This window comes from Gastrolobium bilobum, unplaced genomic scaffold (genome assembly GCF_033153095.1).
Source record: "Gastrolobium bilobum isolate Gb01-03AN ecotype WA unplaced genomic scaffold, APGP_CSIRO_Gbil_v1 utg14708, whole genome shotgun sequence".
NCBI classification, from domain to species: domain Eukaryota; kingdom Viridiplantae; phylum Streptophyta; class Magnoliopsida; order Fabales; family Fabaceae; genus Gastrolobium; species Gastrolobium bilobum.
In genome coordinates, this window is record NW_026898255.1 from 296,714 (window position 1) to 357,661 (window position 60,948).

Genomic DNA, 60,948 nt, shown 5'->3' on the forward strand with positions numbered 1-60,948 from the left:
TTTCCTTTTTTCTCCTTAAACAAATGTTAGTTCCATAAAGTCTCACAACTATAATTTAGTCACCGAAGCAAAGTAATAATTAAAAATGTTTAGTTGCTAAGCCATTAAAATTGATATAGTAGTGAGAGATTTTGCTAGTTTGAGTTCAAATCTCATAATCACTTTTGTCTTAAAAAAGAAGAAGAGAAACTTACCCACTCATTTAATGTTTTGGAAGAGTTTTGTAAAAAAAATAATTGTGTATACATCATTTACTTATTTATTTATAGGGAATAAATAAGTACAAGAGAAAAAGTTATCAGAAACATTAATACCTTATTTATATGTTAATTGTTCCTTGATGTTCGGTAAGTAGTACTTTCTTATACTATAAGTTCATAACGCTTGAATAAAAATATATTGAGATTCAAATTAACCGCGTACATATAGGGTTTAAAAGAAATAATAGATAATTATTGCAATTATAATGGCAATAAAGTTTCTATTTGAGTTTGAGTTTACATAAAAAATTAAATAGAATTACTCTTGCCCAGTGATTGTCGTCGGTTGATGTGGTTAACAGCAACTGTTTGAATTCCAAAGTCGAAATTCCCGGATTCAAAATGTGACTTCTGAATTACTAAAAATAAAAATGTGACTAGTATGAATTCAATATAATTGTATATATACACGTATGCTAACATTAGTCCTTGAAACATTTCTGACTCCAAAGCAAGAGACATGCATGAAAGCATGTATTCAATTGCCGGCATGGATGGAGCCATCTCTTAACAAATTTGTTAAGAGATCTCAAATCGATATTTTGTGAATTAGCAAATAGAAAGGTTCAGTTTTATGGCAATTGTTTCTTTGCTAGATTTCTTTATAACATTTTCTCTGGCTATCAATACCCACTTCGTATAATCTATTAACCCGCAAAAATATTGCTATCCCTTCATGTTTCTGAAGGGGTTAAGGTCCTTAAATTAAAGACTTTTCATGTATTCAATAAGTTAGATGCATCAGTGAAGTGGAACAGAAAATTATATAATCTCTCCTGTTGTTGGTTAGAGAAATATAATATAAAATAATTGAAAACTCATCACTTGTTAATTTGAGTTGGTGGGTGATGTTATTGGCTCATATAAGGCTGATACCTAAAAGCACAATAAAGGGCTGCACAAAAGAAAAATTACACAAATCATGAAAGAATTAATGACAATCCTATCACAACAGCTAGACAGTTGAATGTTGGGTCCCTGAACATGTCATTAAAGATCCAATATAAATGTTGGGTCCCTGAACATGTCATTAAAGGTCCAATACTTTAATACTCATAGATAAATTTTATAAATAAAAAGTAAAGCCTATAGATATGACTAATATGTCTCTATTACTCTAATATTGTCACTGTGAACACACTATACCCTTTGACAAATGTCGTCATTTATACTTGTGTGTAGTGATCCAACATCTTAGAGTTATCTTATTCATAAATATCTTAGAGAGAGTACCATATCCAAGATAAATTCACTAATTTTAAACTAGACATTGGTGTCATTTAGACAAAACATGTGAGATAGTTGTTTATTATTACTTTAGAGCCAAGGTAACCACTAGATAGAACAAAAATAAAATGAATATGTTCAATATCCATGCTTCAAATTCAAAAGACTTTTGGCTGAAAAGTTAGCTGTAAAGACACTTTAATTAAAGTCCTCCCTAGTGATGCAAGCCATTGTTACCCATTTTTTAAACTTGGAAGGACCACATAAACTTGACCATAACTGACAACGGGCTTTGGAAGCAATAGTACCACATGTGAAAGGGTTTAACCTTGACTTTTATCGATAGTCATTGCAAAAGAAAAAACCGAAGGAATTTAGTCATCTTAGGAATCTTATTGGCAAGCTGGTATTGGATTGAACCAAAGTCATTTGAGGTATAAAAACCATGTGCTCCGTTACTAAAAAGAATCTTGCAGCGAAGGACTTGACTTCCAAATCTTGTAATTTGAAGTCTTGTACCATGCAAAACCCTCTTGGTTGGTCAATATTCTTAATTAGAATAACTGGAACACCAATCTTGAATTTTAATCAATGGTTTTGAAGGGTAGAGCATGCGGTGTTATTTAGGAATTCTGTTGAATATATTTTTGCAGTCACTTCAGAATTTGAAGGGCAGAACATGCGGTGTTTTTTAGGAATTCTGTTGAATATATTTTTGCAGTGACTTTAAAATTTGAATTTCTTTGCACATGCTATCTGAGCTCAAATATACTTTCTCTTTTTTAGGAATCAATGATAACAAGGAATGAAAACTCTTATAGAGAGATATAGGATAAAATCATTGATGGGTCTTCGAACAACTTGAGCTTTTATATGAAATGGTTGTTTACATGATATTAGAACCTCCGTGATCATAAGGTCGCAAGTTTGATCCTTAACGCTCCACTTTCTAGTGAAATTAAGCCAGGACAGATACATGCGCGATGTATTGTACATGCTTGCCTTCTTATCTCATTAGGGCAAATAAATTTCATTAACTCTTAAGAATGGATCTTTTATATCTTTAAGGGACTGTTTGGTAGATGTGTTTTTTTTTTAGAATCCTAGAAAAGCTTATTTGGAATTGTAATATATCTATGTTTGGTAGAGGAAATCTAAAATTTTCCCATTATTCCCAAACGCCCAGCATTTTCATTGTAGTACAAATTTGTGGTCAAAATACTATCAACAAATACTACAAAATAGATGATATTTCCACAATCCGGTTTCTTGGAAAAATTTATTTGATTTTTTACTATCAAAAGTAGCGCTCAACAAAATTTGAAGTGTTGAAAAAATAGAGACAGAAAGACAAGGAGCTCATAAAGTTACTAAAATGACCCTCAAAAGTAGTGCCCCTGAAGGTTAATTTCGTAAATTGTCGTAAATTGGATATACATTCCTGACAATATTTTATTATCAACCAAACATAAAATTTACAAAATCAACCCAATATTCTTAGATATATTTTTACCAACCAAATAATTTTTTGTAATATTACCGGTAAATTGACTTTCTTACCATAATCTAGGAAATCAGGTTTCCCGAATTAAAAAAAAAAAATCTTCTAGCAAATGCCCGCGACATATCATGTGGAATTTGTATTGTGCCTTCACCATCCTTTGCTTCTCCAACATTACCATCACCAACATTCAAAATCCACTCTCAGAATTCACTGATTTCTTCGGCAGTAGCAAAAGAAGAATATGGCTGCATTCTTATGTTTTTGGTTGAAAATAAAACTTCACAATATTTTCACATTCGAGAAGAGTTCATTGTAGCATGAACAATGTCCTGTCTAAAAGCTTTTTCATAACAAAGCAAGATTTGCCTCAAATCTCCCCCAAGTATAACAAACCTTATTTCCAAAAGGTTTGTTCAATATGAGTATGTCTTGCAAATTTATATCCAACGCTTCAAACTTCAAAGCAATAACTATACATCATTGGACCCTCGTCCTATAATACTCTTAGCTTGGCCTTCAATAGTTCTAATTGGGATCTTTGTTGCCTTATGTTACAAGTGAAATATTCATTCATATGTATATAGGAATTGAAAATAGATGGTAAATTGTTGTACTCCATAATCCACTTTAAAATTTGACCTCATATTTTAATTCAAAATTAACTTAAATTATTGAGTTTGTAAAGAACCTTGGAATACACCACCCCAAAAGCTAGCTCAAAGGATGGGAGTGCCCAAGTCCTTATAAACTCCACATTAGTTGCTCATACAACTAATGTTGAACTATATATCTCAACACGCCCCCTCACGCAAGAGCCCTTTAGGCTAGAAGCGTGGAAATTGCACAGACCCAATTTTTAGTTTTACCTTTTTGTGCTTTTTTATTTTAATTCCACTTTAAAGTGGGGGACGGTGAGACTCTGATACCTTGTAAAGAACCTTAGGATACACCACCCAAAAAGCTAGCTCAAAGGATGGGAGTGTCCAAGGCCTTATAAAGGTCATATTAGTTGCTCATCCAATCAATGTGGGACTATATATCTCAACACGCCCTCTCACGCAAGAGCCTTTTTTAGGCTAGAAGTGTGGAAATTGCACAGGCCCATTTTTATTTTTATTTTTTAATTTCACTTTTTAAAGCGAGAGACGGTGAGGCTCTGATACCATACACCACCCCAAAAGTTAGCTCAAAGGATAGGAGTGTCCAAGTCCTTATAAACTCCACATTAGTTGCTCATACAACTAACGTGGGAGTATATATCTCAACAAACTCAAAAGAGTTTATGAATCTTTCCATTCACATCCTCTTCGTTTGGTTCATTCTGAACTAATATCAAACTTTATCCGTTACCCTTAAATTGTGAATTAAAAATAAGAGTAAAGTTATCATCATTTTTCACAATACCTATAGTTAAAAAAAAAATCCAAGAAACGGGGTAAAGACTAATTATATACATTACCACAACTTGGTTTAGAAATGAAAAGAGTAGTCATAGGGTACATGGAAACAAGGCATTAATCAAGGCCGAACAAAATCCACACACACCCTTGACTCCAAAGGATTATCCATCACCACCTCTTCAGTAATCTGGTTGTTCTGCATGTCACTGTGATCTCTCACTGTCACTGGTTTTCCTGCAGCAGCAGCGCATGATGAAGGCACCCCACAATAAGAATAGGAAGGATATGCTACTAATAGAGCTGCAGCATCCCAATGATCATGATTCCGAACAAGTTCTGAAAAGAGAAGTATAAGAGAGGCCATGGAAATTCAAGAGCAAGATTTCTAGTCCTGTATAAAAATTGGCTTCTTTATGTTTGATTGAAAGCATAGAAATGAATAGGTGTGAGAAAACATGTCGAACTTTATATATTGGGGTGGGAGAAGCAAGAAAACAGTTGGATCAAGAGGCCATAGATTTGGGTTCAGTTGTTTCTGGTAGCTGTGGCCTGTTGTTCTGTGACATGGATTCATAGAGAGAGAAAAAAACAGTGGTTTTTGGTAGCCGCTGATTTTATCTTCAGCTAATTTTTTTTGTTGTGGGCTCTGTCGGTAGAAGTATCCTGTTTCTGTTTTTGGCTTTTACTTTTACTTATGGCTTTTAAATGGGGGAACTTGGCATGACTTATTCAAGGTGTTAAAAGTTCAAAACCACCCACATCAATTAATTTCTAACGAAAAAAATCAAGGATTCAGTTTTTCTGCAGGCAAGTTATATGCACGTACAGCAGTTAAGGCTTTAATCCATGGTTAGATTCTCTCAGATCATTGTATTTCGGTTGCCCACACAACCATCTCATCCTTGTAACAAGGAGGTTCGTGGTCACACAATACGCCCTTCCAGGTAATCAAAACGATGAAGGATTAGGTACAATTGGTATCAGAGCCGGATCCTGAGGAAAAGAACCAGTTTTGAAATAAATTCATGTGATTGTTTTTGAAAATTATTTTTTTTGCATCTTTTTCTATATTTGTTATTTATTTCATGGTGATCATTGTATTTTATTCGATATTGCTTTTAATTTTAATCGGTTAATCGCTTTAATAAAAATTAACAAGGAGGGAGGTTTCCTCCTTGCTGTTTTTGTTTTTTTTTTGGAATTTCTATGTAGAATTTCTGTAAAAATTGCAAGAAATTGCAAAGAACATGAGGATTCAACACTGTCTGAGACTTTTCGTGGACCTCTGGACCTCGGAATTGGACGATCCATATATGGTTGGAAAGAGGACGGAAAGACGATCAAAATGACGGGTGGATCGCCGCCGTTAGATCCTCCACGCGCCTCCACGCGCCACCTCAAGTGGATGAGAGTGGGCTTCACTCTCCGGGAGAGATACGGAGCGTGGGGGCGCGTGCCACACCCTTTTTGGGTGGTTCCGGCGACCGTGTTCTCGTCTCCCCGTGGTGGTCCTTCCCCTGGATTTTCGTGTTGAGATGACTTCGGCTGACGGCGCGGCAAAACAGTTGGCTAGGGTTCCTTTTTTGGCTTGAGACAGATACTAGGGGCTGGATGGAAAAGGAATTTCAAAGTTGTAATTTTATTTATTTATTAATTATTATAGAAAAGCCATGGATTAAAGTTATTTATTTATTATTTAATGCTTTAATTGAATGGTATGAATTATATGTGCGATTAAACATGATGTATGAAATAACATGTCATATAGAATAGGAAGATGCCATATTGTTGCATGATCACATGTCATTACTGCATAGTAGCTATTATGTCTTGAATCGACTAGTATGATAGTTAGTATGCGTGATTATTTAGGTTGTCCATTGGATTAATTAATTATGGATTTAAAATCTAGATAAATAATCCAGTTAATTTCCTAAGAGAAAATTGTTTTTTGAGAAAATAAATTTTTGTGGGTTTTCTGAAATGGTCATGGAGTAACACGTGTTGACGCAAAGTGACCGGATTTCTGAAATCAAACAAAAATTTTTTTTTTGAATTAAACATTTCTTGGAAATTAAAAATTCTAATTTTTAAAATATTGAATGGGTGAAGGTTTTAAATTAAATATTTAATTATAAAACCTACGGGCTCCAATTGTGGGTTTATTAGTGAAATGATTATCGCTGAAGCCCCATCGGATAAGGATAATCGGATTTCGCTAGATTAAACCTTAATATCTTCAAAATTTTGGTAAAGTTTTGTACGGCCCATCGTCGGCAACACTTAGATACTAAAGATAATTTTGACAATAAACAATGGTTAAATACATTCAACTTTAATAAAATTGTTATCCCTCCCATCGAGGCTCTGGCAATGGAACTGAAGGCCCAAAATAACAATATTAGTTTTACAAGTATCTTGCCCATCGTAAGCCTTGTAAAGATAGCTAATGGATTGTTAAACAATAAACGAATAGTAGTTATTAGAATCTACTAGCGCTATATCTGTTTGTTGTTTTTTTTCGAGTTTGTAAATAATGTGTGTAATTTTATTTTCAGAAAAATGTCTTCATTCAATCCTTTAGCTACTATTTTGAGTCAAAAACCAATGGATGGTACAAACTACAAACAATGGAAAACAAATCTGGATATTGTTCTTCAATATGAAAAGCTCAATTTTGTTCTGACCACCCCTATACCGGCGCAGCCTGCTGAAGATGCGCCTGAGGCAACAAAGGCCCAATTTCAGCAGGAGAAGGAGAAATGGGAGAAGGCAAATGTGGCAGTTCGCTGTTACATTTTAGCCAGTCTTGCCAATCACCTTCAGGAGCAGGTAAACATGGTTGAGAGTGGAGCAGCTATGCTCCAGACTCTTGATGGCATGTTTGCTACGTCCAGCAGCTCTGCTAGGCAGATTGCGCTGAATGCTGTCACTAAGACAGTAATGTCTGGAGGAAGTGTGCGGGATCATTGTTTGTCAATGATTGCAAACTTCAAGAAGGCTGAGGATCATGGGGTCAAGTTTGAACAAGAAGTAAAAGTTGACCTTCTCTTGCAATCATTGCCTGAATACTTCACTCAATTCAAGATGAATTATAATATGAATAAGATGAATCTTAATCTTACTCAACTGATGCACGAGCTTGAGAGTGCTGAACAGTCTCTAGTCAAGCAGGGCAGTGCATTTTATGCTGGTGAAAGTTCTGTGAAACCTAAGGGGAAACCCAAGGGGAAGAACAAGAACAAGAAAAAGAAGAAATCAGGTATTCCAGTTGCCAAACCAGTTGCAATGAAGCAACCGAAAGGTAAGTGCTTCAAGTGCGGACAAAAGGGGCATTGGAAGAAAAATTGCCCACGCATGAATCAGCCAGGTATGGGTAATTTACATGTGATTGAGGCTTGTTTAGTGGAGAATTACAATGATAAATGGATCATTGATTCAGGAGCCACTAACCATGTTTGTTACTCTTTGCAGTGGTTCAAACATAGCTTGCCTTTAAGCGAAGGACAAAGAGTTTTGAAGCTTGGAAATGGGGAGCTTGTGTCTGCACTGGCAGTGGGACAAGTTATTTTATCTTTTAATAATTGCAGAACTTTGGTTTTAGAAGACTGTTTATTTATTCCGGATTTTAAGAGGAATTTAATTTCTGTTAGTTGTTTGATTAAACATGGTTTAACAGTTCAGTTTAATTCCTCAGTTTCAATAAGGAGTTCGTCTTCTTTTATTTGTTCTGGCGTAATGTTTAATGGTCTTTATTTCCTTAGTCCTGTACCCTGTGAAGTTTATCATGTTGAATTAAGAGATGTTGAGGATATCAACTCATCAAAGAAAAGAAAAGTTTCCAATGAAACTTATCTTTGGCATTTGAGGTTGGGTCACATTAACTCAAACAGGATACACGGTTTGGTTAAAAGTGGGATATTAAAATCCCTGAACTTTGAACCAATACCAGTATGTGAATCTTGTTTAGAGGGTAAAATGACTAAGAGATCTTTCAAGGCCAAGGGAAATCGTGCCACACATCAGCTGGAATTGGTGCATACTGATGTATGTGGACCAATAAATGTCCAGGCCAGAGGCGGGTATCAGTATTTCATCACATTCACTGATGATTACTCTAGATTTGGACATGTGTACCTGATGCGTCATAAGTCTGAAGCTTTTGGAAAATTCCAAGAGTTCAAGGCTGAGGCAGAAAAACATCTTGGTGTTCAAATTAAGACTCTTCGGTCTGATCGAGGGGGTGAATACCTATCTGGAGAGTTCAGGTCTTACCTGACCCAAGAGGGGATAGTTTCACAATTATCTTCTCCAGGGACACCCCAGCAGAATGGAGTCGCTGAAAGGAGAAATAGAACCCTTTTAGAGATGGCAAGATCGATGCTCAGTTATTCACCTTTGCCTGATTCATTCTGGGGATATGCCTTAGAAACTGCTATGTACCTTTTGAACTTGGCTCCATCAAAATCTGTTCTAAAGACTCCAATAGAATTATGGAAAGGGTGTAAGCCCAGCTTGAACCATATTCGGATTTGGGGTGCTCCGACACATGTCTTACAACAGAAGCCAAATAAGATGGACTCTCGTACAGAAGTGTGCATGTTTATAGGCTATCCTAAAGGAACCAGAGGCTGGTTATTTTATAGTCCGAAAGAAAAGAAGGTTTTAGTGAGTACACATGCGACTTTCTTAGAGGAGGACTATATGGAAAATCACAAGCCGAGGAGTACGGTTATACTTGATGAGCTAGACTCGGATCAAGTTTCGCCTCAACCTCAAGGGGTTCCAGCTTTTATTCCTGTATTTGTTCAAAGAGGGGAAAATATGCCTGTAGTTGAACATACGCAGGAACCAGAGACAGAACCAGAAGTTCAGCATGATAATCAACAAGTGGAGTTACCACTTGTAGAAGAACAAAATCATGAAATGGTTTATCCAGAAATAAATGAGGGTCCTCCTCAAATTGTTAACCCACCAGACTTGAATCATCCTGTAGATGCTCAGCAACAAGTGCAGCACAGTCGTAGTGGGAGATTGATTCGTAAACCAACAAGATATCTCTTGTTGGGTGAATCGAGTCAGGATGTCATCATTGAGAATGATGATGATCCCACTAGTTATGACAAGGCACTAGAAGATGTTGATGCTCAGGAATGGCTTGAGGCTATGAGTCGTGAAATGGATTCTATGTATTCTAACTCAGTTTGGTCTCTTGTAGATGCACCAAAAGGGGTAAGACCCATTGGGTGTAAGTGGATTTACAAGAGAAAGAGAGGATTAGACGGAAAGGTTGAAACCTTCAAAGCTAGATTGGTGGCGAAAGGGTACACCCAAATAGAAGGTGTGGATTATGAAGAAACCTTTTCGCCGGTTGCCATGCTCAAGTCTATCCGGATTCTCTTATCTGTTGCAGCAAATCTTGATTATGAGATTTGGCAAATGGATGTCAAAACTGCTTTTCTAAATGGAAATTTAGAAGAGGAAATCTATATGCAGCAACCAAAAGGGTTTATAGCCAAAGGGCAAGAAGAAATGGTATGCAAGTTGCAAAGGTCCATTTATGGACTTAAGCAAGCATCCAGATCATGGAACATCAGGTTTGATCAAGCCATTAAGTCTTATGGTTTTGAGAAAAGTCCTGATGAACCATGTGTGTATAAAAGGATTCAAGGTAATGCAGTATCTTTTCTGGTACTTTATGTGGATGATATACTCCTTATCGGAAATGATACAGAGGTATTGTTAGGCATAAAGACCTGGCTGAGCAAGCATTTTGATATGAAAGATCTGGGGGAAGCCAATTATATTCTTGGTATTAAACTCTTGCGAGACCGGAAGAATAGGGTTTTGGCATTATCCCAGGTTAATTACATCGACAAAATACTTGCCAGGTTCAGCATGGAGAATTCCAAGAAGGGAATTTTACCTTTCAGGCATGGTATTCATCTCTCTAAGGAGCAATCTCCTAAAACTCCTGAGCAGAGAGAACGCATGGGTAGAATACCTTATGCTTCGGCAGTAGGTAGTCTCATGTATGCTATGCTTTGCACCAGACCAGATATCTGCTATGCAGTGGGAGTAGTAAGCCGGTACCAATCCAATCCTGGAGAGGAACACTGGGTAGCGGTTAAACATATACTCAAGTACCTACGGAGAACGAGAGATTATATGTTGGTCTATTCTAGTGGGAGTCTTGAAACCGTTGGTTATACGGACTCAGATTTCCAAGGAGATATTGACTCAAGAAAGTCCACCTCGGGATATGTGTTCACTCTTAATGGCGGTGCCATTTGTTGGAGGAGTGTCAAACAATCATGTGTGGCTGACTCTACCACAGAGGCTGAGTATGTAGCTGCTTCTGAGGCTGCAAAGGAAGCCGCATGGTTAAAGAAGTTCCTAACGGACCTTCAGGTGATACCAGGTGTTAGTCGTCCCATCACACTTTACTGTGACAACAGTGGGGCAGTAGCACAGTGCAAGGAACCAAGGTGTCACAAAAGGCAAAAGCACATAGAGAGGAAGTACCACTTGATCCGAGATATCATTGAGAGAGGAGACACAGTGGTTGCCAAGATAGCATCGGATGATAACCTTGCTGACCCTTTTACTAAGAGTTTGCCTGAACGTGTGTTCGAGAGGCATGTTACATCTATGGGTCTTGGGAGGATTCCAGATTTGCTATAGCTTTAGGAGTTAATTTTTCACTTCGTTATTTTGTGCTTTTTTGAGCAAGACATTATGGCTTTGTTATTTTTCTGAATGTTATAAATGAGGTATTTTTCATTTGTATGGCACACTATTTACAAACTCTAAGGTCCGGATCAATTGTGGAGTATATGACCATATGGATACGTTCATGGAGGACATGGTCATAAGTTCTCACAATTGATGAATAGGTTCACAGCTATTAAATTAAGTTGGGCACTTTATTTAGGCTGCAATGTTTTATGAGATGATTTTGTCCGAATCATTATAAAATATTGGTGTGAGTTAATACTTACATTGAAGGGATCAAGGAGAGATTTGATTAAGGTTGTTCTTTCTGTCATAAGGAATCAAATTTCCAGATAACTATAGTTATGTAATTGCCCTTAATCCTGTGTTTATTTTAAATAAATAATTAAATAGTCTTCATTCTTTGATTTACCAACGGGTGAGGTCCGATCTTTTGACGGCCAATAACTCGGTGTTTTGGGAGTGAGATTGTTTGATTATCAGTATTTATGAGATAAACAACAAGGAATTTATAGGAAATGTCCCCTTGATATATTTCGGTACTTGGATATTAAAGACACTGGCCAGTGCATGTAATCCATTAGAGAAATTATCAAAGTCAAGGGAATAGGGATGAGGTATATTATCAGATGATGATAGCTTATGGGTTACATGGTCTTGGGTTTACGAACTCAAGTTTGTATATTAAAGAGCAAGTGGGAGATTGTTGGATATATGCTCTTTTGGTCACTAAAGTCCTATTGGGCTTCAGTGACACTTGAGCCCATGAGGCTTAGGGTTGAGTTATGTCTAAGACCTAAGGTATATATTCATAGTTTTCTCCTCTTGTGCCTCCAAGGTGAACAGATCATTAGAAACAAACCCAAGAGGCAGACGTTCATCATCTGAACGGTTGCCCACACAACCATCTCATCCTCCTCAAGAGATAGTCTGGAAGATCGATCATAGAGGGAACAACTATTGTTCGTGGTCACACAACTACGCCCTTCCAGGTAATCAAAACGATGAAGGTTAATCTTTTCCCTCGTCGTGTCGGTTCGATGCGCTTCCGCGTTTCTGATGATATACCTACATTATCAGCATTAACTGTATAAATATTATTTTGAAAAAAAAAATCACTAAGCTTACCTTAGACTTTATTTGATAGTTTGAAGGGAAGGAGAAGAAAAATAGAGAATATTTCCTTCTCTTGTTTGGGAGTTAAAATCTCCAAAATGAGGAAACTTTAATATTAAGTATAAAAAAGATTTTGGAAGGTTTTATAAAATTTCACAATTCATTTCCCTCACTTTTTTAAACTTAAACAAGAGAAGGGATTTTCCTTTCCTTTACGTCCTTAAACTAACTCCCAAATAAGCCTTCAATGGTGAGGGGTACGGGTAGATGTAATAGATTGTGTTTAATTCTCAATGTATCTAAAAAAACAAAAAAATAAAATAAAGGGAGAAAAGAAATATGTTAAGAAAAACGGAGTGAATCCCACCGTTAATACAATTTGTAGAAAGATCAAAATATTGGAAGGAAATTGAGTAGGAAAAGTTAAAAAAAATAAAATAAAATTATTTCATGACTCTAATGATTCTTTTGGGCTTAGTCAATTTTATTTTTTTAATGTTTCCATTACATATGTGGGCAAGAAAAAATACTTCAATAGATGTGAGAATTTCAAATCGAACCCGCGTAATAATTAACTATCAAAGGTCTTCTTTAGGATTCAAACTCCTATTCTTTTGAAAATTCATTTGTTTTTGTGGCTTATATTATCACTTCAGGCTTCAGTCAATAGTCGAGTCAAGGTCAAACGTTTAGATAGGTTAAAATGAGTAAAAAATGGATTAATAAATTACAAAATGGAAAAGTCTAATAGGATTATGTGGTGTATGTGGTGCAGTGCTTTGTCTAACAGAATAACAGAGATAGTTAATTGATGGCCTTAAATAAGATGTCAAAAAGAAAAGGAAGATTAATAAGAAGGACAACGAAAAGTAATTTAAGTTTAAAGGATAAAATATTAAAATTATACGAAATGATCATAAACTTTATTTAGAAAGAAAGACTATTTAATTTTACTTAATGGCTAATAATATCTTTAATAATTTTTGTTTGTTAATCACTCAGTAAAGCAAATGATTGTTAAATAAAATATAATAGTCACTTACAATTTGTTTTCTTAATTTTATGTAATTTTAAAGATAGAACTTCATTTACTATCGTTAGCCACTCAATGATATTTGTTAGTGGTCATTTCTTTTAATAAAGTGGTTATGATTGCAAATGAAGTTTTACATATAAAGTTATATGAAAGTAAAAATGAAATTTGGGAAAAATTATTACTGTCTACTGTGTGGTCATTTGTTACTATTAAGTGGCTAACAAATATAAATAAAATTCAATGTGTAACATAACATGAAATTAAGAAGAAACTTATTGTCCATTTTGGTGGAATTAAATGGTCATTTTCTCTAAATAAACTTATGATCCTTCTTAATAATATTAACATTTTTTCCATTTAAAATTATTATCGTTAATTTTTCTAAAATTTAAGTATCCTAAATATTTTGAAAAAAAAATTAAGATTTCATGAGAAAATGTCATTAAATTAGTACATGTTGAGATTGTATTGGTTTTATTCTGTATAGGTTCTAATATTTTAGGTTTGTGCCCCTATAAAAACTCTTTTATAAATCCCTATATTCTTATTTCTTTCTTTATTTTTGTCTCTATCGTTGAGTATCGACTCCTATTGGTCCTTATAGTTGAACTTGAACTTATTCAGATATTGCCTCATAAGAAGCAGCGGTAGACCCAGGATTTTTTATGACGGGGGAACAAAAATAAAATACTAAAATTTTAAGTGTTATTAAAAATAATAAGATGAACTAATTATTACAAAAAAATTTAAGGAAGGACTAACTATTAGTGTTAATAATCTATTATTATTAGACAAATATCATTTTATACATATAATAATAATAAATTAAAATACAGGAGGGACAACCGTCAATGCTCGACCTTCCCTTCCATCCGCCCTGATAAGAAGACCAAAAACTTAATAATATGAAACTTTAAAAACCTATATCCAAGTAAAAAATAAAATAAGCGCCTTGGGTCCAATCAAGGAAACAGTGGCCAAAGTATCAATGATGGAAAAAAAAAAAAATACCAAAATGTCACGTCAACAGTAAATTTTGTCAAAATGTCACGTAAACAGTAAATTTTGCCAAAATATCACGTGGCATATTTCACTACATTGTGTAGCGAAATATGTGTACAAATAATTCGCTACACGGTGTAGCAAAATATGCCGCGTCAGAATGCACATAACCAAAAATGGCACGTGTCAAACAGGGAGAATTTCGCTACAGTGTGTAGCGAAATTCTCCCTGTTTGACACGTGGTATTTTTGGTTCTGACGTGGCATATTTCGCTACACCGTGTAGCGAAATATGCCACGTGATATTTTGACAAAATTTACTGTTAACGTGACATTTTAATTTTTTTTTTTTTTTTTTTTTTTGCCAACAATGACACTTTGGCCATTGTCCCCCAATCAAGAGTTGATTTCCTTTGTCTTCACTCTTCACCATAAGACCATAGTTTTTTGGGATCTATTAATCTCATGTTGCATGAGATAATTATCTCATGCAACAGAGACAAGATAGTGGGGTCCACTACTTTTTTGAAAAAAGAAAAAAAAAAAAAAATAGTGGACCCTATTATCTTGTCTCTGTTGCATGAGATAATTATCTCATGCAACATGAGATAATTATTTCCCTAGTTTTTTATCCACCGTAATGATATTACAAAGACATTTCCTGCAGGGTAGCTTTATGAATGGACAAGAAATTAAACCAGTAGCTGATGTACATGTTTTCCTGTACCCTTCAATTTTATAAAGATAATACACATACCTATATTAGACTCCGTGAAGTGTTTAGAATTGGTTAGTGAAATGATTTTCACGCTGTTCCTTCGGTGTACTGTGAGTTTGTATTACCTTTGTTTTGCATTTCTTAATCATCTGAGTAACCAATGCAGCTAATAATCTTTATAATTAAGAAACTTAATCTTCCAAATAACCGAATTCGGTGAATGTAACTTAATAACCGCGCTTTATTACCTGCATAACCAATTCGGTTTGTTAATTGAGCTTGATAACTGAGTTTCCTAGATTCGATGCACGGGCAATTGAAATACTAAAAGTATGACTTGAGTAATAAAAAATATACCCTGTTTTGGGGTTAATCAAACTTTGTTTGTGCTAAATGAAAATGCTCGATTTTTGTTTTTTTTATGTTTTTCTACGAATGATAGTTGATATATTAATAGTTGGGCTTGTAGTGACTTGACCATTCCTTTGTATTTCTAGCGGGTTCAATGAGATTTAACATATCTACATCTAACATGGCATATGCTGAAAATTTTTTACTTATGTCTTCTTACAAGGCATTGTTGAACGAAGCTTGTGTCACTTCAACTTATGGATGCTTTCACGAATAATTAAAATATTTAATTCTTTTATGCTAGTATGGAACCAAGCAAAGCCAAACAGAAGCAGTGAGATTTTTATTTAACAAGTAAATAAAAAGCGGAAACACACATAATTTCTCTATTAATCATTACTTTTATTAATACATCACAAGAGGGAAAATTAAAGACTTTGCCTTCTTGCTCGTTACTACTATGGCCCACGCATCTGCTGCAAGCAGAAAACATAAAAAAGCAAACGTCAGTCCTTATTTTTAAATTAAAAAGTTATGAAGCAAAATGTGAGAACTGATTAGAATAAAATAAAAATTAGTAAAAGCATTGCTCTATGCTAGAAATGAGATCCCAAAAGGTGGAGCCATAGTCTGTTTTTCACCTAATGTTAGCTCAAAAGTCAAAATAAAATAAAATAAAATCATTAATTTACAAATAACATTGCAAGGATGATAATCATGATAATAATATAAAATCTAGATAAAATGAAGTTTTAAGAGAACACAAAATAAAACGTTACCGTATGAGAGGAGAAGTAGAAGATCTAATCACTGTCACTGCTGCTGCTACTGTCATGGCCATGCTCATGACCATGTTCATGCTTCTTCTTATCCTTCTTCTTCTTCTTATCTTTCTTCTCACTCTTGTCATGGTCGTCACCATGTATCTTGTCCTTGATCTTGTCCACAAAGCCTTCCTTGTGCTCTCCACCATGCCCGTGTTTCTCTTCTTTGTGTTCACCATGATGTTCTCCTTTGTACTCTCCATGGCTCTCACCTTTGTGTTCCTCTTTCTTGTGCCCTCCCATATGGAGGGTCTCCTCTATCTTGTGAATGATCCCTGACATTGTTTCTCACTCTTTTTCTTTTCTTTGTTTTCTTTCTTAACAGTGCTTGAGCCTTTGCTTTTGTTTTGGATCTGATGTGAAGTATTAGGAGTGTGAATCAATTTTATTTATAGGCATAGAAAGTGAGGATAATGTGAAAACATTATCAACCTTTTGGGCTGAAATTACGGAAATGGCCATGTGCGTGTAATCTACGTGTGCTTGTAGTTGTACGTGTGCGTGTAGATGGAATCATTAATTACCATATCAAATCAGGTAATTAATAGCTTTAATGTGTTCAACTCACTTGACATATTGGTTGGTGTCTATTTGACTATAAAATAACTTTAAAGAAAAATGCTAGTTTTATGATTTTTCAAAAAATTATTAAAATATCACTTTTGATAATATCGACATCATAAACATGTTGTATAACATGAATCATAAGTTAGAAAGTCTTTTTTTTTCTAAGAGTTGCTTCTTTTTATTTGCAAACAGTCATGCCTCTTCGTTTATGAACAGTCATCTCTCTTCATTTTTAAATAATTATATTACTTCGATTTGTGACCATTTATCTCTTATAAATATTGGTGGTATGTAAACTAAAACAACAAATTTTCTTGGCTCCTTATCAAAATTATGTCAGGACTTATCCTCACATATTGTCTTTCTTTGTGATTTATCAAGCATTCTTTGTGTTCGCCAATATTGTTTCCTCTAATTGATCAAGCATTCTTTGTGTTCGTCAGTATTATTTCTTCTAGTTGTGCCACTGTCGAAACAAAGGTAACATGTTTTATCTTGCGAAGCATTTGTCTACGAATTCCAAGCATCGTTGAGGGGGCAAAATTGCCTTAGGTGGTGTTTGGTTGCGTTCTTTTTCAAACTTTCATATGCATCCGAAGGAAGCATTCCGGAAAGCACTCGTTTGGTTCCATAGATTTAGTCTAAATCCCCACCAATCCTAATTGCATTGCATTTTGAATATGCAAGTGGAATGATGGTATTTGGCACTGTTCAGAAAGAATTCTTGGAGGTGATTTTTTGTGAAAACGGGAAAAGACACTGTGTAGACAATATCTCAAACGACAATTTAGTCGACTACTGTAGTCGACTAAACCAGTGCAGGTTAATCGACTAAATTGTTGGTTTAGGACCCCAAATCTGTTTTACACATGTTTCTTGCACTTGGTTTCCACTCTACACTGATCCACTAAGGGAGTGTGACTTAGGGAGCATAATTTTCGAGTCAAAAAACCGATGTGGACATTAAATTCCTAAAACGAAGTCGTATGTTGTCATAACGTTTGTTTACGGTTAACAATACAAGATGTAGCCTTTTTAAACACATATACTGATTTGTTGTGATGTGTTATGGACGAATGTGACCTATTCAATATTGTTTTGTGCCGTGATGATCAAATTGCTAAAAAGGTTCCATTCATAAGTTATACAATATTGAAATGGAATTCAAAATTCATTACACAACATAACATAGATCCAAAAAACATAACAATTCTGCATTCATTAAAAAAGTTACGGGACATCAACAACTTAAAGGAAATACATGAAAAAAACATAATAACATGATGTAAACCCTAAATCTACTCCTCATCCCCGTCTGTGTCTGTCTCCGAGTCGTCCTCATCTGACACATGACCCCCATTGTAAGAACCTGCACCGTTAATTAAGGTATTTAATTAATTAATTATGCAAAAATAAGAAATGATTCCATAATTGACCCTAATAATTATTTATGAGGCTTAATAATCATAATAAGTGATTAAGAATGCTGAAAGTCGCTTTTCGGAAGAAAAGTGCAGATACCGGTTCTGCTAGTCGGTATAAATGTGTACAAAAAAGTATCCCGGAAAATTAATGTAAGTGCATGATAATTACTAGAATAACATGTAGGACTGGTAAAACGAGTTTCAAGTCCAAATAATGAGAACTGGTGCTAGAAACCGGTACTGGCTTTGAAAAGCGCGTATCGGAAAGGTGCTCAGAAAAATATAAGAAAAATATGATAAATCTTAGAAAATTATGTAGTTTGAGAATCCAAAGTTTGGGATTAAAATACTAAGCGTAGAAATTAAATTTAATACTGTGTGTTTAAGTGTGTTTGGGCTTTAAATACTCCCATTATGGGCGCAAAACCCTAGGATCAGATTTCTCTACGTGAGTAACTTGGAGGCTAACCAGAAAACACTCTTTCCTTGCCTTCTTCACCATTTCTTGAGCAAGCATTCACCTTTGATGCTTGTTCTTCCATTAAACACTTGGTGAGGGTGAGGGTTGGCCTTGGGACTACATTGGGGGTGGTGTTTCTAAGTTAGAGAACCTGTGTGAGGGAGTTTGAAGAGCTGTGTTTGCTGTTCTTGAGGGGTGTGACCTTTTGTTGGCATTTTGATGCTTCAAGGTGTCTTCTTGTTGAGTAAAAGAGTCATCTTGTGTTCATTTTCGTGCATCCTCTTGTGACAGTAGCTTGAGTCTGATTGTGAGCTCCAAGAGCATCTCCCTTTGCTGTTTTTGAGCTTTGGTATGTATATCAACCTTTAACTTGAGTTTTAAGGCTTAAAAATGGTAGCTTGATACATGTTAAGGTTAAAAGATGATAACTTGTTGTTGGTGAGGCTTAACACATCTAGAAATGCATGATTAGGTGTTTAAAATCGGTAAATAGGGAACCTTTAAGGGATATCTTCACGAAAATGCAGAAACTGCATTCTGTCGTGAGATATCCGGATATTTGTCGAACTGATATCCAGATATTGGATATCCGGATACGTGGTTTTGGGATATCCGGATATTGGATATCCGGATATGTGAATCTGTATATCCGGATATGGACAGTGAGATATCCGAATATTCTGGGATTTCGCAGAACAGCAGCTGTGCTGTGTGTACAGTAGGCTATTGGGGGTTTGTGAATCCTAGTTTGATGAAGTTGAACTTCTGTATTTAATGGATTAAGCCAGAATCATGGGATTTAGGGCTTGTGGCTTTGTTAGAAGCTTTAAGACTTGAAAACGTAATGAAAAGGCGTTGTCTTTAATTTGTATGCAAGTGGTACCTGTTATTGATTTATGTTTGGTCCATATCAGATTGTGATTTGCTGTGATTGGACTTTGAGCTTGTGGCATTGGATAACTAGCTTGGAGGTAAGCTTTCGTGTCCTCGGTTTAGCCATGTTGTGGTTCCACCATGTCCCATGGGGATATGGTATATGCATGCTGTGTTACATGCTTTTGATGTTTTGGAAATGCTGTTGAGCTATTATATGTTAGTGCCTTGTTGATATGCATGGAGGTGTTCCACCTATACGGTAAGCCTGAGTATGTAGAACATACAAGAGGGTGAGGCTGTGGGTGAGGTGCAAGCGGTGTTCCTTGTACTACATGTAGGGAATAAACGTATTCCTACATTTCTCTGGCCAGTAGATAGTAATTACACACATGCCATAGATATCTGTTGCACTACATAGTTTTTGGAACTGAAAATGATATAAATGCTTTTGAACTTATATTGCACATGTAAGTGAGCTTGGGGTGGAAGATCATTGAGGACCCCTTGTCTTACTGAGATTTCTAGTTTAGAGATCTCACCCCACGTTTGGGGAATGCTTATTTCAGGATCAGGTAATGTTGAGACCTCAGGCGGCAGGAGGCCGGAGCTGAGTTAGAGTGCTGTTATTTTATGCTGCCATGATTGGATGTTGGATTTGCATGCTGTTTATATGCTTATAGCTTCAGTTATGATTCTGGAGTTTTATGTTGAGATTGTTGTTTACTATGTCGATTTGGTGAGCATGGGGATTGTCCATGACACATAATATTTTTTATGTCTTGAGTCTTTTGGAGTTGTAATAATGTATCAGGATATTGTCTGGATTACTTGATGTAATGTCGTGATTTAGATACACACTTTATCTATATATTGAGGTATTTCAGTAGATGTCTTAGTGCAATTTACATACAGGCGTTATTTTATGAAATTGATTAAGTTATCAAGTTGGTAATTGATAATGACGTCATAATTGAAAAGAAAAAGAATATTCCGCATTTTTAATTAAGCACCGCTTAATACGATGTAATATTAATATTCCGGGTATACACGGGGTGTTACACCCATCCCCTGCTGCCTCAGCTACCTCCCCACCTTTTGCAAGCTCCAGACGAGCAAGCCTGTCTTCCACACCCTTAAACCTTCCATGTATGTGTCTAAACCTTTCATTCTCTTTTTTGATGTGACTCTTTCTCCATTTTTTATGTGTCAGCGCCATCTTTCCTATCTTCTTAAGTGTTGCATTTATGCCCTTCATGACATCACGCAGTGAAAATCCACCTTCAGGTTCAGCTATCTCCTCAACCTCAACCTCAGCCACATCCTCCTCCTCCTCCTCATCCTCCGTCTCTGGCTCAACAATGTGGTCATCTGGGGCAACATAAGGAACCTCAACCTGGGGCATACCACTGAACTCCCACACACCCGATCTTGTGTTCTTAGTAATCTTGCACTGCTCCAATAGACGTTTTTCGAACTTGCAATTATAGCCTGTGGTCTTCTTCAACATCTCAGTCTCCATGGGAACACCAAAGTGAACCAATATCCTCTGTACCAGACAGGCGTATGGAAGATGACCCATTATGTTTGGCCTTAAACATAAACCAACAGATATAGTGCCTCCAGTTCACCATCTGGGCATGTCGGATAGCCCACATAATGGGAATGTCATGTTCCAACACCCTGGAATGATTAAAAGATCGCGGAAACAGAACGTGGGTGAGGACATAGTGTAGTATACGGGACTCCACAGAAAGCAACCCCATTGTATAGTGCAAGTGTTCCCCACGGACTCTTCTCTGCTCCTGCACGGCATCCTCTCATACATATCCTGGAAGTACTACACCACTATCAGCGTCATACGCCACAGTATGAGAAGAGTCAAAATCATAGCCGAGTATCTCCAACCATGCAGGTGCCGTCATGATGATCTCTATTCCACAGACCCTCGACCTCAGCTCGCCCTGTACGTAGCTGAGGTTATGGTAGAAGGCCCGCACGATAAGCTCTGAATACGAACATAGGGTCTCGGCCAACACCCTCAGATGTGCCGCCTCCAACACCCCCACAATTCCACAATTTCAAATCCCTCCTTAGCAAAAAAAGTTGTATCCAAAGATTTTGGAGCACATAACGGCCGGTTCAAATGGTCACGTACGAATGAAGCGTGGACGGTAGGGTCGTCCTCAAACAGGTACCCATACGGGAGGTCAACAGTATCAGGCTCTTTGTCTTGTGGCCTTGACGAAGAAGGCCAGTCTTGCCTATGCTTGGTGCGTCTCTCAAGTGACTCATTGCCCTCATCGGTTGGTCTTCTGCGGCCCGTCATTTGTTTAGGGTACCTACAATGAAACATGTCAGCATTTAACTATATGAAACATGTCATGATGGTAATGAAAACTTGCAACATAAGGGCTGTAAACCAAAAGCAAACTTTTCCCACATACAAACTTTTCAAACAAAAAAATTCACACAATGCAAAAAAATTCACACAATGCAAAAAAATTCACACAATGCAAAAAAATTCACACAACGCAAAAAAATAAACCTTCGTAGATTAGGGTTACAAAACCTAAAACAAAAAATTTGATTAGGGTTCAAAAATTCGGACAGCAAACAAATAAAAAAAATTTCAAAACCTAAAACACAATGCAAGTTAAGAAACCTTACCTATCCTTGAGATTTCATGATTTGGACCGTGCTTTTGGTGCAATCCACACGCCTGGGGGAGGGGTTTGGGGTGTTCTTCAGCTGCTCCTGCGAATTTGGGGTTTGGGGCTCTCCTTAGTCGATTAGGTTTCACTACACCCCCTCTGCCGAATTGCCGAATAGGGGGGTTTAAAAAACAAATCTGTCGATATTTAGTCGGCTAAATATCGTGCCTTAGTCGACTAAATATTCCAAAAATGTAGTCGATCAAGATGCTTTTTTAGTCGACTATATTTCGTGTAGTCCACATTCTGAATTTTGACGATTTGCTCGACTAAAAAAGCAAGGTAGTCAACTAAAAGGGGGCAGGTTGGTGGATAATTCTGGATCAGGGGAAAATTGGTTATTAATTAATTAATGAAGGGTAAAAGGGTCAAAAAGTCGGACAAGTTAACTATAAGAATATTTGAATTAGTTTCAAATATTCATATTCAAATCAGTTTCAAATATTTTGAATCAATTTCAAATATTTGTTATTTATTATGTAACATTTATATTTTGATTTGATTCTATCCATTTGTATAACTTATGTTTGATTTGTTTCTATCCATTTTGTACAGCTTTTTTTTTATTTATTTTTTTTTTTTTTGGAAATAACCATTTTGTACAGCTTATGCTTTGTATACATGTCTATATATAATAATGACGCAAAGTTTTGAGTTTTGATTCAAAACTTTACGTCATTATTATAAACACATGTACAAAGTATGAGCTATATAAATGGATAGAAGAAAATAAGCATGAGTTGTACAAATGGATGGATAGAATCAAATCAAAATATAGCTGTTACATAATAAATAACATATTTAAAATTGATTCAAAATATTTGAAACTGATTTGGATACAAATATTTGAAACTAATTAAAATATTCTTATCCTTGTCTTGTCCTCTGATAACATGATCTTAATGGAATGGTGCCATGTGTGATGATATTGTACCCGTGTAACACAAAATAGTCCATTTGAGGAGCGTATTTTTGGTATAACAGGAATATGTATTTTCTTACCAAAAAAAGAATAAAATAATAATATGAAAGGAACTAATCATAAAGATAAGAATACTATAAATATATTATTTTTTCATATTTAATAAAAGATATATCGAGTGAAATATGCATTGGTAATCCTAAAAATATTTTGCCATTTGAGAGGCATCCACAGGTTTGTGAATTATTTTATACTATAAATTGTTGCTAATTTGTACAAAGTATGTTATTCTCTTCAAATTTTCCCTTCTCATGAGTCAATGCCGGTGCCTGTTGGCTGTTGAAATGGATTGTCACCAATTGACTTACATATTTGAAAAACGAAGAAAAGTCTGTTATAATTTTCTATTAATCTAATTGTCATGCTAATGTAACAAGAGAGAAAAGAATAAATATTTTCAAAATAAATAAATAAAATATGCTAATAAATTTGTAGTTAGTTCAAAAACTTCAAAACCTAAGTGTTATGTTAATGTTTAGCAGTTTGATCTTCCAAAAGATCACTTTGGTCCATCTTCTGTCCATGCGTTTGCATCAGTGAAAATTAAATAAAATGTGGAAATCATATTTTAATAAAAAAATTGGGTTTTCTTTTGTTCGAAGAATAAAAAAATTAATTACTCTGAACCGGTGAAATGATTCTGTCTGAGCATTAGTCTCAATACACGTGAGGATAATCTTTACCCTCAATCTTCGTTGAAAGAGTCATCTTCTTAAACCCTTTTTGGCACCTTAGAAGTTAGTTTTTCAACAATGACCACCCTTAAACCGTAATTCATGCTGCTTGATAATCATTGATAGATTGATTTACTTTATCCTAAAAGAGAAACATCATCTCTCTCAACATGATAAATTATGTTGCACCGAAATTGACACGACACGAGTTATTGTGTAGGACACGACACGATACTTCGATATGTTAATTCTAAAAAATATTAAATTTTTACACGTTAGGATACGTTTTGATATTATATAATATTTTTAATTTTTGTAGTAGATGTTATATTTATTATTTAATAATTTAACAAAAAATAAAGTTAAACTTATAATATCCATTAATTTTGCAAAGAAATATAATATATCCCAAATGTTTATATTAATCTCAATAAAATCATAATCATAATCTAATGAATCTAATAGTTAGAACTTAGAATGTAACGCAACGTAACCTTTGAACTTTTTTGAATCTTTGTAACGAATATTGGATTGTTAGAAAGTGTTAAAGTGTCAGTGAATATAAAAAAGTGTCAAATATAACACGTCAGAATTTTTGAAGTGTTGATGCTTCAAAACTTATAAGAAACAAAAACTTCTCGTCAGATTTCATTATTGAGAGGTGGTTGGTGTTTGTATTACCTTCTAAGGTCTAAAATCTATTTATGAGAAACCAATAACATGTACTTTCACTAAGTACACATTTAATATGTTATGATATAATCACTCATCCCTATCTCTTTTCTCATAAACCAAGTAAAATTTGTGCAATTATTTTCTTCTGAACACTCTGAACTATGAAGCACAAAACAAGGTATACGATCAGGCACCCACGCGGCCACGCCGACCAAGATGCTATATTATCCACAACTGTGACTAGTATTTTATAGAAAATTGAAAAGCATAAAGAGGGGTTGGATTGTCTTTATTTTATTCGTTTCTCTATGCTTGACACGTGGACGGATATAAACTCACCGACATCATTTTCTTGTGTCACTGTTTGGATACGGTCTTTAGAGGGGGATGTGGACTGGAATATGGATACTTCAATACTCACCAACCAAATTCTTTTGGGAATTTCATTAATTATGAATATTTTGAACCATTTCAAATATTAGAAATAAATAACTAAATTGATAATATTTATATCCTCGTTCTTTTTATACATGATTCCACTTGTAAAGCTAGAACATGGCTCGAACGAAGCCAATCTCCTTAACAATTATCGTCACTTTCAATGTGTGTTTTTTTTTGTTATTTTTCTTTTTAATGAAAACCTTGATTTATAGGTTTAGCATATGTTCTGAAATTTTCATTCATACTGTGCTTTATATACCTATCACCAAAAATATCTGTTACCACATGAATGTATCAGCTTGTATCGAATTTTTTCCCCCCCATTTCACTTGATGTCCTTCGCTAAGGACAGTTTCCCTTTCGAAATTGGCCTCATGATTCAAATCATTATTACCACAACAACTTGCTCAAAATCAATCCTACCCCAAAGACAATGACAATCTATCAGTCCCCCATCAGCTATGCATATATTCCAGTTCATTATGTTAGAAAAATGATGTGAAAAAATCATGAAAGGATAAAATCTGTATTGGGAAAATTGTTTCACCAAGACATGCAATTTTATAAAATGCATGTAAGAAATTAAAATATGCATAACATAAAATTAAAATGTATCGTAGAAAATTATATGAATGTAATAAAAAAAAAACCAAGCCCAGTGTTTCACATTTGATTCTTGAGACAATTTGTCCTTTATAGTATCTAATTTTTTTTGAATAATTATCTTTCAAAATAGAACGAAGATACTTCCAATCAAGATTCAAGAGTCCCATCGTACGCAACCATATATCAAGATAAAAATGCTAATAATCATACAAGAAAAACTGATAGGGAAATCAGGTTCAGGGAATTTTATTTCCTTCTGTATATATAAAAAATGAATTTTTTTTACTCTTTTAAAAAATATAATTTTGTGTCATTTTAGGTAAAATGATATTACTTTTGTACATAATTGATAATTTTTTATGTTCTCCCTCCTCCACTTTCTCTCTCTTCTTAATTTTATGAAAGATGGAAAATGTAAAAAATTACGAATTATACATCATAGCGATATTGTTTCATTTAAAATATTATAAAATTATATCCTCTTTAAAAGAATAAAAGTATTTTCCATAAAAAAAAATATAAGATTATGGATGACATACACATGTTCATAAACGAAGAGACACATCTTTCTAACTTTTTATTTATAAACATAATTAATTCAAAATTAATTTCAACACATCACGTGGCAATTATTCAAATAAGGTTCCACTCAGTTATTTTCCAGTTATGCTGGTTGTACAAAGGAAAAGATGTCTCGTATGAAGAATCTATTCTTTGTAACAGGATTCAAGAACATGGAACTTTAGTCAGCCAAGTTTTACACACTTCCATAATTGATTGCCTTTACAAAGTTCCATGCTCTAGATGCTTCCCATGCGAGCTATCTTTCAGGGTGCACATCCATTCAAGAATAAGGCACTTTACCAAAGTATTACTTTAACGTGATTCCCATGAAAACGTTTCATGCATTTCACATTGACAGAATATTAGGAGATTCATATTTCCAGCATGTTCATCCGTTCATGAAATGTCTATTCACACTCACAATTATGTCATTATTAACCTTTCACACGTTTAATTCACCCTTCTAGTTTTTCTTTGCTGTCTATAAACACATCTGTTAGGAGAAGATCACCTTTGATCTTATCCTTTAGCAACTAAGTCCTAGTTTTTAGCAAGAATAGTTTGTTATTATTCCATGTATAGTTTGTTGAACAGTATACTTTATTCTAGTTGATCCTCCTTGATTCTGTATAACCGACTTGTGTATATATTGGCTATCAGCCATTTCATTAAATATAACAACATATTCAAATCCTCTTAGTTTTCTATATGGTATCAGTTTGAAGGTATCGATCCACTTTTCCAATGGCTGATTCTGATTCAGATTCTTCCGCTGTCAATATCAATGCTAATGACAAGCGTCCCAACCCATTCAATTTTTCTGCATCACAAACAGCAGCTGCAACACCTATAGTGTCCAACCAAAACTCGATTCCCAACCTGAGTCCTGAGCTTCTACAGCAAATTGCCAACATGGTTGTTTCCTCCACTACACCGTCTGCTAACACTACATCCCTTTCTGGTAAGCACACTCTGTCTTCTACCTGGTTGGTGGATAGTGGCGCTTCTCAACACATGACAGGGAACCTCCATTTAATCTCCAATGTTACATCTATTCCACCCATTACAATAGGTTTACCTGATGGTGATCAACTTGTTTCCAATCACAGTGGCAGTCTCAAGTTGACATCTCATATTTCTCTTCAGAATGTGTTATATGTTCCCAAATTACAATGCAACCTCATATCAGTTGCTCAATTACTTGCTGATACAAATTGCATCATTTCTTTTACTCACAATGGCTGTGAATTGCAGGACCCCATAACGAGGATCAAGACTGGACTGGGTAGATTGCAAGCTGGTGTTTATGTGCATGACTCATCCAACAACAAATCCATCTCTACTGCATGTGCGGCTCACACTCAACAGAATGCAGATGTTTGGCACCGTCGATTGGGTCACCCTTCATTTCAGTTTTTAAGCTTTCTTCCTTTTGTTACAGTGAATAAAAATAGGGGTCATTCTCCTTCAGTTTGTGACATTTGCCTACGCGCACAACAAACTCGTACTGTATTCCCTATTAGCATTAATAAAACTACTGCATGCTTTGATCTTATTCACTGCGATATCTGGGGTCCATATCAAACTACCTCTCTAACCGGTGCAAGATATTTTTTAACAATTGTGGATGATTATAGCAGAAACGTCTGGGTTTATTTAATGACCACCAAGTCTGAAACGTTCCAATACTTAACTCGATTTCTTCTCATGGTACGTAATCAGTTTAATACCATGTTCAAAATAAAACGCTCAGACAATGGATCAGAATTTTGTGCTCATAATCTCCGCAAGGTTTATTCCGATATGGGAATTATACATCAAACATCATGTGTAGACACACCACAGCAGAATGGTCGTGTTGAACGGAAACATAGACATATTTTGAATGTTGCAAGAGCATTACGCTTTCAAGCTAGTCTTCCTATCGAGTTTTGGGGTGAATGTGTTCTAACTGCGGTACATTTAATCAATAGAACCCCCACTCCTCTTCTCCAAGGAAAAACACCATATGAATGTCTTTTCAACCGCACACCCAGCTATGATCATATTCGCATATTCGGATGTCTTTGCCATGCTCATCCACGTCCCAAACCGTTGGACAAGTTTGCAGCTCGATCAACTCGGTGTCTGTTCCTGGGATATCCTTTTGGCAAAAAGGGTTGGAGGCTTTATAACCTTGAAACCCATACTGTTTTTGTATCCAAAGACGTGGTATTTGAAGAGAACACCTTTCCTTTTGCACCAACCACAGTCATTCCTACCACTGATATTCCTCACGACCCAAACCCCCATAACCCCATATCACCCGAACCAACCCTTGCTCCACAAAGCCCATCCTTTGATTCCCAAGTTGTTACCAACCCTGTCCCTTTAATTGAAGACACTCTCCCTGTTGAACAGGCTCAGCCCGAATCTGCCCCTACTGTCTCCAATGAGCTTTCTATCCGACAAGAACAGCCCCCAGAAGTCACACATCCATCTGCACCTTTGGGACGTGGTCACCGTTCTCGCCGTCCTCCATCTTATCTCCAAGATTTCGAATGCTCCAAAGTCATCGCACATAATCCACTAGCTTCTTCTACTTCTTCCAGTCCTTCCTCAGGTATGGCTTATCCTATTGCTAACTTTGTTTCTTGTTCTAGATTCTCTCCCAAACATCAACAATTCCTTGCTGCCATTTCTTCTGGTGTTGAACCAAAAACATTCAAGGATGCTGTAACTGATGAAAGGTGGCGTGTAGCAATGCAAAAAGAAATAGATGCCCTTGAACAAAATCACACGTGGGAACTCACTTCTTTGCCACCAGGAAAACGTGCCATTCCATGCAAGTGGGTATACCGCATTAAGTACAACTCAAATGGTACAGTGGAGAGATTCAAAGCACGGTTGGTCATTGCCGGTAACAATCAAATAGCTGGAGAAGAATACTTCGATACATATGCTCCTGTAGCCAAAATGGTGAGTGTCTGAACACTTCTTGCGGTAGCTGCTGCCAAATCATGGCACCTATACCAGTTGGATGTTACGAATGCCTTTCTACACGGAGACCTTACCGAAGAAGTTTACATGCGCGTTCCACAAGGTTTCAATCATCACAAACCACATCAAGTATGTCGCTTACGTAAATCTCTCTACGGTTTGCGGCAGTCCCCTCACAATTGGTTTGCTAAGTTGCGGTCTTCCATTGAATCATATGGCTTCATCCAATCCAAGGCAGATTACACCCTATTCACCTTACACAAAGATGGCCACTTTGTTGCTCTTCTCATCTACGTTGATGACATTATTCTAACGGGCGACAATGATGCCTTATGCACCGATGTCAAGGTCTTTCTCCAATCATGCTTTCACATCAAGGATTTGGGGATTCTTAAATATTTTCTTGGCAACGAAATAGCTCACGGTCCATCAAGTCTTTTTCTGAGCCAACGAAAGTACGCTCTCGACATATTGGAAGACGCTGGTCTCCTTGCGTGCAAACCATGTGCCTTCCCTCTCGAAACAAATCATAAGCTTGCAGTTACAGAAAGTCCTCCATTCTCAGATCCCGCACGTTACAGAAGACTCATAGGACGTTTGGTTTACTTGACAATTACTAGACCTGAGTTAAGTTACTCCGTCCATGTTCTTTCCCAGTTCATGCAAAATCCTACTATTGCTCAATATGATGCTGTCATCCGCGTTTTAAGGTACATCAAAACTGATCCTGGCCAAGGTTTACTCCTTCGATCCGACAATGATCTCCTTCTTCGTGGATATTCTGATTCGGATTGGGCTAGCTGTCCACTCACCCGTCGATCAGTTACTGGTTATTTTATCATGTTGGGTACTTCTCCTATCTCTTGGAAAACAAAGAAGCAACCCACAGTGTCTCGCTCCTCCGCTGAAGCTGAGTATCGTTCAATGGCAGCAGCTACAGCTGAGTTGAAATGGATCAAATCGTTTCTGGACTCGCTTGATGTTCCACATTCACACCCTATGCAGTTGCACTGTGATAACCAATCTGCCATGCAAATAGCTGCTAATCCAGTTTTCCACGAACGTACCAAACATATAGAGATTGATTGTCATTTTGTACGCGATCATGTTCTCAGCAATACAATCACTACTACCTACGTTCGTACAGATCAGCAACTCGCAGACATATTTACCAAACCGCTTGGCATGAAGCAATTCAGTTTTCTTCGCAGCAAGTTGGGCATTTCGTCACTTCATGCTCCAACTTGAGGGGGCGTGTTAGGAGAAGATCACCTTTGATCTTATCCTTTAGCAACTAAGTCCTAGTTTTTAGCAAGAATAGTTTGTTATTATTCCATGTATAGTTTGTTGAACAGTATACTTTATTCTAGTTGATCCTCCTTGATTCTGTATAACCGACTTGTGTATATATTGGCTATCAGCCATTTCATTAAATATAACAACATATTCAAATCCTCTTAGTTTTCTATAACTCTGATTTGGTGTAAATTATTTGAGATTTGTGATTAATATAGGATTTGTAAATAGCATATCGAGTCTATAGAAGAAAAAGCCACGAAAAATCATTTCATTATATACAAAGAGAAGGCCCAAAGCCAAATGAGTGAAGTGTGTACTAAAAGAGAATAGAATTCAAAAGACATGTAACATATAGGCTTAGAACGATTGTTATTCTGTCTGTCTTAATTGATTACAACTATTGCCTCTTTATACAATAGACTTAATCATAATACAAGGAATATGGAGCGGTCTCAAGAATCTGAAATGTTTTCTTTTCTATCATCAGTTAATTTGTTTTAGACCGTTAGTTAGGTGTCAAAAATATGGAAGGGCGGCTGTAATATGCAGGCCAGCTGTTTAACACAAAGGAAGTAACCAGTGACATTCAAGAATTTCTAACCTAAGATCTTAATAATTTTATGTACTTATAGCAAATTGGCATGTTTCCGATGAAAGAAAACTATCATCTCCTTTTTTTAAGAGAATATTCAAGGATAAATTTAATTTCTTGCATTCAGATTTCAAATGACAAGAATTGAGGAGGGCTGGAATTCAGTGGCGGACCCAGAAAATTTTATTTCTGTCCGCACACTAAGTGACGTAGTTCGTCCTTGAAAGAAATACATTAAAAAACAAAAGAATATATAAAAAAAACTTCAATTTAACATAAAAAAATAGTAATCAAGAGTAACTAAATTATTATAATAGAACAATTATCTTTTATACATATGAAAATATATGAGGCCCGTATAAGATTATGTGAAAAGATGAAAGAAAAATAAAATTTAAGTTTAATATACTTTTATGGGGAACACTCCGTTTACAAAAAAAATATATAAATTTTTACAAATTACATTATGTACTCCCGAGAGAACATAATGTAACCTCTCCCGAGAGAACACAGTATAGTTTGTAAACAAAAAATTTGTAAATATAACTCTCCTCTACTTTTATATGTGTGTTTTTTTAGGAAAGATAGGGGAGGGGAACTATTCCATTTTACTTGGGCAGTGGCAGAGTAAAGATACAGAGACAGAGGTCTTTTTTATGTATTGGGTTTGAGACTAATAAAAGCCTTGTTCGGAGAAGGCATGTCCATGGAAGACTCTTCCCACTGTCACGTCTCGCGCTAACTCTCTGTCTTTCTATGAAAATAATTTTTTATTCTTTTTTCAAAAGTTCATGCACGCACTTGCAGACATGTGCGTGTGAATACGTCCGCCAGTGCTGGAATTAGTTCTGCCTAGGTTCTTTTCCTACTAATCTAGCACATAGAACATGCTACTATAAGAGTTATGATCAAGTATAATTTATGATCTGCTGTGAGCATTGATACATGGCACATGCTTATACAAAATTGAGCAATTAAGTGTTTTAAGAGCTTTTTTTTATATATTTTTTTGGGTTCTTTTCAGAATCAGATTCCTATTGTGGAAAGAAAGCATGACATGTGTTTGTTATTGAAAGGCTTAATCTTTGTTTGCTCAGATTATATTGCATAGGAACTACTGAAGCCACTTAAAAATGTGGTACCTTGGTTTCAAGAAATCTTCAAATGGGAAAGCCAATAACTACTCTTGCACTTTTGGATTGATACTTTAAAAATTCTAACGTATCGTGTTTGGTATTTTTTGACACTCTGACACTCCTCTACTCTCCAACACATGTTGCAGAGACTTAAAAAAGATTCAAAAATTACATTGCATTGCGTTTTTAGTTCCAACTATTAGATTCGTTGGATTTAGATTATCATTTTATTGAGTTTAATATGAATATTTGAGATATCTTATGTTTCTTATAGCCGTTAATTTGATTTTAATCTAATAATAATAAAAAAATAATTGTTATAGATTGTAAGGAAAAATAAATTGAAAGTATAATGAAAAACGTTGGTAAGCGTAGTATGCAATTATTAATACAGTATAGGTTCATGCCAGTTGAACCCAATTCATTACTGTTTAATGGTTTCATACCGTTCGAATGAATGGCCCACATTAAGGGGACTGGATCGATTGGGGATCCAATTGCCAGTTGAACCGGTTGGCCCAAAAACCCCCGGATAGGAGAGTTAATGTTATGGCCCAGATACATCTAGTGTTTGTTCTTTTTGGCTTTGTTCCTAAAAATATCATATTAATAATAATAAATAAATAAATAAAATAAAATTAAAAGCTTTCAATCGAATATCTCAATCAATTAAACATAACTTGATTCAATTTTCTATCCTCTCCATCGAAAGAGAAGAGACGTACAGTGGCAGCTTCTGCTTGAGCTTCAGCGGGTACAATGAAGGGCTTCGAATCCGATTTGTGTTCCGTTGTTCGCCTCAACATCGGTAATCCCAATCTCCATTTCCCCAATTCTCTATGTTTGGTTACTCCGTTATTCCTATTCTCTTTCTTCCGCATCATCTTCGCTACAAAACTAACCCATTTTCTGTTCTTTTCACTTTACTTGCTTCCACTGAATCTCAATCACTGCTTTTATTTATTTTAATTATTTGTTTTTTTTTAGTGAAAAGTTTCATTTGAATAACACGACACCGTTTTCTACTCCTTGAAGGGAAAAGAACTAAAAAAAAAAACTGAGGTGAATTTTGTTGTGAAAAATATTTGCAGGAGGGAAGAAATTTTGCACTACCACTGATACTTTGACTCAGCGAGAGCCTGATTCAATGCTAGCTGCTATGTTCAGTGGTCGCCATACTCTCTGCCAAGATCCTGATAAGGCAATGTCATTTTCTTTGTTTCTTGTTCACACATGTTCTTTTTCATGTTGTATTTGTTAAACACAATGATTCATTGATTAACCTTATTATTATTATTATTATTATTATTATTAAGGGAAGACCTGGCACTATGATTGGTGTTGTTACTTTGAAGCGCAAATCTCGGTGCACAAGTCTCCCCAACTTGCAAGGGTAGGGATAAGGATCGATTGTAGGATCGGTTGTATGCGCCCTTGCATTCTTTTGCAAAGAGTCTATTTTCCAGACTCAAACATGTGACCTTCCGGTCCCAAGGAGCAATTGTATCTCTGCTTCAAGGCTCGCTCTCTCGATATTGTCACTATATGACATATAATAAGATTCATGTAATAAATGCAAGCAAAGACCACCTATTATAAACACACACATTGAGTCTAACCCTTCTTTGGATCCTGCGCATAGCAGGAGCTATATAGCACTAGGTTATGGTTTATTACCCTATTCTAAGGTCAGACATGCCGTAAATCTCAATGAGGGCTCACTGTAATATTATTAATATTATTGTTTGTAAAATTCTCTCTGTTTGTGCAATTATGCATTTATGTTATATTCATTGATTTGGTGACAATGCCAGTGGGTGATTGATTGCAGGGGTATGTGTTTGTTGATAGAGATGGTAAACACTTCCGGCACATTCTCAATTGGTTAAGGGATGGCGTGGTGCCAACTTTGGAGGAATCTGAATTTGGAGAGCTGTTGAGGGAGGCTGAGTTCTATCAGCTACTTGTAAGCAGTGCTCTTTTCTAATGTATGATTATAGCTATCAGATGCTATTGAAGCCAAAATCCAGTTTCTTAGGCTGTCTTCAATGGTCGAGTCTAGTTTTCCGGAGCTAGGGTTGTGCTGCGAAAGCACATGTACATGAGTATTTTAATGCCGAAGCAGTAACCCATTGGCTAAATAAAAAGAAAGATTGAAAATAAGAATTGCGAGAAAACACTATTTCTCTTTTCTGAATTTAATTAACCAAAAACAACCTAATAACAATAGGGTTCTCTAAGCCTTAAATAGACAAAATAAAATAACAAAAAAAGGTAAATAACTATAATCACGTGCAATCAAAGGAGATATTGCACAATTAACACACCAATTATGGAATAAACTATAAAAGGGCCCAAAATTGTTGATGTCCATGGCAATGTGACGAGTCTTGCTCAGAAGCCCATTTCGAGTTGGCTATCCAAATTTGAGCCCAATCCAAATCAATTAGCTCGGGTGCATCATATTTGCTGTGTCAATTTTGTTTGTGATAAGAATATCAGCACTATGATGATGCCATGCATACCATTAGATCCTTGACATAAGTTTTTTTTTTTTTTTTTTTTTTCTCTTTTTTGTAATTCCTTTTAATTAGGGCGAGTGTACAAATGCATTTGATAGATTTTGAACATGCGTTCTCATCTTTCATGCTTAACTCTAAAGACAAGGCAGTGCCGATTTCACCCTTTATTTCTTTGGAATAATTACTTTTAATTCTTGTAAGTATTTTCCTGTTAGTTTGATGACCTTGTACAAGAATTGCCCTCACCCCACCCTTACTAGTCGAGATTTAATGGCACTATATGCCATGATGTTAAACGTGAAGTTCCTTATGTACCTGCTCCCTATATTTCTTCTAACTACTTTACCAAATGGAAAAGAAACTGAAATATCAGACCTTATTGAAAAATCCTAAAACCTATTATCACTTGGAAAATGGCAGGGGCTAATAGATGGAATCCATGCTGTCCTTAATAAGAGGAAGGAAGATGATGAGTTACGTACAGAGTTGACACGTACTGATATCATCAAGTGTATACAATCTGAGAGAGTCAGGTTTCGAGGGGTTAATCTTTCTGGCATTGACCTCTCTAAACTGGTAATTTCCTGGACCATAAATGTTTTTAAACAGTTTCTTAGTTTACATGTAAAAGCATGCCCTGACATATGCAGGGTAATATGTCTGCTAACATCATCCCCTGACATAGTCTTGATCTAATGATTATGGATTTTCAGGATTTATATAATGTGGATTTCAGCTATGCTTGTCTTAAAAATGTGTTCTTTTCGCGAGCAAACCTTCAATGTGCAAAGTTTCGGGTAAGTATGATTCTGACCATACTTAATACTTGGGATATCAATTTGGCAAGTTGATTCAGGCCTATTTGGTATATAGCAACTTTGATTTCAAATTACCGAAGCTTGTTTTAAATTTAGTTCGGGCCATTTTTGGGTTTAGGCCTTCAATAGTTTGAGAACAACTTATAATCCAACTTTCTTGTCGAGCCCAAATATATCTGTAAAGAACCTTGGGATACATCACCCCAAAAGCTAGTTCAAAGGGTGGGAGTGCTCAAGACCTTATAAACTTTACATTAGTTGCACATACAACCAATGATAGCCGTTTGTTTTAGTTGCACATACAGCAAGCTAGCAGTCAGCAACATCGTCTTCAGCGCTCCGCCGCTGGTTCACCATCAGTGCGTCGTTTGTTTTAGATCTGTCGCCGTTCATTCACCGCCTAGCGATGTGTCTCTGATCTGGCTCGCATCTCAGTGGGGAGGTCTCCCTTCATTTTTTTTTTGTTTTTTTTGGTTTCAGATCTGGGAATTTTCCGGCTGCGTTTTCCTCTTTTCCGGTCATCATCTCCGACCACGTCTTATTCTCCGGTCGCATCTTCCATCTCTCCGACCGTTGTTCCAGATCGTTCACATTTCAGATCTGTGTCTTTTTATCTCCTCCGGCTGTGTTTCTCTTCTTCCGGTCATCATTTCCGGCCTTTTTTTTCCGGTCACAGTCTCCTTCTCCGACGGTGTCTCGTCTCTGCCATTCCAGATCGTTTAAGTTTTTTTGATCTGTGTTTTCTCCTTCTCCAGCCGCTCCTCGGTGGTGTTTATTTTCTAATATTTTTTTTCTGATCTGTTCCAGTCTATTTGTTTTCTTTCTCTTCTCATTTTGCAGGTTTGTGAAGATTCATGGAGCTCGTGGATGTCTTTGCAACACTGCTATTATTTTTGGCTTTTGATTTTTTTGTTGTATTGTTGTTGGCTTGTATTCTGGCCAGTTTGACCCTGTCATTTGCTGATGTCCATTCCGGCTCCATATCATTTGCCGATGTCCATTCCGGCTCCATGTCATTTGCTGATGTCCATTCCGGCACCATGTCATTTGCCGATGTCCATACCGGCAGGATTGATTTTTGCTTAAGCTCATTCCAGCTCACTAAGTTTTTGGTTCCTCGTTCAGGATTTTTATTTTTTTTTATTTTGCTTTTATATTTTCTTGATTTTTCTTGTTCAAGATGGAAGTTCTCTTTGTTCACTTTCCATCTTGAGGGGGAGTATTAGATATTAGGTATAAGGGTAGTTTAGTATTTCAATGATATTCTAGATCTCTCTTTTATGTTATGCTCTTCTATATAAGAGCTCACTCATTGTACAAATCAATCACCACAATCAATGAAATTAATATTTTTTATTTTCTCTCTTTTACCTTCTAGTATGGTATTAGAGCATTTTTATCCTCCATGATTGGAGGTTCCGCTGCCATCGATTTTTTTTTCTTTCATCGTTTTTCCTTACCCTTTGGTCACTTTCCCTTTCATCTTCTTTCTCGTTTTATGGTTTTCCAGATCTACAGATCATCTAGATTGTTCTAGATCTATGATTTCTTCATTGTCTTAGATCTACGGCGTTCCTGTGCTAGCGAGCTAGCTTTTGGGGTGGTGTATCCCAAGGTTCTTTACATGGTATCAGAGCCTCGTGTCCCGGGTTCGATCCTCGCCGCTCCCCACTTTCTTTCCGGTGGAATTTCTTTGTTCGCACAGGTAGGTGGGCCTGTGCATTATCCTCCCTTCAAGCCCAGTGGGCTCTTGTGTGAGGGGGCGTGTTGAGATATATAGTCCCACATTGGTTGTATTTGCAACTAATGTGGCCTTTATAAGGCATTGGGCACTCTCACCCTTTGAGCTAGCTTTTGGGGTGCTGTATCCCAAGGTTCTTTACAATATCCATCCTTAAAATATATATGATCTAAATGACTGATGATACAGTATTTAGCAAAGAATTTATTGGCTAATATGATCACCACATTTTTTCTTTTTTACTTTTTAAAACTTGTGACGCTACACGCTTGTCTTGTTTTAGTTAGTTATGAAATTGAATATTTGGCTGTTATTGACCATTTCACCATCTAGATTTAATTTTAATTACAAGTTATCCTAAATCCTTAATGTAATAGGATGTTGACGCTGAGGCCTCCATCTTTCACAATGCAACTTTGCGTGAGTAAGTCACTCAGAAAATTCTAGTATTTAATTGCATACATACTTGCAGGCCTCTTAATTATTTCATCTTGCCTAGGGAAGATGTGAATTTACTGGGGCAAATCTTCGTGGTGCTTTATTGGCTGGTGCATGCCTTCAGAGTGCAAATCTACAAGGTCTGTTAGCATATTATATTTATATGAATTTTATCAATTTTGATGTCAGGAATCAATACATGTATTATTGCCAAATATTTCCTTGTCATTTCTACTATTTTGCATTTAACTGAGAAATAATTGATACAAACAACAACCAAGCCTTATCCCGCTATTTGGATTTGGCTACAATGATTAATCTATTAGGCTATATCGAAACGCATTTAGTGTGCAAACCAAGTCCAACTTTGGAGGTTAACTTCTATTATCCTGGCTTCCAGCAAAAATACTATAATTTCGCCTGCAATATCCATGTCAATTTTGTTGGTTATACTGAAACATAATGTGAAGTGCAATATGCCTCTATTTGTATTAGTATATCAATTATCAAACAGTATACTTGGAAAATGAAATTCTGCTATTCTGCAGATGCTTGTTTAGTAGATTGTAGCTTCTGCGGAGCAGACCTGCGTTCTGCACATCTACAGGTTCACCAAGCCTGGATCTTTAACTTATATAATTGATTATTTAAATTTGTTTATGTTTTCCATTTTATTCTTTTTTTTTTCTTTCTAAAAGCTTTATTTTTTGTGCCAGTATTTATTTCATATTTTTGGAGTTCTTCAGAGTATATATATATTTTTAGTTATAAAGTATATTATATTCCTGCATATGCTCCCTTTTGTCATTTTCTCTAGAAGAGGAGCATGTGCAATAGCCTCCGCATGTTGTGTCTTTCTCTAAGTCTTAAGACCTGTTAAGATCAAGAATATTAATAAAGAATTAGTCATTTAAGTTTTTTTTTTTTTTTCTTTGCTTGCTCCACTCAACCTTATCAATCTTCCCCTAGTCAAACAGTTTCTACAAGGCAAGGCAGGACCATTATTATTATTATTTTAGAAGTTTCCAGTATTGTAAAATCATGTATGATTATTTTGAATTTGGACGTTACTTCTTTAGTCCCCCCTCCCCCCCCCCCCCCCCTCCCCCTCTTCTTAAGATGCTAGTTACCTCCTCTTTGTATACTTATATGGCCTTTTTGTCATCACTAACATCTGAAGAACTAAGTTTTAAGTGCGCAATGTAAGTGGATCTGACCCTTAGTATAATTTAATTAGTTTGAAATGAATGATTTTCCTAATGAAGGTGGTTGATTTGAGATTTGATTTGATATGACTGGATCATTATGAGAGATGTATATCACTACATTTTATGAAAGATGCAGCATATTTGTACAATTATGGACTGGAACCAGTCTGGAACATTTATTATCCGATCTTTTCAATATTGCCTCCCTACCAATGGTGTGCTTTGTAATGGTGTATATGCTGCTGTATGATAGTTGATTACATTAGATAAAGCAGCTTTATGACTGTTCTTTTGACCTTTTTAATCAATAAAATTAATTTTTGAATCAATCAAGTGGTGGATTAACCTTCTTAATTTTGGTGAAATATAATTTTGATTTTCACGAGATAGGTTTTAGCTTGATTCAAGGAGTTTTAGTGTTGTGTCTTGATTAAAAGTTTGTGATGGTTAATTAATTAGTACATTTTAACTTCACAGAATGCAGATCTTACTAATGCCAATCTAGAGGGGGCTGTTCTAGAAGGAGCTAATTTAAAGGTAAAATATTCTGGACCTACATGGCTGCATATAATAGGGTTGCAGATGTTTTGTGCAAAAATAATGATAGTCCAGATGATTTCTGCATTATTCTGTCACCTAAGAGAATATCACCTTACATTATTAGGAATGTTTATGGCATCTCTTCTAACTTTTAGGGCACACTTTACACGTACTCCTCCCCAATATTCCGTACTGATGTCTTTGTTGTCTAACTCTTAACTGCAAAATATTGGTTCACAAATGAATTTGTGCAAGTTTTGGGGAAGTAGCAATCTTTGCTGATTTATAATATTCATGCATCACACGTGTATTATTGCTCAACATGTAAGGAAGCCCCTGTATATTATTTTGAGTAAATTATCGACCTTCCTTGGTGCAACAATGAGGTTGATGGCTTGTGACATGGTGTCATGAGTTCTTGTCATAGAAACAGTCTCTTCGCTCAAGAAGTAAGGCTGTGTACATTTGACATTTCCCAGACCTCACAATCATGGGAGTATTGTGCATTGGGCAGCCCTTTATATACATGGACCTCCCTAGAGGTTTAATGAAATTACAGAAAAAAAATGCGCCTCCTTTCTTATGTTTGAAATTATATCTACCTTTCTTCTAACAAAAATTAAGAGAGGTTTATGCTATGTTAAAAAAGGGAGGTCTTTGTAATTTTGAAAAACAAAGAGGCTTTATGTTATGTTAAAATTTGAAATATGGGATGCTTGTGTAATTTTAAAACAAAATCGGTCCCATAATTTCATTAAACATAAGGGTACGTCAATGTAATTTACTATTAATTTTTAGTTCAGGTTCCTTTGAAAGAATCATTTTCATGGCTGTGAGAAATGTTGTTTGCATATTCCGGCTTATTTGTTTGAAATCAATTCTGTGTTTCTCAGGGTGCAAAGCTGACCAATGCCAATTTGAGGGGCGCAAACCTTCAGCGAGCTTATCTGCGTCATGTCAACCTTCGAGATACAGTACGTAAATTAGTTGAATTTTGTAGTTCTTCCAATGCCTTTGCTATTTATGATATTGTTGACTAGCTAGTCAATATTTTCAATATAACTTAGATCACCTCTTATGGTCCTGACATTGCTATTTTGAGAATTCCAATGCCCATTAGTGAATAGGTGAGGGGGAAGATTGTGGTGTATTTATTTGTGCTGCCACCGCTGCCAATAAATGGCGGATGCATGTGTAGTTTGAAACAATTGATTTTGAAAATGTAGTTGGAACTTGTTGGAGATATAAAACCATTAATGTAACCTAAGCTTTTGAGTTGAATAAATTATTTACATGGTATCAGAGCCTCGTGTCCCGGATTCAATCCTCGCTGCCTCCCAGTTTCTTTGTGAAATTTCTTAGCACAGGTAGGCTGGGCCTGATGTATCATTCACCTTTTAAGTCCAATGGGCTCTCTTGTGAAGGGGCGTGTTACAGATATAAAATCATTAATGTAACCTCAGCCAGTAGCTTAAGCTTTTGGGTTGAATTAGTTCTTTATTGAACTAAACTGAACGCAGAAGAGTTTCAGTTCAAGGCAATGTTATTAGAACCGGACCGGTCATTGACCCGGTCGAGGTACTGGGTCACTGGGTCAATGGTTCAACCGGTGGGTCACTGGTTGAACCGCATGAACCGGGTATATATATAAATTTATATTTTATACTTAATTATATAATAAATATTTTAAATGGTGCAATTCAAACAATAACCTGATGTAGTCTAGTGGTAATTATTATATTGCCTATCCTCAATGTAAGGGGTTCGATTCCTCTTAGATGCAATTTTTGAAATAATTCTATTAACTTAATAGTTATATAATAAGTATATTAAATGGTGTATTATATTCAACAGGTAATGATAGTGTAGTGGTTTGAAGGTGCGCTCCTCACATCAAAGGGTCGGGTTCGATTCCCACCTGGCGCAAAAATTGGAATATTTTGTAACTTATTTTAAAAAACCGGTTTAAAGGTAAAACCGGTACCGGTTTACACCGGTTCAACCGCGGTTTATGACCGGGTCACCGGGTTGATACCGGGTCAAATGCTTAAACGGTCCAATATTGAAACCGGACCGGTTGATGGGCCGGTTTCCGGGCCAACCGGTCGGACCGGCCAGGCCGGGCCGGTTTTAATAACACTGGTTCAAGGTGACTGCTGCTTTGTCCTTGAAGCATATTTCACTTACTAACCTTCTTGTTGATCAATAGATACATATGGCTGAACCAGTTTGTAACCCTGCAATATTAGGAAGTGATTCTGGATTTTGTAAAATACAAATTAACTAAACCGTGTAGCATGGGATATCCCTTATAATATTTTTTTTCCGACATAAAATTGTTAATTGGAGCCAAAACAAGTGAGTTTTAGGCAATTGAATGAAAAGTTAAGTAAATACCTTGTAGGATCAGATATGATTTTGTCAAATTCCCTTTGATTTGATGCTCTTTTTGTTTAACTATTTAACCTAAGTTTTTGGAAAGAGAACATACACACTATCTTTGGTTTTTGTTTGTCATCCTGTGGCTAGCATTTATATGACTGGCACGAATTAGCCATCCCAAGGAAATAGTGAGTGGTAGAAAGATTAAGTGTATTTTTTTTTGCTTTTCAAAGTATGATAAGCTAACATTTCATCATTACTTTTTATATTTTCAGCACTTGGAAGGTGCGAAGCTTGATGGTGCGAATTTGCTTGGAGCAATAAGATGATATTTGAGCTGAAGATTATTAAATTGGGAAGTTGGGACATGATTACAGAATGTCAATACTAGATGAGTGAACTTGGGAAGTTGAAAGTTATCTTGTTTCAAGAGTACTTTATAGTGCTGCTCATGAAGTTGCACATTGGGCATTGATTTTGTGGTTGTGCCTGCTGATTATCTTCTCCAACATGCTGTCATTGTATGGAGGAAGCACTTTAGGCCGTTCTTGTTCATATTTTGTATTGTTCGTGTGGTTTGTTGTTTTTCTAATGTTTCCAGCGAAGGAAAATTGCAACATTACTATTTATATAATGTGAACCATCTTGCGTGTAGCGTTGTACTTGGATGCCAATCAGGTTTGGTGGGCATGTTAGAAACCTAGTAATTATATATTGTTTATAGCATGGTCACGTATGATTGTGTATTTTTTCGGGTAATTGTGGGATTTCCTGCCTGTTTGGAAGTCTTATTTTTTTATGAGTGAAAATTTAACTAAACATATTTTTATAAAAGCTTTTATTATGAAAAGATTTTTTGTTATAATGAATAAAAAAAGTAAAAGCCAAAAATTGCTAAGAGGAGTTTTTTTAAAGATATTTGGATGGGCTTTCAAAAAAAGTGTTTTTTATTCTCTATTTATTTTAGAAGTGTTTTTTTTATTAAAGTTAAAGTTATTTAGTTTTTTTTTTTAAATATTTGATTTCTGGCTTTTGTTTTTTTTTAAAGTTAGAATTTTTAGCTTTATAAAGAAGTAGGTTTTTAGCTCTTTTTTGTGATTTTTTTTAAAGTAGATATCAAACAAACTTTGTAGTGATGACTTTTTTTTCTACAAATAATCTCATCCAAATGGAGATATACTAATTTTTTAGAATTCTCATTTATTTTTTAGTTTCACTATTTTAAATTTGCATTTACCAATTGTACTCTTTACTCTAATAGTTCATCATAATAATAAACATTATTTTATTTTCTCTTCTTCAAAATTCTTATAACAATTTTATATAATTATACAATAACTTTAGCTTTATTTTTAAGCTCTTTAATTTTTAACTTTAAAAAAAATTGTGTTTTAATGCGTATCATTAGAGTTTATTTATTTTAAACATAATTGGGAATACTTTTGTAGAGGATGGGAGAGGATTGGTTTTGCGTGTCTTGGAGAACGGACAAAATCAAAGGGAAGCTATAAAATTGTGGAAAATGAGACTAGTTTGATATTGGTTTGTCAATTTCAAGAATTGAAGTGAACAAAAATTATATGCATAAAACAAAGATGGACTAGCATTAAAATCTTTTAAATTGAGGAACAAAAACCATATCTAAGCCTATACTGATCTGATCTTACTTTTATAACCCAGATTTGAAGATGTTAATATTTTTTATTTTTTATTTTGTCAGTGTTTGCAGCGATGTGAATTCTACTTACAGAATGAACATTATTTTCTATCTTTTACTTTTTAACAAATTACTTGTGATTTAAATTGATAACTGCCACGTCCAAATTTTTAATAGGAAAATAGAACATTCCATAAAAAAATTGCAGAGTTATTCATCAAAATTGATAATTAATTTGCCCATAACAAGGAAATTGAGACAAAATTTAAACTAGCACACTTGATTGCATCATTACCTACCAAAATCCCAACTAAATTAAGTCAAATAAAAAAAGAAGAGAAAATCCACACTAAATTAGCTGAACTTCATTAGTTTCATTCACTCCTAAATGATCGAAAAGAACTAAATTTTATGTCAATAGTTTAAATGAGTCATATATCAATTGATATCAAAGAGGTTTATCCGTCAAAAGATCAAAGTTGGCGGAGTTATCTCAACCTTAGCACTTTAAAAAAAAAAAGTCAAAAGTTTGTGTCAAGTTCAATAGGAAAAAATAAAAGAAGAAAAATTGCATTTCTGGTCGAAGTTACAACCTTGAAAAGACAATATATGTGAGGATTGTGTAATCTCAAAACAAGCTTTTTAAGAAAAAATGTTAGATTATATGATGCAACCAACATTCACAACAAAGAAACCTCTCACCAGAATTGATGCCAAGCAGTCTCAGAAGATGAAGACTATGTTTTCAGGGCACTACTTAGATTCTATATACAGGATAGTCACAATCATATCACAGTGCATCTTATCAACTAGTCAATCCCTTCACCTATCTAAATAGTTCCATATGTTTCCTTCTCCAAGATGCTTTTTAAATCTATGTTGGTACTGTAAGAGTTACTTAGCCTTTTGCAAGTCAGGGAGATCTGCAAACAATAATCATTTATATCAGGTATAAGGAAGGAAGAAGAGAACAATAAATAAATAAACTGAGTATACCAAAAAAAGGAAAAAAAAAACCATAAACTGAAACAGTTGCTAAAGTTGATTATAAAATGTTTCCCAGAACACTGCTAACTATTGACAAAATTGTCAATTATGGGGAAAGAAAGACCTCAAGTCCTAAAATGGATAAAATACTGAAAGAGATGCAGCAGAAGGCAAGCATTTTGCACAACTTATTAACCATATACTAAGAACGATGGGAGTGAATCCTCTCGTGTGATTGCACATGACTAGGTCATCCGAAAGGTTCTTAATCACTGATTGACAAATCAAGAGTGATAAGAGATAAAAGAAAAAAAAATATTGGAATACAGGGTGGAAAAAAGAGCTAAGAACCTTTCACATGATTATGTAAAATCACACATGAAAGGATCCATTCCCAAGAAAGATTAGAGGATTGTCTCATAGTGCATATATTCTACACAGACATCAATCTTACCACAAACACCATTTCAGTACGCAATTCAAAGAATCACTGTAATTAAAGTAGAGAAACAAGGGGGGTCGGTCACTCACACAACATTCCTTCATCATCACTGCTTCCATCATCTTGACCAACAAACTGCAAAAGAACAAGATGCATTGGAAGAGATTAGGTACCAGGAGATTGTTAAACTCTATAACTCAATATTACACGTGGCAAGTGAAGAATATAATTTACCCGCGCATCATCATCATCAGATTCCAAATCAGCTGCAAAAAGTCCAACAAAAGATGAATCAGAAAAGTGAAATATTCACACCAAGAAGTAATCAACTTAATTGTAATCCTCAAGCAAGTTATGCAAATAACAAAGCAAGATTGTCCAACCCATCTGACAACCGAGGAAAATTAAAGGGGTCGGGATGCTAAAAATTTCACTTCAGAACTGTTAGAGAAAATAAAGAATGGTAATGATTGTTGTTAGTTTTCCTGTCTCTATATTTGTACTGAGAAGAAAAAGCACACAACAAGAGATACAGGCCCAGCACAATATTCTTTGTTCTTTCATGAAAGACAGGACTAGAGACAATAGGAATGGCAGCTTGATTATCACACCACAGCTTCATAGGCATTGCACTCTTAAAGCCAATCTCATCAAGAAGATGCATGTACACACATCAATTTGCATGTAGGTTATGCTATTGCCTGATATTCTAATTTGGCACGGGATCAAGCAACGACATTTTATTTCTTACTTCATGAAGCAAAAGTTATCTCTAACAAGAAGTCAAGAACACAGTAGCCAAAAGTGAATTTCCTATCAACAGGGAATCCAGCCCATTCAGCATCAAAAGAAGCTGTCAACTACAGTATGTCCATGATCCATATACCAAACACCATGACCTAGAGACCCCTTCATATATCTCAATATAAGAAGAATAGCTTAGCAATGGGTTGTTTGGGGCGATAACATGAACTAACTGACCACATGGACAAAGAAGACAACATCACGATGAGTGACTCTGACTCTGAGGTAGTTAAGCTTCTACTAAATGCTCTCGTGACATAAAAGCGAAAACAAATATCAATTTACAAAATTTAGGATCCTAGGTATCAATAAAGGATTCTTAACACTAACATGTTGAAATCACATTGATGGCCATACAAATATAAATATTCTCATGCTTAATTTCAGAATGAAAATTCTGAAATGCCAATCAGAAAATTCTAGCTTCTAAGGGAAGTTACAATTTACGAAAGCTTACAAGTTGACTCTTCATCATCCTCATCACACCATCTGTTCCAGTCAACCTTCAGGTATGGTGCAGGTTTCTCTTCAGACTTCAGTAGCCGCTTCCACCAACCTTTTTGTCCTTTCTGAATTGAGCATAGTATGTTTCTTAAGCCAGTTTTTGTTTTACAGCCCTACACAACAAAATGACAAATTTAGGGATAGGACCATCCAACTTTTTCAAAAGTTTGATATGAAAAACAATTGATAACCTGAAAGTGGCAAAGACCAGAACAGCTGGCAGTCAAATTCTATACAGAATTTTATTTTAATGCATGATCTCTAATTTGAGGGACAACATTTAAGTAGTTTTCAGATTTTATTCAACTCCATTAGAACCATCAAATAAGAACACTATTTGGATATTAAAATATTGCAAATTTTACATGTTCATTGCATAGAAATAAATCCCACATGCTATATTTTCATGAACCATGCTTCAGCAGATGCTAAATAAATAATGTGTAGCATAATCATTTACTTGAGAGCAAGAAAGACTCAATGGTGATTAGAGCTATAGATATTAAATCATTAAATAATAAGTGGTAACAGAAACAACAGCAACAATGTGATAAAGCAGATGGTTAGAGGATAATAAAAGGGAGCAATGATTGGTTTTTGCTGCAAGTACTGACCAAATTCCGGGTGATATTGATTGTATGAGTGGTGTTTAGTGAAAATCTTGACAATAAACCAATGACAAAGTTCTAGGTCATTTATCATAAAAGTAAAAAGTTAATCATGCTTGAGTTGTAAATAATTCTTATTCCTGAGTGTCAAGAACTGTAAAGAACCAATTCAACCCAAAAGCTTAAGCTATTGGGTGAGGCTATATTAATGGTTTTATATATCTTAACACGCCCCCTCACACGAGAGCCCATTGGGCTTGAAGGGTGAACAATGCACAAGCCCACCTACCTGTGCTAAGAAAGAAATTCCACTAGAAAGAAAGTGGGAGGCAGTGAGGATCGAACCCGGTACACCGAGGCTCTGATACCATGTAAAGAACCAATTCAACCCAAAAGCTTAAGCTATTGGGTGAGGCTATATTAATGATTTTATATATCTCAACAAGAACCATCTTTTTTAAAAGCTTAAGTTGATAGATGGAGAATAACGGTTTAATGTATTTAACATGCCCCCTAACGCAAAATCCATTTGGGCTCAAATCATGGCCCACTCTTACTTCAAAAGAATGGGAGCGACAATGATCAAACTCCTAACAACTTGATCATAGAAGCTATGCTAGCATGTTAAGGACCAACTTTCCTAAAAGCTTAAGTTATTAGGTGGAGGTGCAACAATGGTTTAATATCTCTAACACTATGTAGCTTAAGTACTTAACAGTGTTAACTGAAAAGTACAATACATAACTATCGATACAAGTTTATGCATGCATTAATGCTGCAGAAGTATTCAAATCCCGTCAAAGGCAAGGGTTGACAGACCATAGTTTCATGTTAAGTGAGATGCTAGATAAAAATAAACAAATATATATATATATATATATATATATATATATATATATATATATATATATCAAAGGATAGAAATACTAAGTTATACAGGCTTTCCATAATGCCCAATACTTTAACAGAAAACACTCATTGAAGACAAAATTAGCATAGAGAAATTGTAGAATTTGTGGTGGGGTTAGATAAAGATAAATCCCTAAGGATGGAGCAGTTTCAAAAGAACAAGATTACGAAGGATTGTCTTACCATAGATTGTTTAGTGAATATAACATCAATTTCAATTTGTCCAGATAAACACAAAAAATGTAAACAATCCAAAAGGGTAAGCAGGGCACAATTATTTGGGTTTCAAAGGGTTAAAGGAGTATGTAAGACTGAATAGTAATGAACAGACAAAAAAAAGAGAGAGAGAGAGACCAAATCCATATGAAGGTCTCAAAAAAGTGTAATTAAAAATGCATATTAGCCAGCCCCAAATCCCCTAAATTTCAGTATATTAATCAATGCAATCAATCATCATTACCCTTATACAACCACAAAACATGATTTTACACAAAGCATGCACAGAATCAAACAACAGTAGTGCAAATTTAAATGTCATGACATATTAAAACCAAATCAATAGTTCACTCACCTCAGGTTCAATTGATCCATAAAGTTCTAAGCTAAAGCTGTAGGATTCATCTTGAACCCCAGAAGCAGAGAAACTAAACAAACCCTGAGGCTCACACTTAACAGAAACATCCTTAGCATCAGGTAGAGCAACAGTAAGGTAAACCTTATCTGAACGCTGTGCCCACAAAACTTCAGGATGGCGACTAGATACACAACAAAAATGAAAAATTTCAATAATTTACTAACAAAAATTGTGGAAATGGCTCAGAATATTAAATTCTTACAAGTTCCAAACAAATGGGTCAATAATATTACAAAAATCATGCTTTTCACACTAAAGGTGTGATTTTGATAATTGAAACAAATGTTAATAACATTACAAAGAAATGGGGCAATGCTAAAATTAAGTAATATTGCAAGTAACAAATTTTTTTTTTCTTGGCAAAACTTAGAAAAAGCTATGGATTTAACTAGAGAATACAACAGGGAAAAAAAAAACAACGAAAAAAGTGAGAACCTCATTTGCTCAGTGGGATGGAAGAAGACGAATGTAAGATTATTCCGAAGAAACTGCAATGTAAGTATGAAATTGATATGACTTAGAAACAACGTCAACTTTCGTTTTTGCCCAAGATTCTTTGATGTTACTCAACCTATATATATTCCTTGTGCGTTTTCGAAATGTGTTTGTTTTTGAGAAAAAAGTTTTCCAACGTTACTTTAAATAACTTTATCTAATGTTTATCGAAATGACGTCGTTTTGGGGTTGAAAAATTAAAAAATTAGAGTGATAAATACTATTATACCCTGAAATAAATTAAAATTACAAAAATACCATGATTTTCGTCCCAAAACGACATCATTTTGATAAACATTAGATAAAATTATCTAAAATAACATCAGAACAAATAAACCTTTTTTTATTACGAATCTATGAAGACATTAGACATGAGTTTTTTTTTTAAAAAAAAAAAAAAAAAAAAGACATGAGTTTGAAAAAAAAAAAAAAATAAATTCTCTCTCGCTGGCGCTGTTTCTGTTTTTCTTCTTCCCCTTTAATTTTTTTTTTCCTTCTATCTTTTAAAGGTAGGGACGTAGGGTTATAAAACTAATGGATCCTGACGGACCCAATATACTATTGGATAAGTTCTTGGTCAATGTGAGGCTTGGGTTTGGTTTGATGTTATTATTGATTTACACGAATTTGTATTATTTTGAAATTTCCATAGACTTTGCCAAAATTTTGTGGAATTTATTTTGAAATGTAGTTCTTACAAATTAGCATTATTTTCTTTTTATTATGATAATATTTTTCTTATGCTACATAAAAAAAATATTATCTCTTATATTCACATTTTTCAAATAAGCTTCATCTGAATTTTTTTATCTTCTATTTGTTATTTAAATAGAAAATAATATTTTTCTTATATAACATGGAAAAGTATTACCCTTTTTATTATTATATTTTAGTTAGAGATTTGGCCTAACATGAGTTGGGATAAGAAAAAAAACACAAATGGCGTTTGTATAGAAGTTACTTTTTTTTTACGAAAATCATGATTATTGGAAGGGATAGGTTATTTTACCTATTATTTTTTTTCTGTCTATCTTTACCTACCACTTAACTAACATTTATTTTTTTCTCTCTTCTTGAAATTCTGATCTAACGGTGTTAGAATATTCTTGGAAATATAGTTGGAATATTATTTTCCCAAGATTGTTATAAAAAAACTATGTGGTAAGTCAAAAAATCACCAGGAATTTTGGCCAATTTTACTCATGGAGTGTTTGGTTCGGGTATTCCTATGTGATAGCTAGGTATCAATAAGTGACATTTTTTCTTGACCACGTTTGGTTCATGGTTTTTAAAAATTTAACAAGCAAACTTATTTGCCCATCCTTTATCAATTGTGAGGAAAAAACATACGACAAACACAGATGAAAAATACCACTTACAATGTCGTATTGTAAGATGACTGGATAAATTGATAAAATAAAGGAGAGACGTGACTGATATACCTTTTATAACCTAACCTCATCATATTGTACATCTATGCCAATGTTATTTTTGTCAAATTTTAAAATTTAAAAAGAGTTACTTTTGTCATTTTATATCACTCTCGCATCAATACTAATTTATCTTCAACCAAACATGGACTTACAAAACTTTAATTATTTTTTTTCGGTAATATTTCATCCAATCAAACAATTTTTTTTCAACTTTACCAGCAAATTTACTTTCCCACAATTTCTAATTATAATTATAACATCATATATAATATATTTTTTAAACATATCATTAACTTAAGCTACTAGGCAAAGCCATGAAGATAGATGAATATTTTATACTTATGTTGAAAGTTATTATTCATAGATAGACTACACTTTTTTTTTTAAAGAAATTCTTTATCAGTTTAAAAGATTTGGAGTTAAATCTTTTGTTGTTATAATCTATATTCAATTACTTTTGTCTCAAAATTTAAGAAAAAATTTGGTCCGGTTGAATAAAAAAAAATAATGGCTGCAAATAAGAATATAAGGTTGGCCTATAGCTTCAGCACAGTTGGAGACATGCTACTGGGTCCTCTAGATGAGAAAGGTGCAACTCGTGGAGATATCCATTTTCCAATAAACAGTCTTTGGAAAACTTGGGCTTGCACTTGGAAACCTCCCAGATAAGCTTAATGTTAATTTTAATTCAAATGAACTTTCAGAAGCCAATGTTCTCAGTGGAATGATCAAATTAGAACATAAGGATATCAAGTATACACAATTCAAGATCAATAATGAGAGGTTTCTCCCGCAAAAATTCAAGGGCAGAGTCATGCATCAAATTAACAAATTTCACAGCCACAACATGTTGAGCTAGTTAAGCAAAGAAGAAGATAACGAAAATCATTTCAGGAGGAAGTGTTAATTACCAATGAGACCAAATGTATGAGGAACATCAGTGCCAACAGGGGGAGGAGTTTTAAACCAGAATTGTTGAGTGGTATTCCCTATTCCAACCTCATAGTAATATTTGGTGTCAAACTGTCTTTGCAATGAAAAACAAACATGATGAAAAAACTGATTCAATAAAAAAGTTATATACATTCACATTATTCTCTCTTTTCTTCCTTTTATACCTAACAAAAGCAATTTTTTTGTTTCAGTTTTGAACTTCCTTCACCACTGGGAGCTCCTTCATTTTCTCTCTATCTCTTCTCCTTTTTTAAGGAAGGAGGAATGAAGAGCAGAGTTTTATCATTTTCAGCTTTCCTTTCTTGTGAATTTCTCCTTGCTTTTTCATTTTCTAAGCCATTCTCTCTTCTGAAATATCTATGCTCACGTTTGCTTGGTTTAAGCTTTGCCTAGCAGAGTAAATAAAAACAAATGCAACTTCCCAAAAGACAATGATGGTGAACCACTGATAACAATTTTTTTGTGGATTTATGTTTGTTTTTTTTGTTACTTTACTTGGTTTATTTATTTTTATTTACATAAAAAACAACTAGGTCAAAATACAATTTTTAAACTAATATGAACTAGTTAAACCTCCTGCTATAAAGAAAAACATTTCTCACTCTTAAGCCTTCACGCCCACGGCAACCCAAGTTAGCTTAACTGGGAGATTCAGATAAACCATTGAAGTATAACCATGAGTTTCATAGCAACAAATAGAAAGTCATAAACTCTCTTCTCCCTGCTTCAATCTAAAGAAAGGGATTCAAATGCTAAAGAAAATTTTGTTAAACTCAAATAGATGATAAGATGGACCATCAAAAATATATTTTGTTGGTTAGAAAGGGTATTAAATATTAAAATCATAATCTTGAAATATTCCCTTTGCCCCTTAATGAATATTTTCCTGTTTGAGGCTACACATTTATAATACCGAATTGTTGAGACACTCTGAATCTGAATGGAAGAAATCACTAATATTCAACAGTGTTCCCTAAATTCAATGACCGATTCTTTCTTCTTTTTTTTATCAAAATATGATGTTTGTTTGCTTAAGTAATAGCTTCACCATCCGTACAGTACTTATAATTCCAGTAAAAAGCAATATAATTATTAATAGAAAAGAATAACTAATAACTTCATTCAAAACTAGTACGATTCACAGCTTTGTTCATGGTTAAAAAATTATTGATAATGTGTTGCATGCATTTTTCATATATGTAAAGATCATATACAAAGTGCTATCGAACCAAGAGAGTATTGTAACCCATTTACCGCTTTATTTAAGTAGATTTGAAGGTCTTACTCATTTGGGTTACAATATGAGAATTATATAAGGAATCCAAAGCTAAAATGTTCAAATCCGGGTCACGCTTTTGAGATCTACCCAAACAAAATGTATCTAACAGATTTGTATGAATTTATTAGAGAAATTGCTATTTAAAAAAACCCAAAAAAAGATAAATAAATTGAGCTACAAAGAGGGCTATCAAAAAAAGAGAATAAAAAAATATGCAATTACAAATAAATAGATAAAAACGCAAAAATAGATAAATAAATTGAGCAACGCTACCAAATTAATAGAAAAAAAAAAGAATACCAAAAAAAATTAATAGAAAAAAGGCAATTACAAATAAATAAATAGATAAAGTGATTACAAATGTTTGATAGATTAAACATGCATTCCTCGAGAAGAAAAAAAAATGTTAAGAATTTCCTGAATTATTTTCACAAAAGAAAAGTGGCCAAGAAAGTAAATGTATATAAAAGAAAGTGAAAAAACATGGTGAAATTTTAAAATAAAAAATATGCTAGCTATTATTAGTTTAACCCAAACCACATATTGTAGGTGACGAATAACCCTGTTGAAAATGGACTCGCCACCTCTAGCACACCTAATTGGCAAGTCATTAGTCTCTTGCATTGCAGCCTTATCATCTAATATTGTAACGGGAAACTTCTTTGTTCGTATGGCTTTTGATTGCAGGAAGGGTAATATATATAAGGGACATACATCAATCACTCTTGCCACAAGTATTGTTCAGATCTTAGTAGAATGAAAAGTTTAGAAAATCATATGTAACCAAGTCTGCCTTTGAAACAAAAGAGAAAAGGATTGGACATTAAATGAAGCTTCTGTATTTTGTACATTTGCACGCACAGCACTCTTGATGCAAAATTATATGGAAAGTAGGCTTTCAGGAAAAAATGCAGAAGTTTTCTGCTATATTATTATTCTTCAACAAACCAAAAGTCCCCTTTCACATCCTTCTACAAAGCCTTTTTAATCAGGCAATACAACAAGTAAACAACAATAAAGGACTATCAATGGTCTTAAAACTGACACAAAACAGAAATAAAACTGATACAAAACAGAAATAAAACTGACTCAAAACAGAAATAATCATAAACCAAACATAAAGTCATACAAACTGAAACGTCTGTAATTATTAAAATTCATAAAAGGCCTTAAAACCCCTCTAAATGACAACTATGATGACTTATGGTGACTCAAGTGCATCATCCTCCCCTACCAAGAGAAGATTCGTCCTCGAATCTGCATTGTCTTCATCTCCCATGTCACATTCATCTGCGGCACAATATGGGGATAAATCTGCAACATTAAAAGTGACAGCCACATTATACTGCCCTGGTAACTCAACCTTATATGCATTGTCATTGATTTTCTCAAGGATTTTAAAAGGACCATCAGCTCGGGGTTGCAACTTGCCAGGGCGTTTAGTAGGAAAACGTTCTTTGCGCAAGTGAATCCATACTAGATCTCCTTCCTTGAAGATCTGTTGCTTCCTATGCTTGTCTACCCGTTGCTTGTATTTCTCATTCTGTTTCTGAATTTGACTGTGAACTTGAGAGTGGAGTTCCTTGATGTGCTTAGCATGTTCCTCTGCAACGGAGCTAAAATATTTCTGAATTGGCAAAGGTGATAGTTCTACTGGTGTAATTGGAGCACGCCCATAGACAATCTCAAAAGGACTCTTGCCAGTAGTGTGGTGCTGGGATCTGTTGTAGGCAAATTCTGCCTGTGGTAGTACCAAATCCCAATGTTTGGGATTGTTTCCTATTAAGCTCCTCAGCAAGTTACCTAAGCTCCGATTTATTGCTTCTGTTTGACCATCTGTCTGCGGGTGGTGTGAAGAACTGAACTGCAATTTGGTCCCCATTAGTCGCCATAAAGTACGCCAAAAGTGACTCACAAACTTCACATCTCTATCTGATGTAATTGTTTTTGGAACACCATGAAGTTTGACTATTTCCTGCAAAAATAATTTAGCTACCTACGAAGCATCAAAAGTCTTATTGCAAGGAATAAAATGTGCCATCTTAGAGAACCTATCTACTACCACCATAACAGAATCCTTGTTGTGTTGTGTTCTCGGTAGGCCGAGTACAAAATCAAGGCTAATATCTTCCCAAGGAGCGGTTGGAATTGGTAGTGGCATATAGAGGCCACTATTTTGTTTTGTCATTTTTGCTAAATGACAAGTCCTGCATCTTGCAACCAATTTGGTCACATCAGATTCGATCTGTGGCCAATAAAAGTGCTCACCAATCAGCGCCTTGGTTTTGTCAATACCAAAGTGTCCTGCTAGGCCACCAGCATGTCCTTCAAGTATAATGGCTGCCCTTAATGAACATTGAGGAATGCACAATTTGTTATTTTTAAAAAGGAACCCTTCTACAATTTGAAATTGCTGATAGGGTCCAATTTGGCACTTCCTCCATAAGTCTCTAAAATCTGGATCATCTTGATATAGTTCCTTGAAATTGTCAAAGCCAATAACCTTTACCTGCATAGTAGTTAATAAAGAATGCTTTCTGCTCAAAGCATCAGCCACCTTGTTTAAAGTTCCAGCTTTATGAACAATAACAAAACTGAAAGATTGGAGAAATTCTACCCATTTCGCATGTCTAGCATTGAGCTTATGCTGCCCATTGATATACTTCAATGCCTCATGATCTGAATATAAGACAAATTCCTTAGATAGAAGATAATGCCTCCAATGTTCCAAAGTTCGAATTATAGCATAAAACTCTTTGTCATACGTCGAATACTTCCTCTTGGCTTCATTCAACTTTTCACTAAAAAATGCAATTGGCTTCCCTTTTTGGCTTAGTACACCCCCAATTCCTACTCCAGAAGCATCACAATGCACTTCAAACACATCAGAAAAATTAGGTAATATTAGAACAGGGGCCTCAGTTACCTTAACCTTTAAAATCTGAAACGCAGCTTCTGCCTCCATAGTCCATAGAAACTTGTTTCCTTTAAGACAATCAGAAATTGGTGTCGAAATGGAGCTAAAATCTTTAATAAACCTCCTATAAAAGGAAGCCAAACCAAGAAAGCTTCGGACTTCATGAATGCTTGTTGGTGTTTCCCAACCTGTAATTGCTCCAACCTTTGCTGGATCCATCTGAATACCATCTTTTGAGATAATGTAACCCAAAAAGGTCACGCTTGAGGTGAGAAAATGGCACTTCTTCACATTAACAAACAGCTTTTGCTCACGCAATGTTTCAAGCACTTTTCTCAAGTGGACCAAGTATTGTTCAACAGATGGACTATATATTAAAATATCATCAAAATAGACTACCACAAATTGACCAATGAAAAATCAAAAAACCAAGTTCATTAGTCGCATGAAGGTGCTTGGTGCATTACTCAACCCAAATGGCATCACCATCCATTCATATAAACCATCTCTTGTTTTGAAGGCTGTTTTCCACTCATCTCCAGGCCTAACTCTGATCAGGTGATATCCACTACGCAAGTCTATTTTAGAAAAAATAGTTGCGCCATGTAGTTGGTCAATCAGATCATTAAAACGTGGAATAGGAAAACGATACTTGATGGTGATTCTGTTGACAGCTCTGCTGTCAATGCACATTCGCCATGATCCATCCTTCTTGGGAACCAATAATGCTGGTACTGCACAAGGACTCAAGCTTTCGCGGACCGCCCCTTTTTTTAGCAATTCTTGTACCTGCTTCTGCAACTCAGCATGTTCTTTGGGACTCATTCTGTAAGCTGCCTTATTTGGAATGGCTGCTCCAGGAACAAAGTCTATGCAATGCTGAATATCTCTCATAGGCGATAATATTGGTGGCATCTCCTCTGGCATTACATCAGCGAATTTTGTCAGTAAAGGTTCAATCTCCAAGGGAATATGTGGACCATTATCGTTTCCTTCTATCACCACTAGTGCAAATATCTCAGTTGCACCAATGACTTCTTCTAAAAATTCTGCCTTGGACAGTATAGAATTCTTCGCCTCCTTCCTCCAATCTGAAGGTGCTAGTGTAATAAGGTGGCCATCCTTCTTAAAGGTGTAAGTATTTTTGAAACATCATGTTTTGTCTTCCTATCAAACTGCCATGGCCTGCCTAATAAAATGTGACAAGCATCCATAGGAATACATCGCACCATACTTCATCTGAATATCTTTTCCCAATTGAAAAACACACTAGGCATCTTTTGGTTACTTTCACCTCATTCCCTTTTTTTAGCCAAGACAGCTTGTACGGTTGTGGGTGTTCTTCTGTTTTCAACCCCAATTTTTCTACCATAGTGGTAGAAACCACGTTTTCACAACTCCCTCCGTCTATAATCACACTGCATACTTTTCCCCCGCTGGTGCACTTGGTGTGGAAAATATTGTGTCGAAGCCATGTTTCATCATTCACCATATCCACATTCAAGACCCTCCTAACGACTAGTGATTCTCCGGTATCAGCATAGACAATCCCCACCTCTTCATATTCTACTTCTTCTTGTTCATTGACATTGTCATATATTGGTTCTTCATCAAAAATTGGAGCATCTGCAAATGTCACAATCTGTTTATTTGGACAATCTGCAGCAAAATGTCCAATTCCTTGGCACTTGAAACACCTCTTTCCTGTACTACCTCCTTTGATCGACCCTTCCTTGTTGGGAATATTTTTTTGAGGCATAGAACTCCTTCCAGCAGGTGAAGTTGCTGAAGAACTCACTAATTTAGCTCCGAATTCCTTTCTAGGAAATCTTGATTGAAACTTCGAATTGCCACCCTTTCTTTTACATTGTCCTTCCACCTTCAAGGACAGTTTGCACACATCTTCATAAGACCAGTACTGTTGTAGGTACACAACATCAGAAATTTCATCCCGTAATCCACCTAGATATCGAGCAATCACTTGTTCATCTTCTTCGACCATGTCACAACGCATTCGAAGACGATCAAATTCAGTGGTGTATTGTTCCACTGTAAGGTCACGTTGCCTGAAATTGTGATACTCAATAAAGGCTTCTTGTCTGTATTGAGCAGGCAAAAATTTGTGCTGCAACAATTTCTTCATCTTGTCCCATCTTTGAATCTTAGACTTTCCGTCTCTGATTCTTTGTTTCTTGACATGTTCTCACCAGATTGAGGCATGCTTCCTCAATTTGATTGCCACTAATTTCACCTTTTGCTCATCTGTGAGGTTTTTTAAATCAAAAACCCTCTCGACGGTGTGTAACCAGTCGATGAATACGTCAGGGTGAGTTGATCCCTCAAATTCTGGAATCTCGATCTTCATCCCAAAATTGGAAGTGAAGGGTTGATCACCGGTTCGACCTCTTCTTGGTATTTCGCGATTCCAAAATGGATTTTCGTCCTCCTCTTCCTCTGGAGATGACAGCTCAGATTCTTGTCTCCCTTCTGACCCGTGCAACTGTGCCTCTGCAAGCAGTTGTTCGAGTTCTTGGATCCGTCTGTCCTTTTCCTCAATTTCAGCATCTCTCGCATCAGTATAATAATCGTCATCGGTAGGTTGACCGCGTCCTCTACCGCCACGACCTCTTCGTCCACGACCACGACCTCCGCGATTTTCCTGCTCAGCCATCTTTAAGGCAACCTGAGCTTTGATATGTAAGATCAAACTCCTTAAAATAAAGCAATCTAATATGTATTTTTTTGGTTTTAAAGTAAGCATATCCCATGGTTTCTCCGTTGACTCAAACTTTTAAATTTTAATTAGTCATTAGATGCTTAAAAGATTTCATGAATAATTAATTTTAATATGAATGATTGAATTAAAAATATTACTTCGTCTATTAAATAATATTTTATTTTCCTCTTTTCATATTGTAAAATTCTTTACAACTTTTCTAAGTCAGCTAATTTCTAAAACAAAAAACTGTTTTCCCTTAGCATTTATTTTTCTTTCTTTTTTGTAAAAATATATATTACTACATCATATGCATAGGTGTAAAGAGGAATTAGTGGTGCATAGAATTATAACATTATATAATTATTTATATTCTATCTTACCTGAGTTCTAAAAATTGAAATATTTCTAAAAATATGTGACATATATCATTTTCTAAAAAAATCATATATGGCTAAAAATAACAATTCTAAACTAATATAATTAAAAAAATAATGATAAAAATGCCTTTTCGTAGTCCTTCATTGTTTATTATATATAATTATAAGTAGGGGTTTGCATTTGTCATTTAACATGACACAACAAAGTTTCCTACACACACAATATTTTGTGAGGCCCACACTTTTTGAAGAAGAAAAAAACTACAGCATGCAAAACGAATCTCTATAACATTACACAATCATTTTTCCTACAACATAACTCTGATAAAACCCTTATAAATATTAATGTAAGCCCTCGTTGAAGTTTCTAATGTGGTCTTGACTTTTGATTTGAGCATCTCTCCACCTCTCCTCCTAAAACTTATATTCAACCCAATAATAATAATAATAATAATAATTATTATTATTATTATAATATACCATTTAGGGAAAGGAGAATTTAAATTTTCTTCCCCACCTTTAATAGAAAGCCCAATTATCACTTGAGCTATTAGTAAGTGGAAAAAGAAAAATATAACATTTGAAGAGAAATGGAAAATACATTAAACAAATATTTCGTTCTTTTTTCTCTCTCTCTCTCCTAACCCGAAAGGGAGCATTTGATTAAAATATCCAAGATTACAAAATTACAAACAAAATCAAGTGCCTCCTATACTCAAACACAATCATGATTAGTAAGAGCGAACTGAGCTAAGACATGGACTACTTTATTTCCATCCCTTTTGCATGAATAACATAACAAGGTCCAAAAAGTGAGGATGTTATAATGTCCATAACAAGATATAAAGATTGTATACACTTATAGAGCCTTAAAAATGTCCATACTATCTCCTTCAACCATAAGTCCACAAATCAATGTTCTTAGGCCCATGATAGACCGAGTTGGGTTACGTGGCCCTTTACCATGTTGGGTTTTACAAAAAATTATAAAATAGGCCTATTTAGGTTAGGCCAAATTTATAAAAAAAAAAAAAATAATATTTCGAGTTTAAATTTAAGGATAATTTTTATATAATTAAATAGTTTGATTCATTACAAAATATTTGTGATAATGTGTTAACACATTATTGGATATAATTGTAAAATTGTTAATGCTTCAAAACTGAAAAAATACATATGATTTAAAATAACCATCATAGGTTTTTTTTTTTTTAAAAAAAAAAAAATTGTAAATTTTTGAAAGACGAACTAGAGAGTATGTGAATTGTTTTTGTAGGGAAAATTTGAATCGTTATTATACCCAAATTATATTTCCCTTGGCAAAGAACAACCTGCACAAGAAAAGTTTAAAAAATTAAAAAAAACCTGTTAATCAAAAGAAAAAGTTTAAGTATTTAATATTTTTTTAAAAATTTATTATGAGTAATAAATATCATCTTCAATCCTTGGTCTTTTCCTAAAGGCTTGTGTTAGTAATATTTAAATAATTAAAATAAGGATAAGTTATTCTACTTACATTTTTTTATGCCTATCTTACCTATCATTCTCTAATATTGTTAGATCAGAATCCGAAGAAGAGAGAGAAACAATAAAAATTAGTTGAGATTATGATATAACGATTTTGTAAAGTGGTAGATAAGGTAGGTATGAGGAAAAAAAAATAGGTAGAATAACTTATCCAAAAAACTAATACTTATTAAAAAATAAAATTTTATATTTAGAAATTTAAAATACTTATTGGTTTCTTTTTAAGTAATTAGAAGCTTTTAATATGGGATATTAAATAATTTTTAATATGTTTAATATTAAATTTCATAAATTTAGATAATACTTTTTCTTTATAGAAGATAAGACTTTCTATTTAATATGTTTATGCTTAAAAATTTACATGAGATGATTTATTTCCAATATTACATTATCATTTAATTTTGTACTAAAATCCTTGTTTGATTAAATGTCAACATAAACACAAAAGCATAACTTTCTAACATGTATCAAAATTAATATTTGTTATTATAACTTTATGGTTGAGATTTTTTTATTGGATATTAACTAGGAATTCCATTTAGTGTATTAGTTAAGTTCCAATGAGTAGGTTAGGAGAAAACTTGATTCGAATCTTATCAACTATATTTTTTGAAGGGGGATGAACTTTATTTGCGACTATAAGCCGGTTTAAAAAGTCAGGATTAATCTCATAATCAATTTAAATAAATAAATATTGTATTTAAAGAGTTAAAGCTCGAGGAGATAGCAGGTCAGGTTTCGGTATATAAAAAAGAAAAAATATATTTTCTTTCATAAATATAATTTATATAACTAGTATAAACTTAGCTTTTAAGGAAATAATTAATTTACACATCATTATTTTCAATGTAAGATAATTATTTTTTTGATAAATTATAAAATAATTGTTTGACA

The 60,948-nt window shown here is 34.8% G+C and overlaps 3 protein-coding genes across 5 annotated transcripts; 1 reads left to right on the forward strand and 2 right to left on the reverse strand.

The window, feature by feature from the left end:
* Window positions 1-15,666: 15,666 nt before the first annotated feature.
* Window positions 15,667-16,535, reverse strand: LOC133314260 (protein SRC1-like). Of its 2 annotated transcripts, none has more exons than XM_061515710.1 (2): window positions 16,129-16,535; window positions 15,667-15,822 (listed from the first exon to the last, which is right to left on the reverse strand). In XM_061515710.1, exon 1 carries the CDS (start codon window positions 16,453-16,455, stop codon window positions 16,153-16,155), a length of 303 nt encoding a protein of 100 aa, XP_061371694.1. In that variant the 5' UTR covers window positions 16,456-16,535; the 3' UTR covers window positions 15,667-15,822; window positions 16,129-16,152. The 2 variants fall into 2 exon arrangements, with proteins under 2 accessions (XP_061371694.1, XP_061371693.1); XM_061515709.1 differs by having other exon boundaries at window positions 15,667-15,825.
* A 16,299-nt stretch (window positions 16,536-32,834) lies between these two features.
* On the forward strand, window positions 32,835-42,506 carry LOC133314256 (FH protein interacting protein FIP2). Of its 2 annotated transcripts, XM_061515698.1 has the most exons (11): window positions 32,835-32,967; window positions 33,251-33,360; window positions 33,991-34,125; window positions 35,102-35,257; window positions 35,395-35,478; window positions 37,618-37,664; window positions 37,745-37,818; window positions 38,227-38,285; window positions 39,364-39,423; window positions 40,320-40,400; window positions 42,084-42,506. In XM_061515698.1, the coding sequence occupies exons 1-11, from the start codon at window positions 32,919-32,921 to the stop codon at window positions 42,135-42,137; spliced, it is 909 nt and encodes a 302-aa protein (XP_061371682.1). In that variant the 5' UTR covers window positions 32,835-32,918; the 3' UTR covers window positions 42,138-42,506. The 2 variants fall into 2 exon arrangements, with proteins under 2 accessions (XP_061371682.1, XP_061371683.1); XM_061515699.1 differs by lacking the exon at window positions 38,227-38,285 and having other exon boundaries at window positions 37,740-37,818.
* A 1,554-nt stretch (window positions 42,507-44,060) lies between these two features.
* Window positions 44,061-48,938, reverse strand: LOC133314262 (co-chaperone protein p23-2). The gene is made up of 6 exons (XM_061515711.1): window positions 48,789-48,938; window positions 48,291-48,474; window positions 46,156-46,315; window positions 45,129-45,160; window positions 44,984-45,029; window positions 44,061-44,388 (listed from the first exon to the last, which is right to left on the reverse strand). Exons 1-6 carry the CDS (start codon window positions 48,791-48,793, stop codon window positions 44,360-44,362), a joined length of 456 nt encoding a protein of 151 aa, XP_061371695.1. The 5' UTR covers window positions 48,794-48,938; the 3' UTR covers window positions 44,061-44,359.
* Window positions 48,939-60,948: the final 12,010 nt, after the last annotated feature.

Bases quoted from the DNA above. Each gene is read 5' to 3' on its own strand.
- LOC133314256 (XM_061515698.1), top strand. From the start codon at position 32,919: ATGAAGGGCTTCGAATCCGATTTGTGTTCCGTTGTTCGCCTCAACATC. The intron at 35,479-37,617 runs GTAAGTATGATT...TTAATGTAATAG, and splicing joins TTCAATGTGCAAAGTTTCGG to GATGTTGACGCTGAGGCCTC. The intron at 38,286-39,363 runs GTTCACCAAGCC...TTAACTTCACAG, and splicing joins TGCGTTCTGCACATCTACAG to AATGCAGATCTTACTAATGC.
- LOC133314262 (XM_061515711.1), bottom strand. The intron at 46,316-48,290 runs GTGAGTGAACTA...TTTGTTGTGTAG, and splicing joins ATGGATCAATTGAACCTGAG to GGCTGTAAAACAAAAACTGG. The intron at 44,389-44,983 runs GTGAGTGACCGA...TATTGTTTGCAG, and splicing joins TGATGATGAAGGAATGTTGT to ATCTCCCTGACTTGCAAAAG.
- LOC133314260 (XM_061515710.1), bottom strand. From the start codon at position 16,455: ATGTCAGGGATCATTCACAAGATAGAGGAGACCCTCCATATGGGAGGG.